Source organism: Globicephala melas, chromosome 7 (assembly GCF_963455315.2).
Source record: "Globicephala melas chromosome 7, mGloMel1.2, whole genome shotgun sequence".
Taxonomy (NCBI): Eukaryota; Metazoa; Chordata; class Mammalia; order Artiodactyla; family Delphinidae; genus Globicephala; species Globicephala melas.
Window position 1 is genome coordinate 17,385,477 of NC_083320.1, and position 72,089 is coordinate 17,457,565.

Here is a 72,089-nt window from a genome sequence, read left to right on the forward strand (position 1 = left end):
AATCATTCCAAAAAAGTTTTGAACAGTGTTTTACAATTAAAAAATGAATTTTGAATTTGGATAGAAAGATCCAATGTATCAATTGTTTTGAGAACACCAAGGCATTTAAAGACCCAAAAGTCAGTTTCCCACTGATCCCAGCACTTCAAAGGTGGACTTTTGGAACCATAGATGTTCAAGCTGTATAGTATAGACTCTCTTATCCAAACCTCTCATTTTTCCAAGGAGGAAAGCCTTGTGTCAAGAAATGACTTTTAATAAGTCACGCAATGGATTAACATCTGAGCAAATCTTTAAAACAAAAGTCTCCTGACCTCTGTCTTGGGCTTCTCTGCTATGATTACATAGTAACAAGGTGCCTGATCACCTAAGCAACAATTCTTAGGATCAGTCAGCTGCAAGATCCCTGGATTTTTTGCCCTTCCTATGAACAGGGACCAAGAAATATCTTCTCACTTCCTACTTTCGAAACTTCTCAGAGGAAAATAAACTGGTCAAAGGAAAGGAGAGGAGGAAGCTACGTGCATATTTCTCCAGCTCTGTCTCTGACATTAAAATTGTATTATCTTGAGGCCAAGACACTTTAAGTCTGACCCTACCACTAGAATCTTCAAGAACTTTAGACATAAAGCCTGAACTTCCCAATTAGTCCCTATAAGATATTGAGGGCCAAATAAAAACGGTGAATGTTAAGGGATTGGTCTGCCATATCAGTAAACAAAGGATATCACAGTGATCAGTGACTGAAGCCATGCAGCCACCGCCTAAGGTGAGCTGGTGGGCTGGAGAGCCCTGAGGGAACTCAGGAAGGAAAGAATACCTGCCATCCAGCAGTCACCAGACGGCAGCCACTCCCTAAGGTGAGCCCTGAGGAAACTCAGGATGTGAAAACACAGGACACTGGCCCCAGATAGCTGAGTTGCATATCAAAGGAATGATTTCAGTGAGCTCAGACTCTTGCATCTTCCCATACATAGAAAAGCGCTAAATTCCTTAATTTAGGATTTCTGGTTTTCTTTAATTAACAGTAATCTTTGATTCTGACTACCTGTCCTTTGTTGCAAAACTCCTATACATCCTAGCTCCCCCCTCACCTCCTCAGAGCAGTTCTCTCAGGGTTACTTGAGATGCTGCCTCCTGGGCTTGAAATCCTAAAAATTCCCACTGAATAAAACATAACTCTCAACTTTAAGTTGTGAAACATCTTTTAGTCAACAGTCTAAGCAAGAAGTGGACCAGGGTGAGGGGAGTCTCATTTAAATGTTTGCATGAAGATACATGTCTTCAACATTCACCATTTATTCCTGGGCATATATCACCCCTCCAAATAGTTTGAAAGATCTTAGAGAGAACAGAATTTATCCATTTCTTCTATGACACATCAAGTGAGGCCCAAAATAGGTGCTCAATAAATTCTTCTTGCGTGAAGGTGAAGAAAATAATATATATTTCTTTTAGTCTTTAGGAAGTAGCCCTCTTTCAATTGGCAAAATAACTCAAGAAACATGGACTGCCTAAACTCAATGAAAAGATAAACAAAACTTTTCACAGAATAACAGCTAGAGTCAATATCCAGGATTATTGGATCTAATCTTCTTGAATTATATGCAAGGGGATAGAAGTCTGGTGAGGTGCACCTATGGGCTGCATTTGTACACACCCCAAGACAGAGCCAGGATTAAGTTCTAGACCACATGAACCATCAACCTCCGAGAAGTCACAGAGAGTCCTTGTTCTGCGAGCCATTGTATCAGAGGGAAGATTTTGAGACTGTGCTAATTGGTCCAGTTGTCCAGGCACATAGCAAAGACCATCAAGACCAATGTGCTATGCCTCACACTACCATCCTCTTTTTTTTTTTTTTTTTTTTTTGCGGTACGCGGGCCTCTCACTGCTGTGGCACGGGCCCAGCCGCTCCGCGGCATGTGGGATCTTCCCGGACCGGGGCATGAACCCGTGTCCCCTGAATCGGCAGGCGGACTCTCAACCACTGTACCACCAGGGAAGCCCTACCATCCTCTTGATTGCCATTTAAAATCCACCCTCCCCACCCTGACTCCATCTTTATCCTTGTCTGTGCACTTAGCCTGACCCCCTCCCTCTCATTTCCCCTCCCTCTCAAACCTCAGTCAACTGAAATTCCTCTCTACCCTCCATCCTTTCTCAGAAGATTCTCCTCACTTCTTAAGTAAAACCCAAGTGTCCTCTAAGTACTGCTTTGAAGACTGCTCACAGGGAGAAGGCTTTTATTTCCTCACTCATGTGTCAGAGCAACACCACCCCACACTTCCTGCCAAAGTCACAGCTCTCTTGAAACTCACACCGAGCAAATATGTCACTCTTGTATTCTTAAGTGGTGTAGTCATCTGCCAACCTCTTGGTCACTCTCCTCATTCATAGGAAACTTTAGCCCCTAGCTCTGTCTTCCTCTGCACCTCACTTACTATCATTATTTTCATGACTCATCATGAACATGAAGGAACCTTCATACGTCCTGACCTCTCAGATTCTGAATCACCACCTACCCAGGGAAATGTTATCAGACCTCAAAGCTTCAGCACAGGAAACAATAAGCTCTCCTATCTCACTAGTTATTACATAGTAACAATGCTAGGGGGTTCATTAATTTTGTCTCTGGGAGTTGAGAAAGTGTGTATGGGAGTAGCTAACATTTGTGATAAACTTTGAAAGATGAATATCAGTGATAAGATGGACAATGGCAGAGGGGACAGCACAAGCCAAGGCATCAAATGATGTCAAGTTTGGAAACAGCAAATTACCTGATATGGCTGAGAAATCAAGTTTGTGCTGAGAAAACTGAAAAGAGATGGTAAAGGTACAGGACTAGGCCTGATTAAGAAGTGTATTAAATACCAAGCCAAGAAATACTGAAGGTTTGAAGAAGAATTATATGGGCAGATCTGTGTTTCTAAGCTAATGAATGCAGACTGTAATGAGTAGTTTATAAACTGTAGAAACAAAGTGCACTCGGATTATGGGCAAGGGAGAGGTTAATTCCAATTCAGCATCTAATCCTTGGCAGAAGCTGAAGTCCAAAGTGCAATTAAAAAAAAAAAAAAGCTGCTCTGATTGCTAGTAATAACATTCTAATTTGGTCAGCTTTCAATGCTGAAAGTAGAAGGCAGGTCACTGAGATTCAGATTGACGAAAACCAAATTTGGGCCTTTTCTAGGGTACTTCCCAGTAGCATTTGGCTGTAGGTTCCCATGGCTCTCATCCACCAGAAGTCCCTTGGATATTTGGAAGGTTCAAATCTAGAATGAACTGGGGATTCCCTAAGCACCACAGAAGGCCTTTGAATTTTTAAGACCTGAATCTGAACCAAATGACTTGGTTTATTTTTCACTGTAGTGGGAGGCCTGTCCCCTCTCTCAAGACCCAAGTAAACCCTCAGAGGTAATGTCAAGACTCCAAACAATCTGGGAACTGAGTGGTTTGGGCACGATGAGTATTTACTGCTCTGAAATCATTGATCTGTGATGAACTTATGATTTTCCGTTTCGTGACAAAGGGGGATTTGCGTGACTCACTGAAACCAAAGTCAAAGACTTGATGTAATTTTGTCCTTACCTTTTTTTACCCAAACTCCTACATATAAAACATAAGCTTAAAGATTGATTATTCTGACTGATTTGGAATTCAGTTCAAACTTTTACACTATTTTTATTCTACAGAAGTGTTCAGTTTGACTAATAAAGAGAATAAACATTTTGACTGAATAGGATCCACCCTTGTCTTTAATGTTTTGAGTGGTCACTCTGGAGTGTAATTTTTTTGCAACTCATTTTTATGATAGGATTGAAATTTCCAGTGTCAGTTTTTCCTTGAAATATAGATGTTCCTGCTCTTATGCCTTCAGATGTTAATACTTATTTCCCTGTTAGGAAGTGTATTATGATGCCCCAAAGGGATCTCTCACATTTTCCTGCAATGACCTCATGAATCATTGGGAACTAATTTGTAACTAGACAATGCAAATACATCTAGTTCAGACTTAAAAACTCATTTTGTCTTATAAATCCAAACATGAACTGGAATTTTATATAGAAATTACAAAATGGCGACTGAAATGATATTTCTACTTTTAGTTAATGACACCACTAATGAGATAATATTAATCTGAGAAATAAATTACTATATACATTTCTACAGATGTCAATAGTACATTTTGTTTGGGGTAAATCAGTCCCTACAGTATATATGCCTGTGGATTTATTTAAATCAACTTTCTTTCAATGAAACCTGTAAAGGAATATGCATATTTTCTCATTTTGAAGCGCTCAAAAAATAATCTCTTCTGGGTGAGTTGCAATTACGTATATCTTGAACTACAGTTAATTGCGACTTGGCATTAGATTATAGGGAAAGATACAGCACAGGTGAATTGAAGTTTCCACGGGGACTTCCATGTTTGCTTACAGACTTCAAGTCTGTCGGTTTGAAAATTCAGACAATTCCGACTTGAAGGGCTTTCGGACCCTTACGGTATTTGTCTTTGGACAAAACTGAGCACATCTGCATGCATACTGAACTGCGGGAAATATGAAAGTGTGTTCTCCCGTCAGGCCATGGGGCTGTGCTCCCGCTGTCACAATGTGGCACGTCTGACAATCATTGTCTGCCCGAAGTGCCAACTCATGTCTGCTTTATCTCCATCTCAGTATAAATGGATGTTTGCAAGGCCTTGAGACCATACAAGTCACCTCAGGCGGTATAATAATTGCTCTTGTAGCAGAGCAGCTAGGCTATTTCATGGACATTTTGGGTTGCCAGAAAAGTGAATCAATTTTAAAAAGAGTGTGTAGCATTAGATAAATCCCAAGTCCCCATGGTCTTATCTGATGGTTTAGTTTGTTTTTCAAAAAGTGAGATGCCCAGAGGTATTGGTGCTCTATTTCAAGCAGACTTAGAGTGTAATAGGAAGGTGCTGACAAGCAGCTGAAAGGTCATCAGTAGACACTCTTGTGCATCTAACTGGATTGAAAGTTTGCACCGGGCAACTGCATCTGGTGTAAATAGGTTTTTTGTTTCAGAGGGTTTCGGAACAGAATGCCAGCCCTGCTTCTCCGGGGTTAAGCATCTATTGTAATCAAGGCACCGACAGTTATCGATGACTTTCTTGTTATGTACTTTCTGTTTTGAGTATAAATAAAGCACTTACCCTTGGAATTGAGCACTCAACCGAGAACACATAGCACAAAGTGGAAGAAACGATGGTCAGTGATCCTCTGAAGCAATATTATGGTAGTGGGCAGTAGCTGTGGGAGTCGAGGGTTATAAATAAAACGAAAAACATATGATCTGTTTTGTTTCTAGATACATTTCTGGGAGTCAGGTGAACCAAATAGACCTAGTCAGATAGAGAAAGATTAAAAAGTCCAAGGAGAGTCTCATCAAGGATTATCAATGGAAGTTGCATGAAAAACTTATTCCCATTACGTAAAAAGAAACTGAACCAGGGGAAACAGAAAAAAGTCTGAATGGTGGATCTTAATCTCTTAATTGATCTCTCCGCTCCAATTCCTCCTCCTTAGTATTCCCAAAGTTAGCTTCCTGAAACACAGAGCTGAACGTATTACTATTTTGTTTAAAAATGTTTAATCCATTGTCTATAAAATTCCATAATTTGGGATTCAAAACCCTCTATTATGTGTCTCCAATCTATGATGCCAACCTCATCTCTCATCCTGTGCCCAGTAGAATCAGTCTTTTCAATTCTCCCTTATACGTCTGCAATTCCTGCTCACATCCCTCCTCCTTCTAAAGCCCCCTCTGCTTCTGCTTCAGATGGCGAGATTCAAGAAAGCAGAGAATGTGTCTTAAATCTGGGCCATGACTATGAACCTTACTGGGTGCACAGTGCTATGCTGAAAGATAGACTTTCATTGTCTTGTTTAATGCTGACAGCAACCTTATGAGGTGGCCCATTTTACACATGGGAAAACCATAGTAGAGAGAGTTTAGTTAACTTGCCCAAGGTCACACAGCTAGTAAATCACACAGCTAGTAAATGATGGAGCTAACCCCACATTATCTTAGTTCAAGAGCCTGTGTTCTGAATCTCTTTAATGAACTTGTATTACATCTATTCTTGTAATCAGCTCTCCTCCATCAGCACAATTTTTAGGCACAGTAAGTAGAATAATGGTCCATTAAATATGGTTAAACCAAAGCCTCACTAGGAAATATAAAGAATAGAATTAGTTAAAGAGAGAGAAAATATATATTACCAAGAAACAGCATGAAATATTGACTTCAGAGAAAAGATTTGTAATAAAAAGGGAAACATGGTCTTCTCAGCAATCTAGGTTTATGTACAGTAGATCTGTAAGCCGCACTTTTGTCCCTTTTCTGTTTGTTCATCTCTGTTTTTCTCAGACCTTAATCATAAAAATGATATCACTAGGTAGCGTTTAACCTAACTCCTGATTTTTGCTTTACTGAATGTACACCATGCCTTGCCTAACCTGTTGATTCCTTTCCTGGATTAGAAGGAATAATAATGAAGAATTAAGTAGTTAAAGGATGACCATCTACCCCTAGCTTCCCCTTGGTAAATTTGCAGGTGGACCACACGGGCAGGAGAGCATCCAAAGGAAGATCAGGAGAAGCCAGCAGGTCTGTACACAATGGAAAAATGACAAATATGACCTCCTTAATATTATCTGAGATTATTTCCCCTTTTTCCCTTTAAAAATCGTCATGGCTGAGCAGAATTTTTGGAGTTGTTCTTGGGACATGAGTCCACCTTCTCCCCAGATTGCTGGCTTTCTGACTAAAGCAACTTTCCTTACTTACAACATTTGCTTCTCAATTATTGGCTTTTGAGCAGTGAGCAGCCAAACGTGAGTTTGGTAACAAACACTGTCCTGTGGGTTAGGAAAGACATCAGAAGGAGAGATAACTTACCACAACTGGACTAAAGACTAAGAACACTAGCTCTGGAAGAAGTTGGGGCAGGTGATGAGTGAGGCTTCAGACTTAACTGCAGGGGAAATCAACTTCCAATTCAAGGTTTCAACTGCACTCAGTTAGGTCTTGAGCGAACACAGCAGATCTAAGACTGGTCAGTGAAGGGTCGCTAAGCTGAAGACTTACTACGTAAAATAAAATCAAAGCAGACAAGTTGAGTGTGACAAGAAATCCATCAAAGCAATGGCAATACCAAGACAAAAAGTCCAAGTGACAATACAATGCAAGTGACATGGGCCAACTGAATTGAGAGACAGGAGCTGAGTGCTGGCCAGGGAGGTGAAAGCTGGCTCTTGGAGACAGGGCAGGAGTTGAGCTGAACAAAATGCAGAGAATTTGAGTAGGTAGAGAGAAGTGAGAGGAATTGCTCCATCAAATGTTAAAGACTACGAGTCAGGATCCCATGGAGGTATGTCTGTCACAATATTTCCTAAACGGTATTCCAGAAAACATGAATCCAGCCAGATGTTCTATGGAAAAAGGGTTGGTAGTTTAAGTAAGTCTTGGACAGGCTGAGCTCTACAGGCTTCTTCTGCAAATTCAGGGCCTTCATTAGCATATTGGGGGTTCTGAGAAGCCCCACAGTAGCAGCAGTACTAGTACTATACTAGTACTAATAGCAGCAACTTACATTTACTAAGTTCTTACTAAGTGCCAGCCACTGTGCTAAGATTTTACACGGGGTCCCTACGTGTATCATTCCTTATGTGATATGTGTATTACCACCCTCATTAGATAACTAAGGCTTGGATAATAGACAAATCACCCAGTGTCATGCAGCTAGAAAAGTGGTAGGACTGCGTCTCTAAATCAAGCACTCTGGCCCCGAAATACATGCCCTTAAAAGCCACATTATGACTGCATCCCACTAAGCATTCTTATTTAACTTTCTTTATGCAAACCTTTTGAACTATAACATAGGCACTTTGTTTCTCATTCCCTGTAACTTCTCTTTGATCTAATAAACCTCCCATTCAAGCCAGCATTTTGCATGAAAACTGCAGTGAGAGGTGTCTTCTCTGGGTGCTGTGTTTGGTTATAACTTTGGTCTAGTTCTCTTCTTAGATAAAAAAAAAAACCTGTCATCCTGATTTACTTACTAAGCAACACCCCGCAAATTTGAGACACATCATGCTTGAGAAGGACCTGATTTTCACTGACAGAGCAGATCAGCAGAGTCAAAATGATATCTTCCCCTGGTCCCTTTCCACCAATTTCTGCCTCCACTAACTAAAACAAAATGCAAAATAGCCCTTGGTTGGTACATTGATTATGATTTTATTTCATCTTCCTGCCAGAAAGCTTCCTGAATTACTTAAGAAAATATCTATGGCAATGCCTCACCCACTGTTTAGTGGGTATGTTATATTTCACAACTAAACTGTTTAAAAATATATCAGTAGAACAAAAATAACCCTGGGGGCTGACCAAGGGGGTATTCTTTCAAAATTCCTTCCAGGAAAATGCTGACTCTTAGGCAATGGGACACCAAGCTGATAATACTGGGGGTTTACAGAACAAATTCCTTGTGAATACCAATGTGGGTGGAAAATGTTTAGAAACAACATCAGAACCATCTTATGGGGTATGCATTTGGCATTTGCACTGCACGTCTGAAATTAATAGTAATTCATGAAAGGTTTTTCCAGGAGAGGCTGGAAGTTCCAGGGGAGCACAAGGGCATTGAGTAGATTTCTGTAGTAGCTTTGCTTGTGACCCTACCGTGTAACCCCAGGGAGAAAACTCAATGACAGCCACCAGAAGATGAATGTCTCCAGGGAGGCAGGTGAGGAGGGGACGCTGTTCAGTCTGCAGCCTAGAAGGAGAGAAGCCATGTTTCCCAGGCCTTCTTGCCTGCTCTGAACTCCTTTCCCCTTATCCGTACACGGTGTGCTCCCTTAGCTAAGACCTTAAGGTATCTGCCGTTCCCTGAATCTCCATCGACTTGGGTAATTTAAAAAACAAACACCTCAATCAGCTTCATAATTGATTCCCAATTGATGGAAGGTGCTGCCTTTCTGCATTTGCCCAACATGTCACTGAAAAATCAAGCAGCGAATTTCCCAGGGCCTACCAAAGGAATGATTAACTTGGTGAACCCTCTGAGCCTGTTGAAAACCCTTTCCTGTTGACAGCTGGTTTTCTTAAACAAGTTAGTACCTGCTGAAGTGGGTTGGATTTGATCTGATCCACCAGAGCTGGTGTCTTTAAAAGCTCACAAAACAGCCCCACGCTTTATTTGTAAACTACCACCATGTAGTTAAATAGGCGCTCAATGAATAAATACAGGAAGATATTGCAGCTCTGTTCAGGGAGCATGAAATACAACTTGCTAAGCTGCAGTCTATTTTTCCCGGGCAAGACACACGGTGTAATTTTTTTCCTTTTGATTACGTGATGTCAGCACATACTCCATCGCCTCCTGTATAAGCTGACACTTGACAGGCCTATTTCAATGTATTCCAGGCCTTCACCAGCACAGTTAGCGTTTCTAAGCTTCTAGGAGCAGTCACCAGAATGGCAGTGAGTCTGGTTTGATTACCAGGCTGGAAGCCTTTGAGAGAGCCCAGAGTTCCCTGTTCCCTTTACATAAGCCTTCAAATCAAAAGCCTCCACTTCATCGTCTTTAGAAATGCCCCACCTCTGGGGGAAGTAACCACATGGTTCTTAATGGTTTCAAAAAAGAAATACGTATTCAGTCACTGTGAATCCAGAGCATAACAGATCACATTTCTAAATGCGAAATTGGTTGAGATGAATCTGGGGAGAAAGAGAACTGCCTTCTTGCCCAGGGATTTGAGGAGGCTTTTGAGAGACTTAAGCATCCAAATGCTACTGGATCCTAGTGAATTTTTTTATTACTACCTATGAGGAGTGTGTGTGTGTGTGTGTGTGCGCGCGTGTGTGTGTGTGTGTGTGTGTGTGTGCGCGCGTGTGTGTGTGTGTGTGTGTGTGTGTGTTTGATAGTAGAAGGGGTTGAGGCACAGCAGAGAAGGAAAAGTCACAGTGTCTGTAGAGGAGAATTTCTCTGCAAAAGAGGCCTGATCTGAGATAGAATCTTTTGTCTCTCTTTTTAGAAATCCTCCTCCTCCCCACGCAATTCCCATGCCTGGTGAGACCCAGGACTAACAATAATTCCTCAGAGAATTTGGCCTGTTTGAAAATCCACAAAATGGATTTTCAAAATAAACAGCATCCAAATGAGGGTACACTCTAGAATATACACCAGCAAGAAAGTGATGGTAACCACTTCATGGTTATTTACTACTCCCAGGAATGCAAAGTTATTTCTTCTGAAGTTGTCGTCTTTCCAGGTCAGGACTCAGCTAAGCCCAAACCTGGAAATGTTTTTATTCCAGTGACCAGCTGTCACCCCAAAAGGGAGGGCACAACCCTCCTGGTGGAAGTGTGTCTGGGTCATCTTCCCAAGAGGTGGGATGTCGCATCAGGTCAACGCCTACAAAATGAGGTTGGGAATACTCCTTGGGCAGCTGTAAGAATTGAATGATCTAGCCTATGAAGGCCCGAAACATAGGAGTTCAAACACGTAATCGTCCCCACCTAGGAAAATTGTACCTGTGTGTAATCATGTTTATAAAACAGAGGTCGCCTTATCAGTAGAGCCTCATGATGGGACACCACCTTCAAATTCCTGGGAACAACCTTCAGTTGTCAGCAAACATCAGTCTCCTGCTCTGCCCTTTCCAGTTCTAGAGAAGATCTTACTGCCTCCCTCGGAAAGGCAGCCCCACCAGCACAAGTGGCAGGTCTTTGACGGACGATGGGGCAACTTCTGAGAGTCCTCATTCCCTCCCTCAGTTTCATCAACACAACCAGATGTGGATTTACCATGAAGTTAATAGAGCTTAAGCTTCAGGGCCCTTTAATTGTAACGGCCCATTCCAATGCCTTATACCCAACTTAGAACTTATAATATTTATATTCTTTTTCTTAAAGAGGATCTCTCAGAATGTGTAAGTTCTGGACCTTCAAAAATATAGATCTGTCCCTGGACTCACCATAAGGATAGTGTCTTCCTTATTTTACAGCTAAAGAAATGAAATACCTGAGATGATCAGGAATAAGACCTGAGCGTCTTAGTTCCAGCCTCAAGCTTAACCTTCTACATAAGCTGCCTGCCTCACGCAGGCACCGTCTCCACCTCGGGTCACCTCTCCCCGCTCTGGCCATACCCCAGACCGTGCAAGCTAATTAGCAAAGAAAATTGGAGATTCTGTAACCCCACATCTTACCAATAACTACAACTAAGACTCATATTTTATCATATAAGTAGTAGATAATTTTCATTTTATATAAATATAAAATTTTGTCCCAGACTAAAGCAAACTGTAATAATGACACCGTTGTAAATTATTATATTAACAAAAAAGGTCTAAATTATTTCCTCCCAACATTTAAAGAATACAGTTGCTTAATGAATTTCCCAAATGCACTGCCTTCCCCCATTCCACATTCCCATTGCAGCAGTGGAATTATGCAGCTGTTGGGAAGACCAGTGATCCCCATGTCATCCTTCCAGAATACAATTTATTTGCCAAAAAGAAAGACTGAAAAAAGAGAGAGAGAGAGAGACTAAATTGTCTTTGATCAGTGGGAATTAGTTGCAAATGCTCAGTAAAAATAAAAGCTGGATTTGACTTGTAGTATGTTTAGGACTTCAGTGATGCAATCACCCAAATTTAGAATTTATAAGGTTGCTTTGTTCAGTTCCTTCAGCTCAGTTCCCATATAAATGTTTGCTCTCAGGGCAAAAACATAAAGCATCTGGATGGAATCTATTCTGGCTTCAGGAAGACAAAATGCCAACCCCGTAGAAAAACTGTCCATCTTTAAATTCAAATCCAAGCAGCTTGCACCCCAACCAAAGTCTGTTTCTCTACATCTTTATAAATGACATGATTTAAATCATCTGCGTGGTGATTCTCTTTTCCCTATTCTTTGCAATCTTTTGGAGTAAATGTGGTGCTTGTTAACGTAAGGAACTGATAGTTTGTTGTCATTTTCCATGGTCTTGACATTTGGGAACATTTGTAATCAATAAAGGCAGACACGAGGAAACAAATTTGATAACTGTTTTTAAGGAATAAAGATAGAATATTAAAACAGGATTCAAAAGAAGCGCCCTTACCCCAAACCTAATAAATCCACAGCTTGAAATTTTTGATTAACTAGCTGTCATGTCGTCCAACCTACTTCTGCATATTTAAGAGAGCTTCCTCTCATCCACACTTGCCCTCATCCCACACACAATACCATACTGCTCAGGGACCAGTAACAAACTAGTTCACTAATGTCCATTAATTCCACTGGGCACTTGGAAATGCCAACCAGCCAGTCCTGGGCAAAATTGTAACACAAAGCCTGGGCTACGTGCCACCGTCTTCCTTTTCTTTATGGCATTTGTCTTTCACTTATTCACTAGTAAAAACACCCAATTCTTTCTTTGCCATATGGTTACACAGGGTGGCCCATCGTAGCTGCAGAATCAGCTGCATTGAGCAGTGTGTCCTGTCTAAGCCATTTCCTCATGCCGCTCTCCACATCAGCATCTCTCTGTCCACTGGCTGACTTCACAAGGTCATAACCTAAAACGGGCCTCTAACTTACACTCAGTTTTGCTGGTGGGACTGGATTATCTGAGCTCTGTATCATCATGGAAAAAATCTCCATCCTGCCTTTAATGATGGATTCCAGTGGAATATGGTGATACTTTTAAATAAAGTTTTGTTTTGTTTTGTTTTCTAATAGGGACCCATAATAGTAATACTGTCTTAACCCAAAGAAGTGATTCCAATACAGAAATGCCAAATAGTGATGGAAGAAGGATGACTAGCAGGGTCCCAAAAGGCAGAAAATCACTGACATTTCTCAAGTCACACCTCCCAGGAGGCTCCCGCTGTCTAAATTTTTCACATGGTGGAACTATTAGGACTACAACCATATGATATTATTGTTTAATTAGAGCAGAGTTTTCCAGGTTATCCATGGTTCTGCAGTGCTCAAGAATCTTGAGTAGTAGTGTCAGAAACAACCTGGGAAGGGGAAGAAGACGGGGAGTTGCAATGGGGGGCTCTGAGCACCCCAACCTAGCATCACTCTAAGAGGTCCACTTCCACTTTATTTATAAGTTGAGATTTAGTCATATTTTATCTATAAAGCAGTATCCTAATAAAATGCCTAGATTACCGTACTTAACTAGGCTAATAAAACTCATGAAGAGTAAGAGGAAAACCTAATTCCTCTCTCTCTCTGATCAGGACAGTCCCTCTATCTGTTTGGCACTGGTTCTAGTAGTGATATTATGCTCGAGAGCCAGTTTTCCTTCTCAAAGGTAAAAGGATGGCGCTTTAGAAACCCTTTGTATGTAAGGCATTCCTGTTCCCCTGTGGAAAGCTACAGGGACTGTGGTTCCAGCTAGAGGTGTATATAACTATACTTTCTGGCTTAGGGATAAGAAAAATCAGACGCATAGACCAATTAGAGCACCTAATGCCAAAATCTAATCATGAGAGACACAGAGTGATTCTGCTCATCACAGGACATAAGTGAACCTCAAGAAGGCAGAAGTATCATTTTTAAATCAATTTTTAAAAATAGTCTTTGGTCCTGTGAGATCACTGTTGCCCCTGTGATACTCAGAAAGGTGAAGCAGCTTCCACACAGTACCTCTGACACTTACGTGAAGTGGGATCTATGTGGAATTACCTAGATGGTTATTTACTATATTTATCCCTGGCTTACTTATGATGGATGCTAAATATAAAAACCAAAGAAGGAGGGAAGTCATTTAACAATATTGCTGTCTAAGGTCTCTGGGCCAGATGTCTTCATCGAATTTAAAAATAACCTGGCTCTACACGATCCATGTTAAAAAAAGACTACACAGCCCATTTTCTCAGTTGTGGAACTTTGAAGCACAGAGGTGGAGTGGATCAAGTTAAAACCATGCTAGCTGCTTCTGGGGTAGAGAGCGTTTAGTCCCCTCCCATTTGTGTGGGTGAAACAAACTCTGGAACATGTTTTTTAGCACATTCCGCCTACTCCCCATTCTCGCTTCCTTCTTTAGGAAATAGACTCTTCTACTGGTCCCTAAGGTGATGAAAATGCAGGCTCGGGTATGTGCATTATTTCCTAGTATGAGACAACAAATGAAGAAAAATGTAGAAAATGTTTTAGAGAAGTTGTAGCATCTCCAAACAGAAAATAAAATACAGTAAATTACCGTCTAGCTGGCTTGCAAACAATTACAAAACCAGAAACCAAAAGCATTTTGCACGTTTTGCATTCTTTTTTGAGAAAGAGACGAATGACAAGTAAACAAGCTGTCATCAGGGATGTATTCAATGCCCAGAGATTGCCTAAGGCTCTAGGGCAATTGGGCCTCATTGTCTAAGTCTTCTGGGTTCTTTATTATTCCAGGATGAGTCTGTGTTTAGAGTCCTGGACCTCAGGTTCATATAGACCTCAGATTCAATATATGCAGAACAATTCGAGGGTTTATTTTTCTAAGTCTTTGAAATCTGGAGGTCCACGTAGGTAAGCATGGGAAACTATAACCTTCTGATACGTATATGTTCCTCTCTATCATGGATTACAGCCTCAACAAAATATCTAAGGGCTGTCCTCTCCTCTCCTGCAGAAGGATCTACCACCTGCTGCTGGGAGCCCTTGGAGGTAGGTGCTGGGAATCTCTCCTTCCTATAGAACAAACATCCAGTGGAAGGGGGATAATTTCTCATAGAAAAATCTAGGTGTTAGGGGAAAGGGACAGAGCTGACCAAGCTCTGGGTACGTTGGGGACACACATCTACCAGCAGAGCCCCTTGAGTCCCCCTCCTCTAGAGTTCACTCCTAGAGGGTAGGGTTCTTTAATAGTTATTCAACTCTTACTTTTGAAGAAGAGTGCTGGTTTTCCATTCCTAAAAATTATATTCTTTTTTTTATGATCAAATGAAGGTATTCTCCTGAAAGTAACAGATCATTGTAAATGTATTTGGAATTACATTTCATGTCACAGTTTTTCCTTCACTTTATCCAGTTTTTCCTTTAACTGGGTGGGATTCGTCACTCACATTCACTTAGGTTAGCGGTAACTAACATGGGTATACTTCCAAAGACTTCTTCCAAATACATTTGAGTTCCTTTTGCTAGCCTTCATAGGCTGTGTTCCCTGGGAAAGAGACTCTGAGATTTGCGTGCAGAAGCTTTATTGGGGAGCACACTCACGAATAGCACTGGTGAGAGGTGAGGGAAGCAGGACCCAGAAGAGGGAAGAGCTGAAATGTGCTCCAGGTGCAGGAGCCACTGCAGCCAGTCGCATGAGGAGCCCCAGAGGTGGACTGGCCCTTCGGAATTGTTCCTTCTATGCAAAGGTCCTCGTTTTGTATCCCCCAAATCAATCAGTCTATGGGTGTGGGCTGCCTCCACAGAGGAAATGTAACCTTGGACAAAGCAACTTCCCTCAAATGGAGGACAATTCTCCAAAGAGGGACTCGGCTATGGGCCATCAGTGGCCAACCTTCCTGCCAGCTGGACAATGAGTCCTCAGTCCCAGTGGGGAATCCAGGTGGCATAACACAGCATCCACTACTTTCCATCCTTTGTGTGCCATTTGCCTCTGATGAAGAGCTCATCCTATATGAAAATAGCTCTTCCCAGGTTGGACTGATCTCTTTTCCTTGAGAAACTTACAAGATGAAGGTTAATGGGATAAACTACAGCCCCCAGCACTGCAGCTAGTTTTTAAACTGCAGCTGGCACGCCTCTTTTCCCTCCTTTACCACCCATTTTAGATTCTTCTTATCCTTGATCAGCACCTCTTTTGCTCTTGGTAATTTACTTAGTTGGGTAACCAAGACTCTCATCTTTGAGGGGTCTGGGCTCCTATTAACATGCCCGTCTCATGCCTGAGCATTTGTCCAAGTAACATCCAGAGCGGGAAGGGTATGCCAGGTCATGCCCCAGTGGATCGTCCGGTGCCAAACAAATTCTTCCCTGCCCTCACTGTGTAACAGCAGCTTTACATTTCTGAGTGATCAGGGTCAGTTATCCCCACCAGGCTGGTGATTCTGTGCCTTGCCTGCTTGTCTACTGGCACAGGGATAAAAGTGATAGATTGGCAGCCATAGTGTAAAGTTGAATGGGACACTCACTGTCCCATGGTGGAAATGCTCCCCCTCTATGACTCAGGAATTTTAAAACCTACAGAGCCTAGAGTTATGAGAGCAACAAATTCCCCCAAGGGATCATTGGTTGTGATGATAGCAGAGCCACTCCTACTTCTACCCTTTAGTTCCTGGACCAAATATTCCTCCTGTTTGGGACACAGCACTGTATAATAGTCGACGATAATAGAGCATATACTGCAGCCTAGGGAAGGGCTCCCCATGCCTTCAGAGAATAGTCTCTAATCCAGTACCTTATCTTAACCTTCAAAGAATCATTCCATCACTCTATCAGGCCATCAGTTTTGGGGTGGTATGGTTTATAAAACAGTAGATTCCATGGTGATATGTTTACTGCCACATCTTCTTTATTATAGAGCAGGTCCTTTGGTTTGATACAAGGTTATGTAAGATCTCATGCCCCTAGATCAAACTGTTTGGTCCTCAGTGGTGCTGGCTGAAGTCCTGTGGGCAGGAAGTAAACTTATACCCAAAATATTCCTATTCCTATCAGGCCATTTTCAGGGTAGAAGAGGTTCAATATAATCAAATTCCTACCAAGTGGCTAGTTGGTTTCCTCAAGGAATGGTCTTCCTACCCAGATCACTTACCCCTAATATTTCCCCTTCCCTCTCTTGATCAACCAGAAAAGCACCACAAGTGCCTTTCCCCACTTCATATACCTCTAATTCTATTAGGTCTGCTGAAATGTATACTTTGATCACAGGCTGAAGCTGCTGCAGAGCCCTGTCCTGACTGCTCTGTGTCACACTCAAAGCTGGTAGCTTTTTATGTCACTTGGTCAGTCAGGACACATGATAAGGAACCAGTGCGGGAGTTCTGCAAACTACCAAGTATATCCATGCCAAGCATCTATTCAGGGACTGAAGATACATGGTTCCCTGGTCATGGACTCAGAAGACCTGTGAGCCATAAGACCTGAGCCAAAATTCTCTTTATTACTTGGTCCTCATATGTCCCCACCTTATCAACCAGATCCTATGTCCAAAAGCCCTTAAAATGTCTTGATATTCTTCTATTCTCATTATACGAGGATTTGAGTAAGAGAGTATAGTTGCCTTTGAGGAAGGCTTGGCATAATCATTACTGAATATACTTGCCATGGTTTCACAATGTTCTTCCTTGTAAGGACTCATCATCTCCCTGTTTTCAGTGAGTCTTGCCTCTGAACACTGGCCCAGTTTTGGAAACTGGTCAAGAGATGATGACTTTTGATTGGAACAACTGCCTGCTATCTGCTGGGCATCCTCCTTGTTTTCTTCTGTTGTACACAACCGAGCAATACCCTTGTTGACTGACAATTTATCTTACCCCAGGGAACATCACGCTCTCTTCACCACATACCCATAGCTCTTTTTAGGTCAGGTCCCCTAGTTCCACTTGGACCTTACTCCTCCTTATAATAAATGCACCCACTTCGTTTCTGCCAGTGAAGCACCATCAGCTGGCGTCTATTTTTACAGAATATATCATCTACATTGCTCTCAGGGAGCCCAAATGCAGGACAGCATCTCTCTAAATCAGTGCCGACCTACGAAGGACAGCTCCCTTTGTACTTCTTAAGAATGCTGGCACCTTCTCATTAGCACTTGGTAAAGGAAGTATTGTCAGACCCTCCCACCCTGAACATAGACAATTAGTAGGTTTTCTGGCCATATGAAGTAAATCCATTATAGCAGGCTCAATTCCTTGAGACTTTTGATCTTTTCCTCTACACAAAAGTTCTGGCATTTCTACTTCATTTAATGTGATCCAACACTTTTCCATATTTTCAAGGGTCAACCCAGTGTTAGATTAATAACATCCCTTGGGATCTTGCCAATATTAAATCCCCTATCACAGGAGAGTGTTCCCATAGTAATAAACTCTCTTTTATGTAACTTTAATTTCTTTCTTTCTTGTTCTATTACCCTCAAGATCCAGTCCTGTATATGCTCTTCCAAGCAGTGTGTTCACACCCTCCCTGGGCATCTTAGCTTGGGTGGCCACAACAAAATTCCATAGACCGGGTGGCTTAAACAATAGAAATTTATTTTCTCACAGTTCTGAAGGCTTGGAAGTTCAAGATCAAGTACCAGCAAATTCAGTTCCAGGTGAGAGCTCTCTTTCCTGCTTACAGGTGGCCACCTTCTCACTGTATCCTCATGTGGTCAAGATAGAGAGCTCTGGTGTCCTTCCCTTTTATAAGGTCACCACCCCATCAGAGTAGGGCCCCATCCTTATGACCTCACTTAATTTTTATCACCTCTTCATAGGCCCTGTCTCTAAGTACAGTCACATTGGGTGTTAGGGCTTCAAAATATGGATTTCACGGAGGCCACAAACATTTAGTCCATAGCACTGGGTTCTTGCCCAACGATTAAATACTGCGTTTGAGAAAGTGCTACCATATCAGTAACTATCTCCCAAATTTATGTTCTGTTCTGCTGTGGTATAAGAAGAAATTTATTTGGTCTCTGTCCTTGCTTCCTGGCACAGGGCTCCAGAAATCCTGGTAATTTCTTGAGTGAGAGAAGTATCTTTTGTTCTTCATAAGAACTTTTTGAACACACCTGAATTTATGTCAATGTGGTAACTTAGGGTGGGGCCCCTAGATAGCCTCAGGGTGGGGCTATTCACCAGAAAGACCGAGTGATTAGATTGGTCTTCCAGCCTCACCCACCGGCTTCTGAGAAGAGGAAGGATTGTGGGGTTTAGAGATTAAGCTCTCTAAAAAACTCCTGAACAATGAGCTTCCGAGTTAGTAAACACATCAAGGTGCTGGGAGATTGTGCCCAGAAAGGGCATGAGATATGCAAACACCCCCTTCGACCAATACCTTGCCCTATACACCTGTTCCACCTGGCTGTTCCTGAATTCTAACTTTTTATAATAAATTGGTAAATGTAAGAAAATGTTTCTCTGAGTTCTGTGAGCCATTATAGAAAATTACTGAATGCAAGGAGGAGGCTGTTGTAACCTCTGATACATAGCTGCTAGGTCAGACGTGCAGGAGACGGCTGGACTTGTGATTGGCATCTGAAACAGGGACAGTCTTGTGGGATTGAGCCCGTGACCTGTGGGGTCTGCATTAACTCCAGGTAGTTAGTGTCAGAATTGAGTTTAGTTTGCAGGACACCCAGTCAGTGTCCATTGAGAATTGGAGAACTTCTTGGCATGGGAAAAAAGCCCATACATCTAAGTCAGAAGTTTTGAGTGTAGAGGAGAAAAATAGAGTTTCCTTTACACCTGCCTTCTCCTCCAATCCAGCGCTGTGCCTTCTCTCCTGGTCCTGCCAGTATATGTTGATTAGTTCTTGCAGCTTTTTGGGGTACAGACCCTTTCCGCCTTTGGCAGGCTCAGCACATTCCCAGCTAGCTTATGTGCTTGTCAGAATGATAGACAGAAGAGTAGATGAAAGTAGAATGAGGGTTGCTTGCTGTCTTGCAGGCAAAATTCTCTGTAACATATTCAAGCAGGTGGGAAGAACCAGACTTTGCCAAGGACGAGTGACCCGCTCCTACGGGCCCACAGTGCTCTATGAAGCCAGGGATTTTTTTTTAATTTAATTTAATTTATTTATTTTTATACAACAGGTTCCTATTAGTTATCTATACATATTAGTGTATATATGTCAATCCCAATCTCCCAATTCATCCCACCACCACCACCCTCCTGCCCTGCATTCCCCACTTAGTGTCCATACGTTCATTCTCTACATCTGTCTCTATTTCTGCCTTGCAAAATGGTTCATATGTACCATTTTTCTAGATTTCACATATATATGCGTTATTATACGATATTTTTCTCTTTCTGACTTACTTCACTCTGTATGACAGTCTCTAGGTCTATCCACGTCTCTACAAATGACCCAATTTCGTTCCTTTTCATGGCTGAGTAATATTCCATTGTATATATGTACCACATCTTTATCCATTTGTCTGTCGATGGGCATTCAGGTTGCTTCCATGTCCTGGCTATTGTAAATAGTGCTGCAATGAACATTGGAGGGCATGTGTCTTTTTGAATTATGGTTTTTTCTGGGTATATGCCCAGGAGTGAGATTGCTGAGTCCTATGGTAGTTCTATTTTTAGTTTTTTAAGGAACCTCCGTACTGTTCTCCATAGTGAAGCCAGGGATTTTTCAGTGCATCAACTCAGATGTATTCATCCCAAGTCACAGATCCCCACTCTTTCAAATTGGAGCCCTGATACTGACACAAAAGTTCAGGCATGATTGAGAACCCAACATTCTTTGGAGCTATTCCCTTGGCTATAGATGAGATAAAAATCTTTTTGTGTTGCCAAGGAGATGATTATGGGCTGAATTATGTCCTCTCAAAATTCATGTGATGAAATCCTAGCCCCTAGTACCTCAGAATGTGGCTGTATTTGGAGATAGATTCTTTAAAGAGATAATGAAGTTAAAATGATAATAATTAGAGTGGGCCCTAATCCAATATGACAGCTGCTCTTATAAGAAGAGGAAATGTGGACACAAACATGTATAGAGGGAGAATGTCACGTGAGCATGAAGAAGGCCATCTACATGTCAAGAAGAGAGGCCTGGAACAGATCTTTCCCTTGCAGAAGGAATCAACACTGTTGAAGCCTTGAGTTTGAACTTCTACCCTCTAGAACTGTGAGAAAATGTATTTCTGTTGTTTAAGCCACCCAGTCTTTAATGCTTTGTTATAGTAGCTGTAGTAGACTAATACAGAGGCCCCCTGGCTTTCACACAACACCTTCCATTTGCTATTAATCATTCTTAACCTTTTAGCGCCCTTCTCTAGTGCATCAGTGGACCCCAGCAACAGTCACCCAATAATGTAGTCCTAATAATTACTATTTCCCTTAAACCTCACAAATGCAATTGCTCCTGCTGGTAGGTGACCAAGCTCCCAAATCCCATTTTACAGCCTTCTTAGGAACACTTCTGTTGTCAACTGCCATAGGTCAGTTCAACAGGAAAAAAAGATTATGAAACCCTAAGATTTGCATGTGGGATGTTTACTGAGAAGTGCACTTGGCAACCACACCTGTTGAGGAATGAGGAGAAAAATGGAGCGGAGGTGGAAGATGAACCGTGATGTAGTTACAATAGGAGTTTCTGGAACTGAAGAGTTACCCTAATTGAGACACAGGAGTCAGACCTTCATACACCCACGTTGACCACGTATCAGATGCAGGCTGCCCCCCAAAAGAAGTGTAACCTTGAAAGAAGCAGCTTTGCTTAGTCAGGGTAATTCCTGGAGAGTGAATCTATTGTTTTCAGTCAGCAGCCCTGGTCCTGGGGTGGGAATGAGGGCTTCATCACTGTATCTATCAGTCTACCTCATGGGCCAATCCACTTTTCTTACCCCTTTTCCAAAAAACGTGCGCATTCCACTGTTCTTTACCATATTAGAGCCTTATGCTTTACAGGAAACATTTGATGGTCCTAGGTAGGCATTAGGATGACAAAGGCCTATGCATTCTTCTAGGAAAGGGAATGTAAATGACTTCTACTCTTCCTTAAGGAGTCAACTGCCAAATCCAGACCCCAAAGATGGTCACGGGAATTTTGCTACAGAAGAAAGAAATAGAGAGAGGAGGTAATTTAAATTTGCTATAGGTCACACCGCTATCTCTGTATAGATTATCATGAGGAACAATGGCACCATATTGCTGAGTTTCTTCCAATAATATTGTACTGTGACTTGGAGACCAGTGCCTTTAGCAGCTGCCTTGCTTACCCACCCCTAACCTGGATCTGGACCCTCTCCACACAGTGGTGTTTTTCTGTTTTGAGTTTAGCTTCTGATGCCTTACGTTACTCATACCTAGTGCTGCTTACTCTTTTCTTTTCCACAGACCTCTAGAGAGCAACCAGTAAAAGTGAGCAGTATCATAACTTGTTTCTGAATTTAGGAATTAGGAAGTATCAGAGTTTCTTTGAAGCATTCAACGTTTTTCCTTCCTTCCCAAGACAGGACACAGCTCCCTTAATACTTCCTAGAATTAGCAGACTCCCTCCAAAACCATTCTCCAAAGTTGTTTCAGGGTGAAGTCACTCATTCCTTCCAAGGTTTGACAATATCTTAAACTGTCTGCATTCTACAACTTCATTGGACATAAGGGAATGTGTAAAGATCAAAATCTAGCCATGGTCCTGGAATCCCAAAGTCTTCTATCTCTTGACTCAGTTCCATTATCTTTTACTCATTCAGTTACACCATAGGAAGCAGAATGTTAAGTCTGTCTCGATATCTCAATTATTCTGAAGAATTATAATTTATTTTGTTGTAGATATTTCATCAGGGAAAAAAGCGCTACAAATACTTGCAGTAAATTGTTAGTCCCTAGAAGCAGGGTCAGTTTTTGTAATTTAGGTAGGAACAGTAAGAAGTACATGATTTTGTGTTAATGTGCTTAAAAGATCATCAATTCTAATATCTAATATAATAAAATCATATCACTATCTTTTTGTGCTCCTAATAGCATACACTTAATAGAAAAATGCTTCATTCCAGCTATTTTGGAGTCTGTGGCAAAGAACAACATGTTTCTTACAAGTATTTGTGAAACCATTTGATCTACAAATTGTCAGGCAAAATATCTCATGATGCCTATTGGTGTTGGAAGTAGAGATTTTTTTTTAGAGTTACTGACGATGTGTTTCTTCATGAGAAACAGTACAAATATAAATATGAAATAAAACTGCATTGAGTGCACAGAATACACCAAATTACTTGTTTCTTCATCAAACATTTCATAACCAACAACACTGTGCCAGCCACTGAGTGGACCAAAGACATAAAAAGACTCATTTGCTGACTTCTAGAAGCTCACCATCTGGTGCAGGGAGAAGGTACATTGTATTATGAAAGGGGGATACTGTTTTATTTATGAACCTTTTGACAAGGACCAGAAAAGGTGAAGAGTATTACTATATCTTAGAAATATTCTCATTTAAGTTTCCTCACTACAACACCAAGAAATAGGCACTATTATTTCTATTAAGTTTACCTGACACCATGTAGCCAACGAGTGGCTTAAATCCAACTCTATCTCCAAAATCTTCGCTCTTTGTGCAATTCCATGAGCTGGCAAACTGTCACCCATAGGGCAAATATGGCCTGCTGCCTGGTTTTATAAATAAAGTTTTATTGGAACACAGCCACGCCCATTCGTTTTCATATTATCTGTGGCTGCTTTCACTCTCTAATAGCAGAGTAGAGCAGCCGTGACAGAAACAATATCACCCACAAAGCTAAAAATATTTACTAGCTGACACTTTACGGAAGATGTTTGCCTACTTCTGTACCGTATCATACCATAGTGGTTCTCAATCAGAGGCAATTTTGCCCCCACGGAGGCACTTGGCAATGTCTGGAGACATCGCTAAAATTGTTTTGACGTTGGGGTGCTACTGGCATCTTAATACGTCAAGGCCACAGATGCTGCTAAACATCCTACAATGCAGAACAATCCTCCACGACAAAGAATTAATTATTCAGCCCAAAATGTCAGTAGTGCTGGGACTGAGAAACAGTCCCATCGCAAATCCCCTATGTAATGAAATTTGCATGGTCCCGTTCCATAACTTCATGAAATGTACAATTTTAATGCCGATTTAATATATGTTATTATACCAATGAGTTGAACATTGACTAAAATTTTCAAAATATTTGTTTCTTCCAAAAAGTAAATTTGCAGGCTATATGCTTGGTATTACTGTGTTATGCAAATATAATCCATAAAATAGACCATCTAAAGACTTCTGTGTAAAGATGGCTGATTGAATACAATCATCTATTTTAAAACACTCTCAAAGGCCAACTAAAATGACAGTAAAAAGATCTTTACGTAGTTATAACCCTACAAGAATGAGAATGACGTCAGAGATATTGGCAACACTTTGGAAGCTGCAGAGAAAACAGGACAGTGGTAAATGCTAGCAGACCTAGCAAACTGAATCCTAGCAGTAAGAACACTGAGAACCAACCAGATTTTCACCAAAGAAGTCTCCAAAGCATTGGGAATTGGCAAAACAATCTCCTCTGGAAGGAGTGCAGCAGCTAATGCCAAAAGTACAGAGGACTGGTCAAAGTTGGTTAAAGGAACAATCAGAGGCTCAGATCACCTCTCTCGAATGGTACAAATGGTCACTGTTTCACTCCCACCTTGCAAAAGAAAGCAAATGTTCTCTGGAGTGGGACAAACTAGATCATGATCAGGCAGGAAATTCTGAACTGAGAACTGAGAAGTTAAGGGGACAGATGCATATAGGATGCTGAGACCTTACCCACACCTCTATATCTCAATCCCACTCAACTCCCAGAATGCTGGCAGAGATACGAAAAAATATTGCTAACTTTAAACAAGAACAGGAATTTTTTTTTTAATTCAAAAAAAAAAATGAGGTTTTGGAGAAATTTAAAATTTGAGAGCAGAAATGAAAAAGTCAATAGAAGATTTGAAAGGTAAATTTGAAGAAATTTCCCAGAATGCAGAACAGAGTAAAAAGACACACAGTAATAAAAGAAATTCGAAGGCAAGTTTAGAATATTCAATAACTGAATGGTAAGATTTCCAGAAAAAGAACACAAAGAAAACAGGGATGAAAAAAAAATTAGCAATAAAATAACCTAAGAGTATTGAATTTCTACCAAAGCATAGAGTCATACATTTCAGACTGAGATAAAGAGATGATCCAAAAAGCCTCCAGAAAATGTAAACATAAAAATCAAGTTACATAAGAGGTTCCAAAGTGGATTTTAGATTTCTCAATAGCTGGAAGCTAGAAGGTAGAGAACCACGCATTCAGGATTCCAAGGCAAAATTGTTTCCAACTTTGAGCTCCATACAAAGGCAAAATTCTCATCAATTGCTGTTAAAATATTTTCAGACATCAAGGTCACAAAAAATTTACCCACCATGTACCCTGTCTTAGGAAGCACCTTTCCTCCAAAAAAACAGGATAGAAAACCAAGAAAGTAAAAGACACGCTATCTTAGCCCAGAACACCAAGCCTGGGGCAAGGAGTGTTTTATTAGGAAGTTTGATCCTCGGAGCAGGAGTGAGGGGTGTGGGGAGCAAGCTAGGGAAAGCACAATCTATTTTTCGGGAGATTCCTCCTGGGAAGAAATGGGGAAGAATTTGTCATTTAGTCCCTGTCCAATGTTGGTCCAAGTTTCTCCTGAGGGTGCCAAGTCTTCAGCTTGTTACTGAACCAAAACTTGGGTCCACTCACCCATGTGCAATAAAGCCAATCTACTGACACCAGCTTGCCATGAAGGAAGTACAGCATCTATTGTAAAGTGCCATACAAGGAGTCCAAGACAGCTAACACTCAAAGAGCTCAAACTCCCTGATGGGTTTCAGCAAAGTATTTTTAAGGGCAAGGTAAGGGAGGGGAGTCCCACAGTGCGTGATCAGCTCACACACAATTTTCTAATTGGTTTACGGTGAGGTAACAGGGCAATGTCACAGGGGTTAACATTATCAATCCTCAGGCTCCAGTAGGTCTGGTGGCTATGTGCTCATGGTCATCAGGTAGATAATGTCTTCCATTTGGTGGGGGGGTTAGCATCTGTAACACAACTCGGGAAATGTGCATCAGATACTATTAACTAGGTACTTCAGAGAGGAGCTAAAGAAGAGGATATGGGGGAGGAGTCCCAAAAGACCCCATAGGGTCCTGCTTGGTTATAAGCTCTTTTAGGGGCACATGCATGAGCACCAAGTGGTTCCAGTTGTCAGAGAAGCTCAGAACCAGAAGCAAGAAGCATCAGTGCAGGTCCAAGCTGAGCTGCTCTGTGTTGCTCCTTCCTGAAGCAGCTTGGTGTACTCATAGAACTGACTGTCACAGTGTGGCTGGATTAAGAAAGAGGTGATGATCAGAGTCAAGAGAATCTGAAGTGTGCAAAACAGATGTGGGAACATTAAGCTACGCACTTGTATTTTCAGTTATCCTCTCCTTCTAAACACACATTTCTCCACACCCTCGCAGTTAGCATGGCCAGGTGACTTGGTGTGGTCAATGAAATATGACCATAATGCACAATGAAACTTCCAGATGGGAGCACTTCAGAGCTGGTGCACAGTACTCCATGCTCTCCTTCCCGTCCTCTGACGTCATGGACGTGCACATCAATGTGGAGTCACCACAATATCAAAGTCACCTGGGTCGCTGGTCCAACAAAGAGTAGAGCTGTTAGGGAACCGTTGACCAGAACTGCCTGCCTTGACCAGGCACGATGATCACCACTTGCATGAGTTGTCTCACAAGAGGTCCTGATAAGGAACATGGTGCTTCCACCCAAAGCTAACCAGGAGAATTCAGGAGGGGCCAAAAGGGGAGACACCAGTCCATATGTCCTACCAACCTTCCAGACTACTTGTTGCTGGAATCCATCTTGGCTGTGAGATGCCCCCACCACCAGGAAGCACCCTGAGTCAGACCAAATAGGGGCCAAGCAAGAAGACTGGCCAGAGACAACCAGAAACTAACAAACACCATTACCATAAAACCTGAGAGTGCGAGCCACATGGCAGAGCATTTCTCCTGGGTTCCCTCACCCTCCTGCTCTCCACCCGGGTGCCCCTTCCCAATAAAGTCTCTTGCTTTGTCAGTACATGTGTCTCCTCAGACAATTCATTTCCGAGTGTTAGACAAGGGGTCTCCCTTCCTGCAACAGAGCCATCCTGGAAAGTCATCCAGAGTTATCCAGACCTGCAGAGAACTTTATACAAGGGGTAAACAACTTTTGTCATGGGAAGCTACTCATAATTTGGTACTAGACTGAAATGACACAAAGGGGGAAATAATTCACCATAGGAAAGAGATGACTTCAATTCCCAGGATAGTAGTCAAGGACATCTTGGGATGATAGTTAGGTGACATGCACATAGGGCACCCTGTCCACACGGGAGCAAGTCGGAAGCCTCCAGGAAATACATCTTTAGGAAGAAGAAACTGAGTTTCTGGGTATCTAATGAGTCTGAGTTCTTGAGAAGAGAGTTAGACGATTGGCAAAGATTTTGAGGTTAAATTCCAGATCAACACAGAGAAAACTAGCATATATTAAAGCAAGATGATTCTTAACTATAAGAAAGGAGTTTCACAGTAAAAGAGTTATGATAATTTGCTATGAGGCTCTGCTATAAATAACATTTACTTAGTCATAAATATGTCAACCCTGCATGTTGCTCTAAGGAAGCGCACTATTCTAGGGAAATGGTAGAACGAGAAGTCATGCATGGGTAAGAGAGACAGTGAAAGAATTTCTTTAATTAATTAATTTGCAGAGTGGGGAGTAAATATAAAATGACTGAAATTGAAGTTTAAAAGTACCAATTCAATAAAGTTATTTGGAAACATGAAGAAGGTAAATACCAAAATAATCATCGAAAAGAGTTGAACGTAGTTACCTCCAAGGCAGGGAAAATGTGAAGCAATAGATAGGATTGTGCTGTTTTCCAAAATAAATTTTGTAGAGCTATTTGACTGTAAACTATTTGCATATATAACTTAAAATAATACAATGAATAAAAAATCAACACACTTTCTTTTAGCTGTGATTCTATTAGTTTAGCTTCCCCTGCCCTATGCACAGCTGTGCTTAGGGGATGACTATTACGTTTAATGTAATTATATCTATGTTTGTATTACATAGTCTCAAATGAGTCTCTTAATAGTAAGTGACAGGGCATTATTATTTCAAGGTCTCAGAAGTTAGCAAATTGTCAGGCAGAATTGTGTGTCCCACTTTCTTCCCTCCCCACAACACACTGCCTCTAACATGTCGTGGTTTTATGGAAAGTCGAAGTAGTCAAGGAGCCAGAAATGAAGATTTGAGTTAAAGTCCTGATATCAGGCAAACCTAAATGACTCCGACTAGACTTAAATGTTATGATCTCATAATTAATTAAAGGCTCTTAAAAAAGTTAGGGAGATATTAATTTACAATCAGGGTAGTGAACGATCACTCAAAGAACATGGGTGGGTAGGTACAGGGCAAAGCAAATGGAATTTTCTCTCACTACCTCAAAAGTGTATTCTGATTCATTCCTAAAATATTTTAGGTACCTACTAGGCACCAGGCAACATGCAAGGCACTGGAGTCAATGATCATATGCCAGAGTCTTTAGACTCATTGCTGCTTCTCCCTCTGCAGCTCTTACCATAACTGTAATTTTGCATTTATTATATTGCTCTTTGTTTATTGCCAGGAATGGCCTCTGTTTTTACTCACTGTTATATCCTCTACATCTAGCATGATACTTGAAATATAGTAGTGGTCAATTCATATTTGTTTAATAAATGAACATGAGTAAATAAATAAACAAGAGGATAAATGACCAGTAATGAACTTGGGTCAGATGGACAATGTGTAGGATTGGGAGAGTGCCAATCAAACTACTTTCCATACTTTCTACCTCCAGCTCTTTCCTGCAATGGTTTTCTACTTGTTCCAAAGTGATTTTATGTTCGCTGTGACTAAACGATTATCTCTGGGGAGTAATGACCACGTGTCAACCTTCTGGACCCCTCAGAGTACACATCATAAGACTGGACACAGAACTGAACACATACTCCATGATGAGCACAGCTAATGCAGCAGTCCTTGCAGACACACCCCCATAGCTCTACGTGAAAGTTAATCAATCCAAAAAGCATGGCTGTATATGCAAGAGAGATAAGCCTGTTCATGATTCTCTTCTTATCTAAACACTTCTGACCTCACATGAAAACCTTGAAAAGTGGGAGGATCTAAAAATAGTTCTGCAGCACTTACTTAGAATGGATGTAGGATGTGAAGAACTCTCTTAAATTCATTAATTTGTCTCTATTGACTCAATAAATACCGATTGAGTAGCTATGATTATCTCTAATGTACCAAGCACTATACCATGAGGCAGCCAGAACTAGAGTCATGTGTATTTTCACTACCTTGTAATAAAGCATATGGTCAACATTGTACTTTGAAGGACATCTGTTGACAATTAAGAGAATTCATCAAGAATGAATCTTCCACCTACTTTTTCCCAAAGAAGATTTTATTGATTGATTGATTGATTGATTGAATCATATAGCTTCATGTCGTCAATATAAAGATCTCTAGAGAAAGTCATCATTTGAAGCTTCTTATTTTGCCTTTTAAAGTTATCTTACAATAAACAACGGGTATATCTTGCATGTAACTTGGCATCAATGTGCAACCTGATTAAATCTGTTGAACAACTGGAGGAAAGAGAAAACTAATCCATCCTCTTTTCTTCAATCATATAAAAGTAGTAAATGATCACTGGAAAGAATTTTGTTTCTGCTGTGACTGGCCCTCATGAAATCTTCATGAGCCAACAGACAACCAGATGTTTCTCTAGCAATAGGTAAGGACTGCAAGAGATATATCTACTATCCGTAATATTCCAACACACATTTGTTGAGCAATTACTATCCGTAATATTCCAACACACATTTGTTGAGCAATGAGTGAAACATCATACTAGATACTGGAGAGACAGAAAATGCAAAAAAATAAAATAATGCCCCCCTCCTTTTAGGAGCTGCCTCTCCAGGAGAAAATATTGACAGGTAAGCAATTACCATCAAAAGTTATCAGAGCTAATAGATATAAGGTTAAATGTCTACTCTGGCCAGAAGTGCTCATTGAAATGGGCCTTGAAGGATAAGTAGGATTTACCAAGGAAAGAAAAATTTCGGGTGGAAAGGGCTTTTCAGGCAGCAAAAACAGTACATGCAAAAGTCCAGAGTTCAACTGAAAACTTTGGGTATTACCAAATATGTGTGAGAAGAGTGAAATTGGACTGAATAATGCTGGGAAAGCAAGTTAGAGCCAAATAATGAAAATCTTTTTTTTGCCATAAAAAGAATTTGGGACTTATGTAAAGGGGTTGCATGGTGAAACTTACAGCAATTTTCTTTAGTTAAAAACAAAAAACAAAACCTAAAGTCCAAACAATTACTAGAGCCTAATGTTACTTATTTCTTTATAACTGTCCTAAAAGAAAAGATTCTAGAGTGAATTACTTAGTTCCCCTCTAATAACTACTTTAAAAGCCAAAGTGATTTAAATCTTGAGAACACAAATGAAATTATCTGTGGTTTTACTTCAGATGATCATATTACAGTTGAATTATTGGGAAAAAAAATTCCCATGAAAGGCCATAAAATTAACTGCTACTTATCTATCTTCCATTTGGGGACTTACATATTTGTCATGCTGAGTTTCAAATGCAAGTTTTTAACAAAACCTTCTGTTCTTCCATGTACTTAAAAATATAATACAGGTTTCTACAGCAGACCAACAGGAGCACGTATGGGTAGCAAATGGGTAGCCAATTTTTTCCCAGAGCCCTCAAGGCCAGGAACTTTATCTAAGGGTTATCCCAATGCAATCATGACACTGGAAAACAGATGACATCTAATCAAAATTTTAAAATTTTGGCTCTGCAAAAGACACCATTAAGATAATTAAAATACAAGCCACAGACTGTGAGAATGTATTTGCAAAAGACACATCTGATAAAGGACTATTAGCCAAAATATACAAAGAACAGTTAAAACTCAACAGTAAGAAAATGAACTCAATTTTAAAATGGTGCAAAAGATCTGAAAAGGCACCGCACTTACAGATGACAAGTAAGCATATGAAAAGGTGTTCAGCATTATATGCCATTATTTCTGCAAATTAAAACAACAATGAGATACCACCACATACATGTAGAATGGCCAAAATTCAAAAAACTGACAATATCAAATCCTGACAAGGATGTGGAGTAACAGGAACTCTCTTTCATTGTCACTTGGAATGCAAAATGATACAATCGCTTTGGAACAAAGTTAGCAGTTTCTTACAAAGCTAAAATAGCTTTATATGATAAAACAATCAAATTCCCAGATATTTACCCAACTGAGTTGAAAATCTATGTCCACAGAGAAACTTGCATGTGAATGATTTTAGCAGATTTATTCATAATTACCCAAATGGAGGAAAACAAGATGTCCTTCAGTAGATAAATAGATATAGAAACTGTGGTACATCCTTACAATGGAATATTACTCAGAAATAAAAATAAATGAACTATTAAGCCATTAAGATACATGGAGGAAAGGGCAGAGAGCAGAAGCAAGAAGAACTACAATCCTGCAGCCTGTGGAACAAAAACCACATTCACAGGAAGATAGACAAGATGAAAAGGAAGAGGGCTATGTACCAGATGAAGGAACAAGATAAAACCACAGAAAAACAACTAAATGAAGTGGAGATAGGCAACCTTCCAGAAAAAGAATTCAGAATAATGATAGTGAAGATGAGCCAGGACCTCAGAAAAAGAATGGAGGCAAAGATTGAGAAGATGCAAGAAATGTTTAACAAAGACCTAGAAGATTTAAAGAAAGAACAAACAAACAAAGATGAACAATACAATAAGTGAAATGAAAACTACACTAGAAGGAATCAATAGCAGAATAACAGAGGCAGAAGAACGGATAAGTGACGTGGAAGACAGAATGGTGTAATTCATTGCTGTGGAACAGAATAAAGAAAAAAGAATGAAAAGAAATGAAGGCAGCCTAAGAGACCTCTGGGACAACATTAAACTCAACAAAATTCACATTATAGAGGTCCCAGAAGGAGAAGAGAGAGGGAAAGGACCCGAGAAAATATTTGAAGAGATTATAGTCAAAAACTTCCCTAACATGGGAAAGGAAATAGCCACCCAAGTCCAGGAAGTGCAGAGTCCCATACAGGATAAACCCAAGGACAAACACACCAAGAAACATAATAATCAAACTGGCAAAAATTAAAGACAAAGAAAAATTATTGAAAGCAGCAAGGGAAAACCGACAAATAACATACAATGGAACTCCCATAAGGTTAACAGCTGATTTCTCAGCAGAAACTCTACAAGCCAGAAGGGAGTGGCATGATATACTTAAAGTGATGAAAGGGAAGGACCTACAACCCAGATTACTCTACCTGGCAAGGATCTCATTCAGATTCGATGGAGGAATCAAAAGCTTTACAGAGAAGCAAAAGCTAAGAGAATTCAGCACCACCAAACGAGCTCTAGAACAAATGCTAAAGGAAGTTCTCTAAGTGTGAAACACGAGAGAAGAAAAGGACCTACAAAAACAAACCCAAAACAATTAAGAAAATGGTCATAGGAACATACACATCCATAATTACCTTAAACATGAATAGATTAAATACTCCAACCAAAAGGCACAGGTTTGCTGAATGGATACAAAAACAAGACCCATATATATGCTGTCTACAAGGCACCCACTTCAGACCTAGGGACACACACAGACTGAAAGTGAGGGGATGGAAAAAGATATTCCATGCAAATGGAAATCAAAAGAAAGCTGGAGTAGCAATACTCATGCCAGATAAAATAGACTTTAAAATAAAGAATTTTACAAGAGACAAGGAAGGACAGTACATAATGATCAAGGGATCAATCTAAGAAGAAGATATAACAATTATAAATATATATGTACCCAATGTAGGAGCACCTCAATACATATGGCAACTGCTAACAGCTATAAAAGAGGAAATCGACAGTAACACAATAATATTGGGGGACTTTAACACCTCACTTACACCAATGGACAGATCAACCAAAATGAAAATAAATAAGGAAGCAGAAGCTTTAAATGACACAATAGACCAGATAGATTTAATTGATATTTATAGGACATTCCATCCAAAAATAGCAGATTACACTTTCTTCTCAAGTGTGCATGGAACATTCTCCAGGATAGATCACATCTTGGGTCACAAATTAAGCCACAGAAAATTTAAGAAAATTGAAATCATATCAAGCATCTTTTCTGACCACAACGCTATGAGATTAGAAATGCATTGCAGGGGAAAAAACGTAAAAAACACAAACACATGGAGGATAAACAATAAGTTACTAAATAACCAAGAGATCACTAAAGAAATCAAAGAGGAAATCAAAAAATACCTAGAGACAAATGACAATGAAAACACGACGATCCAAAACCTACGGGATGCAGCAAAAGCAGTTCTAAGAGGGAAGTTTATAGCTACACAAGCCTACCTCAAGAAACAAGAAAAATCTCAAGTAAACAATCTAACCTTACACCTAAAGGAACTAGAGAAAGAAGAACAAACAAAACCCAAAGTTAACAGAAGGAAAGAAATCATAACTATCAGAGCAGAAATAAATGAAATAGAAACAAAGAAAACAATAGCAAAGATCAATAAGACTAAAAGCTGGTTCTTTGAGAAGATAAACAAAATTGATAAACCATTAGCCAGATTCATCAAGAAAAAGAGGGAGAGGACTCAAATCAATAAAATCAGAAATGAAAAAGGAGAAGTTACAACAGACACCGCAGAAATACAAAGCATCCTAAGAGACTGCTACAAGCAACTCTATGCCAATAAAATGGACAACCTGGAAGAAATGGACAAATTCTTAGAAAGGTATAACCTTCCAAGACTGAACCAGGAAGAAATAGAAAATATGAACAGACCAATCACAAGTAATGAGATTGAAAATGTGATTAAAAATCTTCCAACAAACAAAAGTCCAGGTCCAGATGGCTTCACAGTTGAATTCTATCAAACATTTAGAGAAGAGCTAACACCTATCCTTCTCAAACTCTTCCAAAAAATTGTGGAGGAAGGAATACTCCCAAACTCATTCTATGAGGCCACCATCACCATGATACCAAAACCAGACAAAGATACTACAAAAAAAAAATTACAGACCAAAATCACTAAAGAATATAGATGCAAAAATCCTCAACAAAATACTAGCCAACAGAATCTAACAACACATTAAAAGGATCATACACCAAGATCAAGTGGGATTTATTCCAGGGATGCAAGGATTCTTCAATACACGTAAATCAATCAATGTGATACACCATATTAACAAATTGAAGAAGAAAAACCATATGATCATCTCAATAGATGCAGAAAAAGCTTTTGACAAAATTCAACACCCATTTATGATAAAAACTCTCCAGAAAGTGGGCAAAGAGGGAACCTACCTCAACATAATAAAGGCCATATACAACAAACCCACAGCAAACATCATTCTCAATGGTGAAAAACTGAAAGCATTTCCTCCAAGATCAGGAACAAGACAAGGACATGCACTCTCACCACTATTATTCAACATAGTTTTGGAAGTCCTAGCCATAGCAATCAGAGAAGAATAAGAAATAAAAGGAATACAAATTGAAAAAGAAGAAGTAAAAGTGCCACTGTTCGCAGATGACATGATACTATACATAGAGAATCCTAAAAAAGCCACCAGAAAACTAGAGCTAATCAATGAATTTGGTAAAGTTGCAGGAAACAAAATTAATGCACAGAAATCTCTGGCATTCCTATACACTAAGGATGAAAAATCTGAAAGAGAAATTAAGGAAACACTCCCATTTACCATTGCAACAAAAAGAATACAGGGCTTCCCAGGTGGCACAGTGGTTGAGAGTCCACCTGCCGATGCAGGGGACACGGGTTCGTGCCCCAGTCCGGGAAGATCCCACATGCCGCGGAACGGCTAGGCCCGTGAGCCATGGCTGCTGAGCCTGCACATCTGGAGCCTGTGCTCCACAACGGGAGAGGCCACAACAGTGAGAGGCCCACATACCGCAAAAAAAAAAAAAAAAAAAAAAAAAGAATATAGGAATAAACCTACCTAGGGAGACAAAAGACCTGTATGCAGAAAACTATAAGACACTGATGAAAGAAATTAAAGGTGATACCAACAGATGGAGAGACATACCATGTTCTTGGATTGGAAGAATCAATATTGTGAAAATGACTATACTACCAAAGCAATCTACAGATTCAATGCAATCCCTATCAAATTACCAATGGCATTTTTTACAGAACTAGAAAAAAAAATTTTAACTTTGTATGGAGACACAAAAGACCCCAAATAGACAAAGCAGTCTTGAAGGAAAAAAACGGAGCTGGAGGAATCAGACTCCCTGATTTCAGACTATACTACAAAGCTACAGTCATCAAGAAAATATGGTACTGGCACAACAACAGAAACATAGATCAATGGAACAAGATAGAAAGCCCAGAGATAAACTCACACACCTATGGTCAACTAATCTATGACAAAGGAGGCAAGGATATACAATGGAGAAAAGACAGTCTCTTCAATAAGTGGTGCTGGGAAAACTGGGCAGCTACATGTAAAAGAATGAAATTAGAACACTCCCTAACATCATACACAAAAATAAACACAAAATGGATTCAAGACCTAAATGTAAGACTGGACACTATAAAACTCTTAGAGGAAAACACGAGAAGAACACTCTTTGACATAAATCACAGCAAGATCTTTTTTGATCCACCTCCTAGAGAAATGGAAATAAAAACATAAGTAAACAAATGGGAGCTAATGAAACTTAAAAGCTTTTGCGCAGCAAAGGAAACCTTAAACAAGACAAAAAGACAATCCTCAGAATGGGAGAAAATATTTGCAAATGAATCAGCGGACAAAGGATTAATCTCCAAAATATATAAACAGCTCATGCAGCTCAATATTAAAAAAACAAACAACCCAATCCAAAAATGGGCAGAAGACCTAAATAGACATTTGTCCAAAGAAGACATACAGATGGCCAAGAAGCACATGAAAAGCTGCTCAAGATCACTAATTATTAGAGAAATGCAAATCAAAAGTATAATGAGGTATCACCTCACACCAGTTAGAATGGACATCATCAGAAAATCTACAAACAACAAATGCTGGAGAGGGTGTGGAGAAAAGGGAAACCTCTTGCACTGTTGGTGGGAATGTAAACTGATACAGCCACTATGGAGAACAGTATGGAGGTTCCTTAAAAAAATAAAAATAGAATTACCATATGATCCAGCAATCCCACTACTGGGCATATACCCAGAGAAAACCGTAATTCAAAGAGACCACGCACCCCAATGTTCCTTGTAGCACTATTTACAATAGCCAGGACATGGAATCAACCTAAATGTCCATCGACAGATGAATTGATAAAGAAGATGTGGTACATATATACAATGGAATATTACTCAGCCATAAAAAGGAATGAAATTGGGTCATTTGTAGAGACGTGGATGGATCTAGAGACTATCATACAGAGTGAAGTAAGTCAGAAAGAGAAAAAGAAATATCGTATATTAACGCATATATGTGGAACCTAGAAAAATGGTACAGATGAACCGGTTTGCGGGGCAGAAATTGAGACACAGAAGTAGAGAACAAACGTATGGACATCAAAGGGGGAAAGCTGCAGGGGGTGGGGGGGTGGTGTGATGAATTGGGAGATTGGGATTGACATGTGTACACTGATGTATATAAAATGGATGACTAATAAGAACCTGCTGTATAAAAAAATAAAATTAACTTTTTTTTAAAAACCTATTAAATCATAAAAAAAGAAACATGGAGGAATCTTAAATGCATATTGTAAGTGAATGAAACCAGTCTGAAAAGGCTACATATAGTGTTATTCTAATCATATGACATTATGGGAAAAGGTAAAACTATACAGATAATAAAAAGATCAGTGGTAGTCATACATTTTGATGGTGGGGGGAAGAGGAGGGATGAATAGGTGGAGCACAGGATTTCTATGGTGGTGAAACTACTCTTTAAGATACTGTGATGGTAGGGCTTCCCTGGTGGCGCAGTGGTTGAGAGTCCGCCTGCCGATGCAGGGGACACGGGTTCGTGCCCCGGTCCGGGAAGATCCCACATGCCGCGGAGCGGCTGGGCCCGTGAGCCATGGCCGCTGAGCCTGCGCGTCCGGAGTCTGTGCTCCGCAACGGGAGAGGCCACAACAGTGAGAGGCCGGTGTAGCACAAAAAAAAAAAAAAAAAGATACTGTAATGGTGATTATAAATGTTATGCTTTAGTTAATAAATACTTACTAATATATCAATGTAGACATTAGTTATAACATATGTACCACATTAATGCAAGATGTTAGCAATATAGGAAACTAGGGGAAGGGGTGGTTATGGGATTACTGCATACTATCTTCTTAATTCTTGTGTAGATTTGAAACTATTCTAAAATAAAAAAAAGAAAGTTTATTAATTTTTTTAAAAAGGAAATAGGAACTGAAAGAATAATCTGATTAAGGAACAATTATTTTTAGCCCCAACACAACTCCAACCTGACTGCTTACTGAAAAGTGGAATTTGGCCTAAAAATAGTTTGAATCAGCTCATGCAAGCCCACCTTAAAGGCTCCCAGCCACCACAAAACAACTGCTAGGACACAGCAATGGTCTTAGACTGCTGGACCCATTGCCAAATGTGAGCCCCACTTATGAGCTAGTAGCTGTACTATAGTAGTTTTCTATGACTGTGTAACAAATTACTACAAACTTAGTGACTGAAAACTACCCACATTTATTGGGTTACAGTTTTCATGTGTCAGGAATCCAGGCATGGCTTAGGTGGGTCCTCTGCTCAGGGTCTCACAGGTTACAATCAAGATGTCACTGGGCTATTTTTCATCTGGAGGCTTGACATTGCAGAAGGCTGCCTCGAGTTTTACAGGGAAGCCCACCCCTCCTTGCCATGTGGCTTCCTCAACACGACTGCTTACTCCATCAGCCCCGCCAGGAGAACTCTGCTGTCTGCTAAGAAGGAGTCACATAGCACGATGGAATCACAGGTGTGACATTCCATCACCTTTGCATACTCAATTGGTTAGGAAAAAGTCCCATGTCCCACACACGCTCAGGAAAGGGGAATGACACTAAAGTGTGGACATTAGGAGGTGGGGGCTTACTGGATGTCCCTTAGGGTCTGTCCACCATCTATGCCAACTGGAGGACTTCAAGAACAGGAACTAAAAACAAAACACACTAGAACGCATAGCCTTGTGGAGAAGCTTCAGATCTGTGAAAAATAGTGTTCAGCTCACTGGATAAAGTTTTGACTGAATGGATGGTATCACCTGTCAGTGTGTACCCTCAGGCTTTACCAAAGCATAATGGATATTCAAAATATGCAGGTATTTGCACTTCTAAGCTGAACCACAGGCTTGTTATGTTCATTCTTTTTATTGAAGGATAATAATAACATCAAACACATTGTGTATCACCTCTTTTGTGTCCAATACTGTTCTATGGTTCAATTAATCATTGTTTTTTTAAAAAAATTTACAAAAAATGCATGGAAGCACAGAGCGGCTTCAGGGCTAGTAAGCGACAGAGCCAAGATTCAAACCGGGGAGGCCACTTTGTCTCTTCATTATTTATAGACGATGTGAAATAGTGAAGCGAAGGATGGGAGAAATTCTCTGCAAGGTCATAAAATTTGGAAAGAAAAAAAGTTATCAGAAAATTATTGTTTTATCAAATCTAAAGTCCACTCTCCCCAGTACAACTCTTTACCATCTGGTTCATTTACAGATTTTAATGAATGCTACTAGATCAAATTTTAGAGTGCTATAGTCCATCTGCTATAACTGGGGCTGTGGAAATAATAACTTTTACGTTCTGCTAGTCAATAACCAAGACTTATCGCTCAATTCCTATCTTTAATCTACAAGTCATAATCACTGATGTCTCCACGACAACAAATCTAAATTTAAAAAGTGAGATATTGGCAATACATACACAGATATGTATATAGTAAATTTCTGACACGTGAATTTACTAAGCATGTGGTACTATAAGGTTTCATACTAAATGTAGATGTGATGGAGGGAATAAAAATGAATACAGATTCTTTCTGCCCCCAAGGAGTTTATAGCCCAGTTGGAGAGGCAGGCGTATAATGAATATTATAAAAGACAGAAGGAAATAAACGCTACTAATAGAGGAATAAGCAATATGGTGTGGGAGCACAGAGCAAGCAGGGATGGGTGTTTCAGAACCAGTCAGATGTCAAATTTACTCCCAGTCTTTACCTCACTGCAACACTCTCTATGATCTGAAAACGTCAGCTTTTAAAAGTTCCATTGTCAATTTAGAGAACAAAGGAGAAAACACTAGAGAGGCCAAGAAAACCACTGGCAATTGCTGGAGCCACAGGGAGAAGGATCAGATACAGTACATGCCTTCCATTGGATTCGCTTGTTATTCATCTGTAAGGAAAATTCTTTGAAAGACTGACACCAAGAGACCTCCTTCTTCAAGCTGAAAACTGGGGAGAAAGTAGACCAGAATTTCAAGGGGAAAGAAAATTAGCCAGAGTTTGCAAAGTTTTGAATTTAGTGTACTAAACCGTAACAGGCTCAGACCACTGGTATAAATTTTATGCTGTGTTCCAACAGTAAGATCACCGTATTTATCTAAATTCAAAGGAATAATCAATTTCCGAATACTCTTGGTCACCCAAAACTGCAGCAGGCATTTAGAGCAACGCTTAAGGTGTATAAGAAACACATGGATATTGTTATAATGCAGATTCTGATTCGATAGATCTGGGGTTAGAAGATTATGAATTTCAAACAAGCTCCCAGGAGATGCTGCTGATTCATGGACCATACTTTGAGTAGCAAAGATTTAAAGAAAAAACTTCAGTATATTCCAAGTGCACAACCTGTTCACTGTAAACGTGCAGTTGGAGTCCAGCTGACTTGCAGACTGAATGGCTTCGGAATGGATTAGGAGGAAGAGAAGAATTCTGAAAGTAGGTCTTAACTGGCAACTTATCCTGAAGAAGACTACATTCTGTCTGCTCCACTGCATGACATAAAATATTCTTACATGGTGTGAAACCTCCTTCAAGAAGTATCTATACATCTCTGCTAAGGTTTTCAGCGTATTTCAAAGAATTATTTAGTGTTAACTGTATCTTTGTTCATAGGAACATTTACGATGTCTTTAATGTAAAAAACATCCTAGTTTTTAATTTTAATTAGAGCAGATCCAGATTTTGAGGAATGTGAATCTTACAGAAAATTTGGGAAACTCTTTAAGAAAAAGGATATCAAACTGTAAATACAAAATTCAGTATGAAAGTGAATATATATTTAGAGAAAAAGGCTCAGGGCCACCCCAGACTCACTGGTCACAAGTAGATGCCAGAGTGGACAGAGACAGTGGCCTTAACCAGTTACAGTTAAATATCCTGCATGCACTTAACACTCCCAGGGACTTGGATGAGGCCTCAAAGCTAAAGCTTTAATTGCTTCACAGTAAATGTGTCTCTGGCTTTAATTCAACTCTTGATTAGCTGGAGTATGTCCATTAATGTTTTTTTCAAAATAGGCAAATTTGTAGCATAGTCATAAATATTTCATAAATCATAAAAATATCATAAATCATAAAAATCATTTTAAAATACATATTAAATAAAATATTTAAGTAATTTAAAAAGAAAAATACTATTTAAAAGAAAAAACTGAAATACAAAGAAAATGTATCCAAAAAAATAATCATTCGTATTATCTTTTTTAAAGGTATTATTTTGCTTGTCACAGGCAGCCTCTGATTTAGAAATGGTTCTTCTCTGGGAAGCCAGCTGTTTAGATCTCAGGACAGTGCAACTGCTATATATTGTTTCTCAGGGAAGCCCTCGAGAAGTTTGTTTATTCCACAATATGTATTCCATAAACATATAGAATGCAAACTCTACACTGACAACTTGCTATTATCACAATATATGAGAATTCCTCTGCTCTGGGATGTCCAGAATGTTTCTAACAGAATCCATGGCTTCCAGGTCCCCAGAGACCTCCCAAGGCCTCAAGTCCACTGGAAAGAGGGCACTGCAACCCCTCCAGCCCCAGGTCAGTGTCAGCAGCAACTCCAGATTAAGGCAGGGAAGAAAACAGGGTAAAGAGTAAGGGGGTGAGTGAGGACTTCCCACACTTGCCTCAGTCCAAGCTCAACTCTCTAGGAGTCCTTCTCTTCCTTAAGAAAGTCCCAGAATGCAGTCTGTCTCTTTCTCCTGGTCATGTGCACAGAGGTCCTGGGTAGGGTATATTACAAAGAATGAGGTTTTTCTCATTATATGAAAAAAAAAAAAAAAAAAAAGGCAGTCTCAGTCTTAGCTACTCCAGGTACATAATCATAGAAGTCAAAGCCAGATGCTAGGAGGGGCAGGGATAGGGGTCTACAATATGAGCAGAAGGGATGAACTGATGGGTTGAGACTGGGAAAGCTACCAAGGGTACCAAGCATGGGGGCAAGGTAGTGATAACAAAGGAGAGACGGCAGGGCCCCCCTCCTCTCATTCCTCACCTCCAACCAGTTCTACCAACCAGACACTTCCTTAGATCCTTGTGGACCAGCATGGGGAAGAAGCATAGGGAAGACTGGAGGACAAGAGCAGGGCTGAAGGCAGCCCTGCAGGGTGTCAGCAACAGAGATTAGAAACCCAGAACAGCCAAAGAAGTAGCAATAGAGAAGAAAGAGTTTCGTACAGCTACCTGATTAAGGAGGATCTCACCAAGGGCTGGTCCAACATCAAGAACGGAATTGGCAGTTCTGTAGAAAGTCACCTCAGACAGGGTTGGAGCCAGAAAGTTGGGGGAATTGACTCCTGCTCCTTGAGGTTCAGAATGCCTGCTTAAAGATTTCTTTTTCCCAGTGAAGTGCAGTACCTTTGAAATCTTTATCTTCTTTCCTGACTCTATCCCCCTGTGCTTGGAACAAAAACATTCCTGACTTCCACAAACACAGTTACCCAGCTAAATAAAGTTCTTGACTACGGATCAGCCTCAGATCTGAGGAAAACTTTGCCAGGAAGGAGACTGTCCAGACAGCCTTTGTCTACCAAGCAATTTTAAAGAGCCCAAGTAGGAAGCCTAGAGAAAGGGCAATCCTGACAGGCTCTAGAATCCACACCACCACCCCCACGATCCAACACGTTTGTTTAATTTCCTAGGTACTCCCTCCTCACTCAGGGGAAAGCAATTTCTCAATTCTTATTAAAAGATAAACTTGATGTATGTGTCGATTAAATTCTCCTTTATTGCAGGCTACTTGTTTGTGTAGCCCATGAGTCACACACTCTAGGACCCATGATAGAGACTCCTAGGAGCCTCAAGGGACCAGAACCAACAGACATTCACAAATTAGCCACAATCTCTTTATGAAGTGCAGCAATGATGTACAGTGTTTTCCTTGTCCACTGTCATCTTCTTTGGCCTCCACCATGTTTCCAGCACACCACACACAGGCATGTAACACAAGAACAAGTTTCCGAGACCCAAGGCTCTTTGGGTTTCATGATGGGGACAAATATTTTTTTTTTTATTTTGTGGCCTTTCCACCTCTGCACACTGACCCTACACAACCATGTAAATTGATGGCTGGCTTGTTATCCCCATCTGTCTATGAACATAATCAAGTATAGTCTCTATATCCTCAGGTGACACCAGCCTGGGTAAAAATGAGGTTAGTATTGGTCTAACTCTGCTTTGACCTATTAAAATAGGCCCTCCAGTCTCTTGATCCCTCAAAACTTTTCTGAGAGTACTTGGAAGATATATTATATGTGATATCGAAGAGAGCCCACTCTACTAGAACTTGGAATCTACACTTTGCCTCCTCCAGTTCCATCCTCCTGCACCAATATCCCCCAACAAACTCTCCAGACCCATAATGTACAATGAAAGTGACACCTCACGCCAGGAATACTGGAAAGGACCACAGTGCCAAAGCCATGCCTCAGTGTCACGTCACCTACGCCAGTGATGTCTTGACACCATTTTGCAACAACACTGGAATTTAATCTGATAGGCTGGGGACTTTCCTAAGAAGGTGACATTGTTTCCCTTGCTCCTGGTACCAGCACTGTGGTCCTGAGTTCCTCCAGTGCCAAAGTCACCAGTACCACAGGTACCATAGTAAACGTGGTAATTCAAGAGGCTGGCTGTGCCCTCTAACCCCTTTCCCCACTTTGGTATCACTCATGATTACAGCAAAGGACTCCAAGCAGTACTCGCCCAGGCTCCCCAGGTCTCAAGTTCCTTCTGCTTTTCCCACATTTATCTCTCTTTGCAGGCCTCAGGCACAGATTCATGGCAAGAAGCATCCTGAGGACAATTTGAACTAGAGACACAATGATAAGTTAGGAGTATGGGATTAACAGATACAAACTACTGTACATAAAATAGACAAGCAACAAGGAATTACTGTGTAGCATAGGGAACAGTATTCGATACCTTATGATAACCTATAATGGAAAATAATCTGGAAAAAAGTAAGTATATATATTTATATAACTGAATCACTTTGCTGTACACCTGAAACTAACACAATATCGTAAGTCAACTATACTTCAATAAAAAATTTTCTTTAAGTCACAATCATTCATTTGTTCATCTGACACTTATTAAGAACCTGTTGGCTGCCTGGCCCAGTTCCAGGGCTGGACTCACAACTGTGCACAGTATAAACTCCTGAATCCAGAGCTTGTAAAACGGTGGGAACTCAGGTAAACAATGAAAGCAGTGTGAAAAGTGTTAGGATGAGGGAGGACCAGATTCATGGGAGAGCCCAGCACAGTGGCTACGTGCAGGTTTTGCAGGCAGACCCACTAAGAGTTCATTCTGGTCCCATCAGTCACTCACTATGTGGCCCTGGTAATTTATTTAATCTTACTGTATCTCATTGTCCTCATCTGAAAAATTCTATCAAGCAGGGGCTGTTAGAAGTACTTAATCAGGTAAAATTTCATAGGAATTAATACTTAGTTTTTAACTTTGTTAAGTGACTTCAGCTAATCTGTGTTCATTAGAAATGTGTACCGTTTGAATTGCCATTTTAAATATATTAACAAGTAATTATTATTAGTGTGTCATTTGCAAAATTTGTATGATTATTTTTAGTTTCTGTAAATCATGAAAACAAAGTATTATAAAATAAGCATAAAAATCATGACCTTATTTGAAAAGTGATTATAAATTCAGAAAAGTTATTGTCTTAAAAAATTGATGCCTGCCATTCAGGAGAGCTTAATGCAAAGAGTACCCAACATCATCCCTCTGTTATTTCTATGACAAAAGTGGACCTGGACCTGATGGGTTTGAGATGGTGGGTGGAGAATAATTCAACCTGATCTTTCTGTTTTGTGTATATCAACAAAACTGTTTGATTGTCTGGTTTTTTTGGCTGTCCAGACAGCTGTGTACTATTCGGGAGACCTAAGAGTTCTATGATGAAAAAGTAATTACAACTCCTATGACTATAGCAATCCATGTTTTACAGCAACTCATTTACTCCACACCCATGATTTATTGCATTTGTATGTGTGCACATATAAGTTTGCCATGACAAGATGATGCTTAGCAATTAATTTGCCAACATAGTTTTATGTAATGTAGTCCAGCTGTACTAAGTGCACCACATTCAGTAAAAGAAGGTACTTAAATAGAACTGCATTCTGAAAGGCCCTTTGGTGTTATGGTGAAACATCAGGAAACCAAAGCAGAAATGTGAAGCAGGAAGCCGAAATCTCAAACAGTGCTACAAATCCCAAAGAGGCAGCCTGTTTGAGCTGTGAAAACTTCCCACCCCAAACTGAAGTGTTCTTGCATTACATAAAACTGAATGGTCTCCTGGGAACCTGAAGAGAAAGAAATGAACGAAATTTCTGATTCTTTCAGATGGCCTGCAAATTCGTACATGAAATATAAGAGGAGATGGCTTGGGCTGGAGACACTTGAAGTTCTGGGAGTCTTTCTGGTTTGAGCCTCAGTTCTCAGCAATGACATCATTGCTGGTATAACCTACCTTTCTCAGCTCATGAGTGAAATTGTTTTTGTTTAGTTTGTATGGAAAGAAAAACTGATGCACGTTTTGTCTTTCAAAATAATATCAGTGACATGCTCTCTTGAGTGGAACATCGCAGAACAGACCATTTTTCTCCCTTTAATTAATTGCTGCTGAATTTTTTATTACTTAGATAAGTTCTTTTTTAAATGACATTTAAGATAGAAAATAATCACAGCACTGTCTGTACATGGAACAAACAGTTGCAGTTCTGGCAATCTAAAAAAGTTCTGCCTGAAAATCTTGTGGTGAAAAGACCTCCAGATAAAGATAGACGAATTCTCCCTGCTTTTTCCCATGCCTGAACACCACAGTCCCTGCATACCTCATCCCGCCCTCCGCACACCTGTCCTCTTTCTACAAGAAAGAGCAGCATGAGCGGAAGGTGATCTGCTGTCTCTTCGAGGATTTAGTTCCTATTCTACAAGGGTCGCCCAGAGGTTAATAACCTATGCAAATTAGTTTAGGGGAAAGCAACAGATTGCACGTCCCTGTTAATGTCACTGCATATCTCCTAGAGAAGTCTTCCATGATTTATGTCTCTCTTCTGACTTTATTGACTTCTCTTGTCTTCTGCTGATTTTCATTCCTTTATATGTTGATCTGAAAATATCTGTTTTCTCTATTCATTGCCTCCAAATCACTCTGCACACTCTTCAGAAGGCCACCTGCCCAGTACCCTCTCTATAACACCAACCAAGATACATCAACACTTTCATTACATCATGCTACTGTTGCAGAAATTTAACATCTGGAAAGTAGGTAGATAATTACATTCAATCCCTTCAAAAATGCTTTGGTAATCAGAAAACAACAAATACTAGGCAAACATGTTTACTTTGAGACTTACAAATATTAAAAGAGCATCATTTTCAAGATGTTGGTGACTTTCCTTCCAGTCTTTTCTTTCTAAAAGAGGTGGATAGACAAATCACTTTGTCAAGTTCCAACACTAATCAATATAGTCCCACACAATGAACAAGAATTGCAACAATCCTACAATTACATCTGGAAGAATTTTGTATACTTAAAATATTCAGTCTTTCCACTTAGAAATATGTGTCTAGGTTTAAAAAAATTTCTAAGCATTTAAAAAATTTTTTTCTTGTGATTGGAATCTGATCTTTCCATTTTCTAGACTAGTTATGTTTGGTGCATTGGAAAGCTTTTATTTTTTATATACTATGAATTTCTTACTAAACTCTCCAGCCCTAACAGCTTTCAGTCAAGCCCACATTTTTGCAAGATGAGAACAAGAATCTTTCATGGGGACCAAAAAAAAAAAAAAAAAAATGCAAGAGAAGACAGAGGCAAAGGAAATGTAACGTCAGAGATGGTTGGAGAGCTTTCTTGGTCTGTGTGTGCATAGACAGAGAAAAAGAAAAGTTGAATAATATTTTTGACTCTCTGTTTCTGCAGGTCTTCCATTGCATATTTACATTTTAAGTGTGTGTCAGATAATAAGTTCTCAATTAATGCTTGTTAAAGGAATAAATACAAAGTAGAATTGGAATAAATGAGAAAAATTATCCATATCATACGCATTGAAAGCACTAGTTTTAAATCTACAGAAAAGAGTGATGAAGGAGAAGGTATTTCCATAAAAGGCAAAGGAATGCTCAACTGATCAAACTAGGGCATTAATTCATGAATTCTGTCTGGTGCAGTTGACAGAATTGGGATTTTAGGTGGTGACATACTTCAATTCAGGACTCAAAGGCAAGATAAATTCACATTTTGAATCAAGTTCAACTCAAACAAATCTGCCAAAAATATGTGCTCTGGACTGGTGGTTACCAGGAAACAGGGTAAAGCTCTTCAACATGGCCACAGCAGCAATGGGACATGTACTGAGTGTCACTTAGGTCATAGCTCACCCTCTTCCTCTTATGCATAGGACTAATCGAACTGGCCTCTCTTAGATAGTTAAAACTGGTAATTTGCTAACATAAAATGATATTCCTCTATGTGAAGGTTACTACTTAAATGGCAATATGATCATTTTCAAGTGTTTTAAAATAATAAACAAACGTGGAGTGAAAAGATGTAATTATTATAATCAATCAGGAATTAATTAAGCCACTCTGTTCTGCTCCTTCTACAGAAGTCTGCAGCCCAATGCAGTAAAGAGAGTCCCTACTAAACCCTCGGCCAGTAATCCTTCTAAATATCTAGGATAATAGAGCCATGAAAAAGTGAAAACCTCTCAAAATTCAACCAAAGCATTTTGTTTCCTTGGGAAAAATTCCTAATTCTTAGGTTCATTAAAACTGTTCAGTTGTGGGCAGTGTGTGTGTGTGTGTGTGTGTGTGTGTGTGTGTGTGTGTGTGTGTGTGTGTGTGTGTGTATGTTTTACAAGCTTAAAGAAAAATCCCCATGAACAAATTAATTTGTGCATTAATCTGTGTAGGAAGATTTCTTTATCTGATAAAAGAATGGAGGAAAAAAAGACATCATATTGACTTAAAAGTTTTGACTAATTTCTAACTATGCCTGAGGAGTTTCCACTATGCCTTCCAATCCGCAAAGGATTTGTGATTCTTTTCAGTGTGCCTGAGATTATACAGACAAATTACTTAAGAGCCCAAGGAGATTATCTCTAATTGGCATAAAAAGGATAAGGCATTAAAAACAAAACTCTCTGGAACTCTGACAGTGTTTGGTGCCCAAAGGGTAAGGCAGCTCCCGATGCAGGAACACTGTGGAAATAAACACACCAGCTGTGATAGAAGGTGGCCTTTTGAGGTCTTACTTAGATTTGAAGAGATTTACTTATCTTGCACTGTTTCACAGAGCAGTGTCATACTTGCTGAATGAGGGCAAATGACAGACTCACCTTGGCAGCTACACATCTTGAGGCTTGCCTTTGTTATAGCTAATTAATGCTCATTGTTTATGAAATACAAATACCAACGCTCACTAAAAGTCAATATGAAATATTTGCTATTTGACTAATGCAGAAACCAGAGACTGAGGACATTTTGGGGAGCAGTGGAAGGAGCAGGGAGATTAAGTTTGCACTTAGCAGATAGGTAGGAATAAGTAGCAGTAAATTTCACCAGGTATTTAGTTAATGATAACAATCACAAGACAGTGATCAGGTGGGATTAGGTGATGGGCAGGTATCAAATTCCCTACTTTTCATGGAGTTGTAATCCTATGGCCAAAATAATACAGATTTATCATAAAACTGAATTAAAATGACATGGAAGGGCTTCCCTGGTGGCGCAGTGGTTGAGAGTCCGCCTGCCGATGCAGGGGACACGGGTTCGTGCCCCGGTCCAGGAAGATCCCACATGCCGCGGAGCGGCTGGGCCCGTGAGCCATGGCCGCTGAGCCTGCGCGTCCAGAGCCTGTGCTCCGCAACGGGAGAGGCCACAACAGTGAGAGGCCCACGTACCGCAAAAAAAAAAAAAAAAAAAAAAAAAAATGACATGGAAAAGGCAATAGAAAAGTCCTAGGACAAAAATCAACAAAGTTGGGTAAGCAATTAAAGATCATTCAAACCAATCCTTTCATTTTGTAGTTGAGGAAACTACGGCCAAAAGAGATTAAGCGTCTTGCCGGTGGCTACAAAGATGGCCAGATAGTCTTGCCCAGAACTGAGATCTTATGTTCTTACCAGTATACCAGACTGCTTTACAGGATATATTGTCAAATAATGAATAAACAGATGAGTTTATGAGTTCAGGAGAGAGAGAAATGATTATGTAACACAGTAGGGTCAAAAGGTTTTGCTGAATTAAGTAAGTTTAAAAAAACAAAAAAGGAAGCAATAAACAAAAATGACAAAATCCAGGCCTTGAAGGAGAGAGACAGTTTCAAAGAGCAGAAATGCAGGGAGTGGGCTGGGGAAGAGCAGAAGCACAGGCTTAGGTGGGGCAACAGAGCCATGCTCTGAACAGAGTGGAGACTAAGGGAGCTGAGCTCAAGAGACCTCATGTGAGGGCAGTGAATTAGATAGATACAGTATTTTCCCTCTTGAATCCCCCAGTACAAACTTTGGTTTTGGAATTCTGTCCAGGCCTTAAGACAACAATTTCCAATCAATCCAGTCCCCTTGTTAGCCTCTGAACACCCACGTTCTTTCCTAAGCCCTTGCCTTTACTCATGCTGATCCTTGCAGGACAACTCCTACCTGACTTTCAAGGTCAGATGGAAAGTCTGCCTCCTTTAGAATGTCTTCAATGCTTGGGCTCATGTAAAGCTCTGGTTTCTGAACTCTGTTGAGTACTGGCTGAAATACTCATGTGATTATGTAGATTGTAAGCTTTGAAGAGAGAGGTATCATAACTCACAGAAACAGTAGGCATGTCATGGGCCCTGAATAGTTGTTTATTGACCAAATAATGAATGGAAATCATTGTTCCAATGGATTGTGCACCTGTCACCAAGTCCTGGCCACTTATCCACAGGTCTTCACCTGAGCTGCAAAATGATGATAGTGATGATAATAATGATGATGATGAGGGTCATGGTGGTGATGGTGATGGTGATGTGGTGACGACAATGATGGTGGTGGTAGTGGTGATGATGATGAGGGTCATGGTGATGAGGGTCACGGTGGTGATGATGATGGTGATGTGGTAACACCGATGATGGTAATGGTGATGATGATGGTGATGGTGATGATGATGGTGGTGGTGATGGTAGTGATGATGATGGCTCTGATGGTGCTGGTGGTGGTGATGATGGTGAGGGTCATGGTGATGATAATGATGATGTGGAGATGACGATGATGATAATGGTGTTGATGAGGATGATGGTGGCCGTGGTTCTGGATGGTGATGATGATGTGGGTTATTATGCTGATGATGGTGATGATGATGATAACACTAATAACAATAACAGCTAACATTTCTTGAGTTCCGTATGCCATACACCCTTCAAAGCACCAATACATGTTACTTATTTAACACTTATACTCAAATGAGATATGCACTCTTATTATCATCATTTTACAGTAGAAGAAAATTAGGCACCAAACACTGATGATATAAAAAGCCAAAAAAAATTTTATGCAAAAAGTTTCCTTTCATGGATGTAGCACATAGACTGCTTTGTAGTTTAAATAGATTTGGATTTTCATAAGATAATTGTGATTAAATATTCCTTTCCTTATTTAAACAATTATTCCATACTTACATTGTTCCTTCCACATGAAAGTAGGCAGGATACTTAAAAATTTTAACAGCCTGTAAGATAAGGATATCAGCCTTCTGTCAGCCTACAGATGCTTGACTATCATCTCTGTGTGGCAGGCATTCTATCAGATTATCACTCAGTCTCATCCCTCACCACCCACCCCTGCTCCCACATAAGAAGAGTGATGTGTCTAATTTGATCTGAGCATGTGTGACTTGGCGCCTTCCTCTTCCTTTTCCCAACCTAGTGCTTGCAAGCTGGACACATTTTGCTCAGCTCCTCCAGCTTTTAACAGAGTGGTCCCAGTTGATGAGCTAGGGGAGAGCCCACAGTGAGAGCGCTGCTTGTGACTGGGTGGGGAAACCTGTCTAATTTTGAAGTTCAGCATGAAGTAGCACACTGTTGCCACATCTACTCCAACCAAGATTTCAACAGCACTACTGGAGGGGAAACTGACATTTTGGTCGCTATGTGCCTGCCTCCTTGTCTAGCTCTCGATGGTTCTGAAATCATGGAAGACTGGGGCTACTTATTGGGCTCTCAAAATCTGCACTGTAAACCAAAAGATGTTTCTACATAAAAGAGAATCTGCAATAAGAATGCGAATTTACACTTACGTTCAAAGCTTTAATTCTTTGTTTAACATACACTTTTGTTTGGCAATATTTTATTTAATCTTTGCACCTCTCAAGAATGAGACTATCATTGAATCTATGACATTAAATGCTTTCATAAAAATTATACCATTGAGGAAATTGTTTGGACTCTCTGGCAACACATCCGCTCCTGTTTGTACTCCTTTCTTTTCTAGGAAGATGCATGTACTGTTAAGAAGATGAAACAAAGTAAACACTTTGCAGCAGCATGAAATGACAAACCTGGCACTAAAAAAAGAAAGACTCTTTTTCCCCTAAGGAGGAAATAATGCCATTCTTAAATGTTTCTGTATTAAGAATCTATTATATTCTTTGCTTCCTATTAGAATCTATTACAATATTACATCGTATAATATTATCCTATGTCAACCATACCTATATCTCCACATTTGGGGGGGGGGAATTTATTTTATTTTATTTTTATGAAGAATGATAACCCTATTTCTTTCATTTGAGAGAGACATTAGCAAAATGTAACAATGTTATGTTTGGGGATTCTTTTAACATTTTTAAGCCCCGGACTGGCAAGAACAAAGAATCACTTTGCTAACTAACGTATTAAATATGTTGTCTATTTATATAGTAATTGTTTGATGGAAAATTCACTTCTTTTGTTCCTTCTTATCTTTTCTTTCCTCTTGTCCATGCAGCGTATTTATGAATTATGCATGTGAACATAATTAAAAGTAACAATTGGTGAATTGTACTCCATGGACATTGTTCCAATGTTTCAAGTCTTATTTAGACTGAACCAAATTTATGCAAAGAGAAGAGCTTATAATTAAATTCATAGCCATCCTTCCTGAGAAGGTTTCCTTTATGTAAAACGCATTGGTTGCTAGAGGCTGTTTTTCTGACCAAAAGCATTGCATAACATCTTTTTAAAAAAATCAGTAGACAATTTAGCAGCAGTCCCCATCCCTTCCTACAAAGGAAGATTTCCTATAACTGGTTGTCCATCTTCCTTTATCTTTGACAGCTTGGTGAGTCTGCAGACCACGGAGAACTGTTAAGCATCAGCTCCTACAGTGGTTCTGTTATTTGCAAACTAGGAATAGATACAATACGGCAAATGGTGGAATGAAATCAATTCCTAAAATGTTGTCCTTTGATTATTCTCAGGGGCTCTCATAGTAATTTTTCATCTTTTGTTTGCTTGTTTGTTTTTATGTTTTAAGTACAAGAATCCTGGAAAAGGAAAAAGCTGAGACACTTAGAAAGATATTGCTCTATCCACAGGGATATTTATTCTTTAAGGAGAAACAAAAAGGTTAAATATTAGTCCAGCTCCAAACTTCTTTCTTCCCAATTCACGCTTCTCAAAGCATTCGTTCTTTAGGAAAATACTTTTTATTAAGTGATTCTATTTTTTCAGCTATGATCCCAACCCCCATCTCAGTGTACACTTACAGAGAATCATCTGCACTCCATCATCTATTATAGTTTGGAATATTCTGTTCAGGACCTGTTCCCCGTATTTTACTAGCATATACCTGTATAGTCTTTCTTTTTCTTGACCTGGGTCATTCCTAGCAATCTCTTTCTTTACACTTATTATTTTCCTGAAACAAAAAGCTCTTCTGTAAAGATACCACTTGATGATTTAGTAGTAAGGAATTGACTATTTCCCTTCACTGACAACAATCATTTCTGATTCTAAGTCAATTTCTCTGCAATCTGACAATATCAAGGAATGGATAGACCTGAAGAAACTTCGGATTTGCTCTTAGACTCAGGGAAGAACGTGATGCACAATTATTGCAGCCTGGCCTGTATTTTTTAAAATGTAGTTTGATATTCTCTCCTCTTCCTCCCTCGGCTCTGCTTTTCTCCTGTGATTTGAAAAATGTCATGTTTAAAAGCTTTGGCTGGTCCACAGTGTCACCCACTTGATCCATCCTCATCTTCTCAGCTCATCTTTCTCTCTATTAAAAATAAGATATTTATATTTCTAGATGAAATGGGAGAAACCTAGGCCTGATAAATGACTTCCTGTTGTCATTATTGCCGGGCAGTCTATTATTGGATGGAGTTCAGCCGTGATCTAGTGTTATTGCCTTCTGTTATGCTGACTGGAAACAATCACTCATAACCACATACTGTAAAGTTTATTTATTTTTTTTTTGGCTGTATGTGGGCCTCTCACTGTTGTGGCCTCTCCCATTGTGGAGCACAGGCTCCGGATGTGCAGGCTCAGCGGCCATGGCTCACGGGCCCAGCTGCTCCGCGGCATGTGGGATCTTCCCAGACCGGGGCACGAACCCGTGTCCCCTGCATCGGCAGGCGGACTCTCAACCACTGCGCCACCAGGGAAGCCCTGTAAAGTTTATTTTTAAGAATTAAACTTTTAATTAAAGAGAAGAATAATGAAGACAGGAAGCATGCATGGAAAGGTGGTGACAGATGTCACCAGCTGCAGGTGTTGAAGTCTATCGAGAAGATACATGGATTCCCTTAAATTATCCCATATCTCTGAATAGTTGAGTGAAGTCAATTATTATAGATCTTGGGAAAAGAAACAGTTATTTGAAATCAGCACTGCCCTTATTTACTACAGAACCCCCTTGGCGATAGGGAAGGCAACCCATTCCCAAACCTGCCAAAGAATTTCTCACCAGAGCATGGAGTGTGGCCATATTGTGACCCTTTGAGATGCCCCCAACAGTTCAGGAAATGACCTTAGGAGATACCCAGACATGGCATTATACACTTTGAATCACATACAGAGGAAAGCATTATTTTTATTTTCAGTCTTTCTTCCTATATCTAAGGGTAAGTCTCAGCTGGTCTGAGTATTTCTTTAACACTACCCATCATGCACTCATCTTCCTTTTTAACAAAGAGAGAGAACACTCTGAACCTCTACTAGTGTCTGGATAGAATTTAGGAATATCAGTTTACATTTTATTTGTTATTGCAATTTCCTGCTATTTCTTGGAAGCAAAACTGGCATTTCATTTATGGTGGTCATATGAAGTTTCTTTTTTAAAGTGAACTAGCTTAAGCTAAAAAAAAAGTAAGTGAATTTAAGTAGAATATTATGTAAGTACATGATACCCAGATAGGATAAAATAATTAAAGAAGAACAGTCATAGTATGTGTATGTGGAAAAAATTGTTACGGTTTTGCAGAAATGACTGAAGTTTGGAAAATGCTGGTTTAGCAGGGATTTGTGTCAAAAACCACACAAAGGACTGAGGTAAGTCTTCAGCACAGTAATAAAGATATCAGAAGAAAAAAGAGATACATAAATAAAATCAGTATTAAGCCCTCAAGAAAAAATTGTCTGATGTTTGAAGGACTCTTTTTAGGGTGTCTTTTAATGCTTGTTATTAACTAAGCACATCAGTTTCCTTTATCCTAAAAAAAGGAAAAAAAAAGTGTCCAGCAAAACTAAGTAGAAAAGGACTTAACAATATTTGACTCCCTCCCTTGTATACATTCCATTTAAAATGACTCACTCTGAAACTTACAAAAATAAGTGCATTTTGGCTGGAAATGGAAGGTCAAAAGCCAGAGGTTTTTTTTAAGCTCACTGGACACTTGATGGAGAGATGTATGAAACTGTCTGATAGAGAACTACAGCCTGATAGATGTCTGTTCTTTTGCTTTGAGAGACCCTGATTTGATAACAGGATTTCCTATTTCCTTACAAAGACATCTCCCTCACTAGGCTCTCCAGCCTCTAAGACCTTGGAGGTCATGTTCACCACCTTATCTCCAGGGACTAATCCAGTGTCTAGCCCATAGCTGGCATGCATAAGTAGTGAATGAGCAAATGAATGAATGAATGAACAAATGAACTTAAGGTCTTCATATAGGAACCCAGCCTGTGAGATCTGATAAGAGGAAAGAAATGAGTACCTCCTCTTCCAGAAAACAGTAACGGAACTACTGAAGTCAACAGTTTGTTTTTTTCCCCCCACTGTTAACCTTAAAAGTGAAGGTCACAATCAATGCAGTTCAGCCGTCAGCTTTATAATCCATGCACGAGTTTTGTTCATCTCTCTGTGAAGCTGAAAAGATTATGATGAAAATGCCTAAAGAAAGGGAGGGACCACTGTAAATAGTTTTCTCTGACAACTAGTATCAGCATTTTCTCGTAGCCTTGAATTTTTTCCCACTAAAATGACAAATGTATTACAATGAATAGATGAGATCTTTCTGTCTGGACATGGCATAAAAATAAAACAATACTGTACTGATTTTTCTGTCTGAGTATTGTCCTCCTCGCATAATTGCTGAACACTGGCAGAGCTGTTAACACCATTGATGGGAAACAAAAGCAAAACTTGCGAGAGATCCTACAGCCAGGGGCTTGTGAATGTCTGGGATTTACAGCACAGCTTGATGCCACCATCGGACTCTCCTGGCTTCAGCATCCTGCCAGCTACCACGGGGGCTTTTTTTCTCTTCATGAAAGTGCACCTTTTCCTCAAGGTCACACATTTATAGTTTCTTAAAGAGATTCCTACTGGTCATGGGACTCCCTTCAGTTTGAGGAGCCTCCTGGGTGCTTGGAAGCATGGCTTCTTGAAAGCCGACCTGGAGCCCCATGGAGTGGAGCTTGAGTAGACAGACATGGACTGTTCAGAACTGAAAGGACCCCCCGCCCAGCATCCCACCATGGAGTTTCTTCTACCTTCCTTACAGAACCTATCAATCTACTACTGAAAAGTTGTCACCAGCTTTCAGGAAAACATCAACCCTCATCAAAGTTCTATGCATGTTTAAACACATCCTAAGCAGGCATGAGGTCCCTGAAATCAAATCTCTATCATACAGCAAGCACTCTGGTTAGAGAGAAGCTTAAAATATGCCCTGATCCGTGCCCTAGATTTGGGTTTTTAATATGAGCACAGTAACTTCTCTCATTCTGGAAGTCATCGGCAAGGTTCCAGTCATCCCTTGCTGCTCCACAAACCACTGGCAGGAGGGAGCTTCATTTCCTGATGAATCATTCAAGCCGACCCGGAGGGCCTACCAGGTCAAATGACCCAAGGCCAAGTTCTCTCAGTACTCCCGCATCCATAATCAGTCACATCACTGGAAGAGGAAAGTACACCCTTGCTCCGCAGATGATTTGAGGACACGCTTCGGTCACCTTTCTCCTGTGTTTCTTTAGTCTCCTGTTTTAAACTCTTTGGCCCATGGCGCAAGGAGATCACAACTGAAGATCTGTGATGCCTTTTTGAAGGAGCCAGAGTAGGAAAGAGGACTCTCACAGGCACCGTGAATTGAGCTGAAGGTGAACTTGAATAGGGAGGGAGGAGGGCACAATCTTTAAAAAGAATGACATAGCCATTGAGGACACAACATAAACTGGTTAGAAACAACTAGGTTCAAGACGGCCGTTGATTGACTTGCACTAGACCTTGAGCCTCAGTATACACTCCTTATAATACATTAGCATCTAAATGACACACCCATGGGCACCATGACAGATCCAAGGCCAACCAAAAAAGGCCAAAGAGTGGGTGGTGGCCCGATTCCTGGAAATCTCCGCCCCTTCCTGAAATAGCTGGAATACTCCTCCCCCTCATTAGCCTATGAAATTACACACCCCTATAAAAATTGACAACCCCATACCCTGGTGCCTCTCTTGCCTTCTGAGATGGCCCACACTCTGTCTGTGGAAGGTGTTTCTCCCTGAAAAAGTTTCACTTTACTATGGCTCGCTCTTGAATTCTGCACAAAGCCCAGAACCCACACTCAGTGGGAGTCCCAAGGACTTGCCTGAGACCTGGTATATGACCATCTTCTTGCACCCCACTTTCTTTCCTGCAACAAACTGGCTGAAACACCCATGGAACATGACCCAACAAAGCAAGGATCCCAATTCCAGAGGCAGCAAGCATAGTGTCCTGAGAACACAGACGTTGGTGTCAAATAGATTTAGATTTGAGTCTAAGGTTTCCCACCTTAGCTAAACAACATAATTTGACTAAAACTCTCTTTTCTCACTTTCAAGTGGGAGGAAGGGATACGTTTCAGGAGGAAGGGACATGATGAGCACAAAGTATCGTGTATATAAACACCGACTATGTTCAGGGTACTGAATTAGTCTTTAATCTGTGAGAAAGAATATTTTCTTGAAGAGGTACATTTTGTCTGACTCTGTTTTCAAAACTTATTCTGCTTGATTCTGCTTTTAGAATTTAAGTTTCTAGCTGTTCAATTAATTCCACTTGAATTAAATTTCATTTTAATTGCTGGGTTGCCAGATACCAGAACATTACTTAACATGTGGGGGTATCTCAATAAGTAGCTGTTGGTAGATCCAGCTCATCCTCAACATTCTGAGCCACAGTAAGAACACAAACATTATTCTTCCTTCTAGAATCAGCTCTTAAATTACACTCTCCAGAAAGCCTCAGACTCACACTTAAGGTCACTTATCCTTTTCAGGTTCTGACCAGTATCCCCAACCGGACTGCAGTCACTTGACAGCAGGAATGTCTCATGTTTCCTTAGATATCTCCTAGCTCAGCACATCACACATAGCCAGTATATGTTAACACTGATGCCAGCAAGTGCTTCTTGTGAGAAACTACTGTGGCCTTGGTGGAAACCTCCTCCAAGTCTTATTTCTGCCAAAGTACCTGGTTTTTCTTACCTGCCATTAATCACAGCCCATATGTTTTCATTCTAATCTCTCTATATAGTGGCTACTATAATTTATGAAATTTCCAGCTCAGTCAATAAACACACACCCCCCCCATAAAACTAAAATGGACTTTCTCATTAGGATTCCTTTACAAAGGCAAATAAGAAGCTACTTTTTACCCTCTCTTTAGTTTTTTAGAGTAACTAGCAGTTTTTATTTTTTGCAAGGGATGTCAATCATCCTCAACACTCCTGAAGAAACAACAGGTCTTCTGAAAACTTAGCTTTGATCCTTCTGACTGCATTGGGAGGCCAATGGAATGGCTGTTTAAAGTGTACATTCTCCCATGATCTATCTTTCTCCTAATGCTGCAGAGTAAAGCTGTGATGGTCCATCAATTAGCGATGAATCCACCTATTTCCCTCTGCCTGAATATGAGGAAATAGCAGTGAGTGTGCATCAAATATTGACTGTAGAGATAAGAACTGTGTTCTGTGGAGAAAAATACTTTTTCAATATTAAGCTCATGACATATTTAGGACATCTATTTTATCTTTATTTGGCTGTACAAATCCCGTTCCAAAACATGCTCAGAATATCAAGAAATCATTTTGTGTATTTATCACATAAGTATATCTGAATAATCCATTCATGCCCATTTTCCCACAGCTTTTGAGACAGTCCCTCATGTGGAGAAGCCAGCATTTCTAACATCTTTCTTCCCACAGAGATGAATATAAAGTCAGATGAATCTTGTCAGAAACTCCTTAGTTTTCTTCCCCACATTTTCCTTCCTACCCTAGTCCCTTTCAACTCTAATTCAGGGGAAAACACTGACATTCCTCAAGGACATGTGGAGGACACACAGTAAGAACATCTCCTTGGATGGAAAACTCTGCTGGATAGAGCAAAGGGGCAATTATTCTCATCTTCCTTAAGAAGTCTTCTGTCTCCTCTCCTGTGGCTAGAATAGAAAAACTTCTGCTGTATTTCACTTCAGTATAGGATATGTTCAACACAAAAGCCAAGTGGGACTGGGACAAAATAAGAAGTGAGAAGGTCCCACTAAATTAGGTCTTTGAAGTCAATATCAGGCAGCTGGCAAACTCCAAGAGACAAAAGCTCAGAGTTAATAGTGATTATATAAAACAAAAGTCTGTAGAGAGCTTCTACTTCCAGACAAAATGGAATAACAGGGACTAAATTTACCTTCCCACCCAAAACAACCAAGAAAACTGAAAATATATGAAACAGTGGTTTTCAAGACATTGAGTATTAGTCAAGGAAGGATAGTGATCCCCTAGAAACAAGATGTAAATGAGATGAGCCCTCTGATTGCCCCTGCTTACTATCTTCAAGTGTTTCCAGGCTGTAGTGTAGAGAAGAATGTGGGTGGAGCCCAGCAGACTGCATTGAGGAAACAGAGCTGAGAGTTTGGGGAGACCAAGGCTGCCAGAATTCACATGTGAAGTACTGGAGAGGAGAGAATCACAGAGACAAAACTCGAGATCTGCAGAGGACTCCCCTTAAGTATTCAGAAAAGTAATTATCAGTGTATGTAGGTGAAAAGCTACCCAAGGCTAGGGGAAGAACCACTTGAAATAATTAGAAGTAACAGTGCCTTGTGTGCTCATAAAGTGTGGGAACAGAGTCTGGTCCCACCAGCCAGACTGTAAACCTCATGATTCACAGAACTTTGGGTAGAGTACCCAGAAGTTTTTTGCCTCATTAGTGGGGAATAATTAGCCCTAGGCTAAATAATACACTGGTAGCACCTAACAAGTCTAAAAAGCAAGACTTGAAAGAATCAAACTGTTACCAACTAACTTAATGGTGCCCCATAACAAAGTTCAAAAATAATTATAGTATAAGAAAACATCTAGCACCCAATAGAGTAAAAGTTACAATATCATCATCCAATAAAAAAAATACCAGGCATGCAAAGAAGCAGAATATAAGACCCATGATAGGAGAAAAATCATTCAATCAAAAAAACCCTCAAAATTTATGTGGGCATTAGAATTAGCAGACAAGGACATTGAAACAGCTGTCATGGACTTCCCTGGTGGTCCAGTGGTTAAGAACCTGCCTGCCAATGCAAGGGACATGGGTTTGATCCCTGGTCCAGGAAAATCCCGCATGCCACGGGGTAACTAAGCCCATGCACCACAACTCCTGAGCCCACGCTCTAGAGCCTGTGAGCTGCAACTACTGAGCCATGTGCCACAACTACTGAAGCCCACGCACTCTAGAGCCCATGCGCCGCAACTATTGAAGCCCACATGCGCTGGGACCCACATGCTGTGACTACCAAAGCCTGCACACCTAGAGCCCATGCTCCACAACAAGAGAAGCCACCGCAATGAGAAACTCATGCACCACAGCAAAGAGTAGCCCCCACTCACCACAATTAGAGAAAGCCCACATGCAGCAAAAAAGACCCAGCGAAGCCAAAAATAAATTAATTAATTAATTTAAAAAATAAATAAATAAAAGAAAAACAGCTATTATAACAATATGCCTTATGTTCCAGGACATAAGTAGAAAAAGAAATATATTTTTTAAAGACTGAAATTTAACTTCTAGAGGTGAAAATTACAATATCTGACATGAAAAACATACTGAATGAGATTAATGGCAGATTAGACATTGCAGAAGTGTTTAGTGAATTTGAAGACTTAGCAATAGAAAAAATGTTTAAATAAAACAAAACAATTTTATAAATGAACAGAGATTCAGAGAGTGTGGGACAATTTCAAGCCATCTAACACTATAAAACTGGATTCACTGAAGGAGAAAAGAGAGACACAGGAACAGAAAAAATGTTTGAATAAGTAATGGGCCAAACTTTTCCCAAATATGAAAACAGCAAACCCACAGATCCAAGAAGCTGAATGAACTCTAAGTAAGAAAAATATGAAGAAAACTATACCAAGGCACATAATATTTAAATTAGTCAAAATGAGTGATAAAGAAATCTTAAAAGCAGCTAGGGAAAAAAGACATTCCATACAAAGGAACAAAGATAAGGATGATGGTTTCTTATCAAGCATAATGTGAGAAGACAATAGAGCAACATCTTTAAAGTTCTGAAGGAAAAAAGACCTGTCAATCCAGAATTCTATATCCAACAATAACATTTTTCAAAAATGAAGGTGAAATAAAAACATTCCAGACATACAGAAGCTGAAAGAATTCATCTATAGCGGACCCCAATACAAAAAATAATAAAGGAAGTCTTCCAGGCAGAATGAAAATATACCTCGTAGAAATATGAATCTACACAAAGAAAGAGCAATGGAAATGGTAAACATATGGATAAATACATAAGAAATGTTTTCTTATATTTTAAATCTCTTTAGAAGCTAACTGACTCTTTAAACAAAAATTATAAGGATGTAGTGTAACATATTTAAATAAAATATGTGACAACAAAAGCATAAATACCAATAAGAATTAACATATATTAATGTAATGTCATTATACTATATGTGAAATGGTATAATATTACTTGAAGGTAGACTGTGATAAGATGTATATCATAAACGTTATATAAACCACTAAAATAACTAAACAAGGATTACATGTAATAATTATATCTAAGATGAAATAGAATCATAAAAATCTCAATAATTCAAAAGAAGGCAGAAAAAGAGGGAAAGAGAAACAAAGAACAGACAATACAAATGAAAAACAAAACAGAGATAATAGACTTAACACTTACCATATCAAAAATCACATTAAGTGTAAATTATCTAAAGGCACCAATTAAAAGGAAGAGACTGTAAGATTGGATAGAAAAGCAAGACCCTATTAAACACTGCCTGCTAAACAGACCCCACTAAACATAAGAAACACACATAAGACATAAAGTGATAAACAACTTAAAAGTAAAAGGATGGAAACAGTTATACCATGTTTACATGAATCAAAGGAAAGCTAGCATATCTATGTTAGTACAGACAAAGGAGATTTCAGAATAAAGTACATGATCATGGATAAAGATGATCATTTGATAATGATAAGGAATCAATTCATCAGGAGGATGTAACAACTTCAAAAGTTTACACTGCTAGTAATGAAGCTTCAAAATATTATGAAGCAAAAACTGAAATCTGAAATAATATACAGACAAATCCACAGGTATAATAGAAGATTTCTATACCATTCTTTTAATAACAAGTACACAGAAATCAGAAAAGATATAGAAGACGTGAACAAAACTATTAACTTGACCTAACTGATATTTATAGATTACTTCACCCAACAGCAGCATAATGCATTCTTTTTGAGTGTGCATGGGACATTTACCAAGGTAGACCATATTCTGGGTCATAAAACAAGGCTCAATAAGTTTAAGAAGATTCAAGTCATACAAAATATGTTTTCTGACCATGATAAAATTAAACTCAGAAATTAATAACAGAAAGATATCTGGAAAATTTCCCAAATATTTCAAAACAGAATAACACACTTCTAACAACCTATGGGTCAAAGAAGAAATGAAAAGCAAAGTTAGTATTTTGAAGTGAATAAAATGAAAACATAACATTCAACATTTGTGGGATTATGCTGAAGTAGTACATGGAGGAAATTTTACAGCACAAAACACCTATATTAGAAAAAAAGAAAGGTCTCTAATAAATCAAAACTTCAGTTTAACATAAAACACTAGGAAAAAAGAGCAAATTAAAGCCAAAGTAAGCAGAAAAGAAAAAATAATATGGATCAGAAAGGTTATCAATGAAATAGAAAACAAGAAAACACAAGAGAGAAAATCAACAAAACCTAAAGCTGGTACTTTGAGAAGGTCAACAAAATTGATAAATTCTAGATAAACTAATCATGAAAAAAATCAGGAATAAGAGAAATGACCATTATTATAGACTCTATTGATATTGAGAGGATTATAAGGGAATATTATGAACAACTCTATGACAATAAATTTGACACAATAAAATGGACACATTCCTTAAAAGATACAAATTATCAAAGCTCAAACAAGGAGAAATAGCATGAGTAGCCCTATATCTCTTTTTTAAATGAAACATATAGTTAAAAACCTTTCCACATAGAAAACCTCAGGTTCATATGGCTTCACTGGTGAGTTCTACTAAACCTTTAATGAAGAAATAATATCAATTCTATACATTCTTCCATACAACTATAGCAAAGGCAATTCTTCCCAACTCATTCTACGAACAACCTTACCCTGATATTAAAACTAGACAAAGGCATTATAGAAAAGATAACTACAGACTGATATCACTAATAAACATAGACACAAAAATTCTAAGCAAGATTTTAGCAAATTTACACCAATAATATATAATGGATAATATATTATGACCAAGTGAAATTTTCCCAGGAATGAAAGGTTGTTTTAACATTTAAAAATCAGTTAATGTAATCCACCAGATTAATAAACTAAAACCAATGCAACAAAAGTATATTATCTCTATAGATAGAGAAAGAGCAGTTAAAGATTCAATATTCATACTTAATGGTGAAATACTGAATGTTTTCTCCTTAAGATCAGGAATAAGGCAAGGATGTCTGCTTCCATCACTTCTTTTCAACACTGTACGGGAAACTTTAACCAGTCCAACCAGGCAAGGAAAAGAAATGAACAGTATCCAGATAGAAAAGACATAAGTAAAATGATCTTTATTCACAGGTGACATAATCATCTATATAGAAAATCTGATGTAATTCACAAAAAAGCTACTAGAACTAATAAGTGAGTATAACAAGATTACAAGTTATTCAATAAATATAGAAAGTTAATAGTATTCCTTTATGCTAACAACAAAAAATCAGAAATTGAAATAAACAAAACATGCCATTTACAATACCTTCAAAAATATTAAATAGTTAGGGACAAATCTGACAAAAGTTGTGCAAGATCTATATACTGAGAACTATAAGACATTGCTAAGTAAAAGTAAAGAAAAATCTAAATAAATAGAAAAAGATTCCATCTTCAGGAGTCAATATAAGATATTGAGTCCCCTCAATTTGATCCATAGATTCAAGGCAATCTCAATTAACATTTTAGCTGGTTTTCTGCAGCTCTTGACATTTTGATTTTAAAATCCAAATGGAAAGGCTAAGGACCTATAATAACAAAAACAAATCTGAAAGAGATGAGAAAAGTTAAAGAGCTCACACTTCCTGATTTCAAGATTTATTTCAATGCTACAGTAATCAAGATAATGTGGCACTGGCATAAAGATAGAGAAGTAACAGAATATAGAGAAGAGAAACAATAGATGTTCCAAAATTTACAACAGCCAAGACATGGAAGCAACCTAAATGTCCATTGACAGATGAATGGGTTAAGAAGATGTGGTACATATATACAATGGAAGATTACTCAGCCATAAAAAGAATGAAATAATGCCATTTGCAGCAACATGGATGGACCTCGAGATCATGATACTAAGTGAAGTAAGTCAGACAAAGACAAATATCATGATATTGCTTATATGCAGAATCTTTAAAAAAAAAATGATACAAATGAACTTACTTACAAAACAGACTCACAGACTTAGAGAATGAACTTATGGTTACCGGGGGGGAAGGGTGCAGGGGGGAATTGGGAGTTTGGGATTGACATGTACAAACTGCTATATTTACAATAGATAACCAACAAGGACCTACTGTAAAAATAAATAAATAAATACATAATAAAAATAATATAAAATAATAAATCTACTTTTATATACACAACTAATTTTCAACAAAGGTGCAAAGACAATTCAGTGGAGAAAGGAGAGTCTTTTCAACAAATAGAGCTGAAATAATTGGATAAACATATGCAAAAAAAAGAACCTTAGGGACTTCCCTGGCAGTCCAGTGGTTAAGATTTCACCTTCCAGTGCAGGGGGTGTGGGTTCAATCCCTGGTTGGGGAGCTAAGATCCCACATGCCTTGTGGCCAAAAAAAACAAAACATAAAACAGAAGCAATATTGTCACAAATTCAGTAAAGATTTTAAAAATGGTCCACATCAAAAAAACAAAAAAATATTAAAAGAAAAAGAAAAAAACCTCACACCATAATTAATCAGTACCTCACACCATATATAAAAATATAAAAATTCAGTCTAGAATCAAAATGGATTCTAGACTGAATGTGAAGCCTAAAACGGTAAACCTTCTAGAAGAAAACATAGTAGAAAATCTTTATAATCTTGGCAAAGATTATAAAGGCAAAGACTCCTTAGGTTCAACCCCAAAAGCATGATCCATAAAAGAAAAAAAAGATAAATTAAACTTCATCAAAATTAAAAAATTAGGTACTTCAAGAGACACTATTAGAAAATACATATGTAAGCCACAAAATAAGAAAAACATTTGAAAAGCATACACCTGATACAGGACTTGTATCCATTAAAAACAAACAAACACTTCAATATGAAGAAAACAAACAATTCCCCATACCCCCTCCAAAAAAATAAAAGCAGGCCCAAAACTTGGATAGTCACTTTACCAAAGAAAATATACAGACGACAAATAAACACGTGAAAAGATATTCTACATCATATGTTATCAGGGAAATGTAAATTGAAACAACAGTGAGATACCACTACACACTACTGAAATGGCCAAACTCTGAAACACTGACAACACCAAATGCTGATGAAGATGTGGAGCAACAGTAACTCTCATTCCTTGCTGGTGGGGAAGTGAAACAGTACAGCCACTTTGGAAGACAGTTTGATAGTTTCTTACAAAACTAAACATACTCTTGCCATAAAATCCAAAAATCACACTCTTCGGTATTTACCCCAGGGAGTTGAAAATCTATGTCCACACCAAAACACACACATGAATGTCTTAAGCTTTATTCATAATTCATAATTGCCAAAACTTGGAAGCAATCAAGATGTCCTTCGGTAAGTGAATAGATTAATAAACTGTGGTACATCCAGACAATGGAATGTTATTTAGCACTAAAAAGAAATGAGCTATCAAGCCATGAAAAGACACAGAGGGAACTTAAATGCATATTACTAAAGAAGCCAATCTGAAAGGGAATCATACTGTATGATTCCAACTATATGACATTCTGGAAAAAACATAACTATGGAGACAATAAAAAGATCAGTGGCTGCCAAGGTTTAGGGATGCGGGAGAAGGATGAAGCTGGAGCACAGAGGATTTTTAAGACAGTGAAACTATTCTGTATGATATGATAATGGTGGATACATCTCATAAAACATTTGTCAAAACCCATGGAATGTACAACACCAAGAGTAAACCCTAATATAAAGTATGGACTTTCATAATAGTGACATGCCCATGTAGATTCATTGATTATAACAAATGTACCACTCTGGTGTGGGATAGTGATAATAGGGGAAGCTGTGCATGTATGGGGGCAAGGGCTATATGAGAACTCTCTGCACTTTCCATTCAATTTTGCTATGAATCTAAAACTGCTCTAAAAATATATATTATTTTAAAAATGCTTTCAGAGGGAGTCATATTTTCCTTGAGCAAGTGGGAGATAGTAGGAAGTCAGAATGAGGAATCCTGTCTGTATCACTTAAGGATCCTCCAGAGAAATACAACCAATAGGAGGATGGATGGAGATATATATATATATATATATATATATATATATATATATATATACACACACACACACACACACAGACACATACATACATACATATATGTATGTATATTTTTATATTTATATATATTTTATTATATGGAATTGCTTTATCAATTACAGAGTCTGAAAACTTCCAATATCTGCAGTCAGCAAGCTGGAGACCCAGGAGAGCTGATATATTGTTCCTGACCAAGTCCAAAGACCTGAGAATCAGGAGAACCAGTGGTACAAATTCTAGTCCAAAAGCTTGCAGGCTCAACACCAAAAATAGACACTGGTTCAGTCTAAATCTGAACACTAGAAAAGACCAATGTCCCAGCTCATACAGTCAGGTTAGAGGAGCTCCCTTTTACTCAGCCTTTTTGTTCCACTTAGGTCTTCAATTGATTGCATGAGGCCTAGCATCATTAGGGAGGGCAAAATGCTTTACTCAGTCCACTGATTCAAATGTTCATCTCATTCAGAAACAGACACACCCAGAATAATGTTTGTCCAAATGTCTGGACATTAAGTGGCCCAGGCAAATTGATACATAAAATTGACCATCACACTGTCCTTCAGTAATCTCCCTTTCCCATGTCAAGGCCCTAAGAAATCTATATGTATAGAAGACAAGATTAGGGAAATGTACACCCTGTGACTTTGGGGTCTTAGTTGAGCTCTAAACCCAATGCTGAGAACCAAGGCAGGAGAATCCTTCTGCCTGGGCTGGAGACAGGCTTAAGACCAAGGAATAAACTGAATCACTTTCTCTGCCCTTTCTCAGTAACACCACCTTTCAACAACTTAGTTTCTCATCTCATTATACACCCAACACACAGCAGCCCTCCTGTCTTTGAATTTGTCCTATTTTTATAGGTTTTATAAACACACAGCAACTGTCAACTGTAATGTCTGTCACTGATCAGTGGGAACTCATTGATACTATTGGATTTACTAGAAGGTCAAAATGAAAAAAGTCCACTACAAATGCATAATAATATACACTAGGAGTTATAAATTTGAACAGAGTAGGGTCAGGAGAGAGCCCACTAAATGTTATTTAAGGTCCCACCCTTCTCTCTGCCTAACTCCTGCTATTTGCTAATGTTTTCTCTCTGTAATTTGCCCCTTTCTTCTTGGTCTTCAAAGTCCTAGATCTGCAGGGTTGACAAAGGTACACCAAGATTCTTTGTGACCAGTATCTCCCAGTGATTATCTTGGCTTTGTCTGCAAATTACTCACTCTACAGTCTATACTGTAGAAACCATACAAAAAGTTATTCATGTGTTTAAAGACATTAAGTAAGGGCAATTATGGGAAGAATAAAGTAGAAGGAACATTCTCAAACAATTACAACTACGGTGGTTTTATCTACTCCTTGTTACAAAGTGTTTATTAACCACATCTCTGATTCTCAGACCAAATGGATTATGGCCAACTCAAGATCCTTAATGTACAGTCCTTGGCCTAAACCACCTGTCTCCCCTGCCTGGGCTTGCTTTTGTAATGCTCACTAGCCAGTTCCAGCCAATTCTCCTTCCTAAGGGAAGGCAAGGCTCCTAGTCAGGTGTTCAACGCTAACACAGAGATCTAGATTCCTGGGTGCCCATGCAAACTAGATAATGGCCTCCCTGGTGTATAGCTTCATTCTTGGTTACTTATAGGAGGCTGCCCCTCTTTCAGGTCCTTAGTCTGGCAGACCACCTGTCTTCCCACAGAAACTATTCCTTTTTACTCTTGAGCATAATTTTCTCCTTTCTGTTGCCTGGCTTTTCCCTCTAGCTTAATAGGTCCTAATCACCCCTGGTTCAAACCCACCAACTTACCAATCAAGTGATGTTCTGATGTGCCCATGGACTTTCTGTTCCTTCTTTTATATGTTAAAGTGCAAAGCGATTCCTCTACAATCACTTTGGAAAACTATTTGGCAGTATATGCAAAGCTAAATATTTGCATGCATTAAGACCTAGCCTTTCAACTCAGAGGCATATACCCACCACAAATGCTCACACATGTTCCACTAAAGAAATAAGAAAGAATGTTCGTAGTTACACTCTTGGTAATACCCCAAAACAAACAAACAAACAAACCAAAAAAATAACAGGGCATGAACCAAATGTTTCCCTACAGTGGAATGGATAAATTGAGCTATGTTCATCCAATGGAATTATTAGATAGCAAAGAGAATGAACAAGCTAAAATTACACACAGTGTGGATAAATCTCACAAACGATATTGAGTAAAAGAAGCCTGGCATAGAAGATTACATATAGTTTGATTCCATTTTATTATGTATAAAATCAGCAGTCCTAACATGGTGTTAGAAGTCAGGGTAGTTTTTACTTGAGGAGAGGGATTTGCTAGTGACTAGAAAGGGTGTGCTTCTTCCATAGGTGTGTTTATTTTGTGAATATTCGTTGAACTGTGTTCTTATGATTTCTGCACTTCCTACTATTATTTCACACATCAGTGAATTATAAAAGTTAGTGATAAGCTTACATACATTTTTATTGATGGTACTGTATCAGATATATTGATATCAAAACACATATAATTCTCATCAAGGAAAAAAGGTTAAGGGTCACAGGGGATGAGGCACCTTTTCCAAATGCCACCTATTAATTTTGTTTTACAGAAGAAAACCTTGGAATCCAGGTCCTGGAGAGAAGAAAAACTGGCTTCCTCAATGTTAACAATCTATTTGGTAGCAGAGTAGACTAGAAACTAAATACTATGACTCAGTCTGGCATTCTTTGACCACACAACATTCCTTTGGATAAGAAAACATCTTTTTTTTTTTTTGTACGTGGGCCTCTCACTGTTGTGGCCTTTCCCGTTGTGGAGCACGGGCTCCGGACGCGCAGGCTCAGCGGTCATGGCTCACGGGCCAAGCCGCTCCACGGCATGTGGGATCTGCCCAGACCGGGGCACGAACCCATGTCCCCTGCATCGGCAGGCGGACTCTTAACCACTGTGCCACCAGGGAAGCCCAAGAAAACATCTTGATGTTCTCTGTAAAATGGTTTAAGCTTTTTAACTCAATTTATTATCCTTCCATTAGGTATATAAAAATTCAAAAACTCTTGCATAATGAAAAAAACTCCTGGTTATGACCCTTCCAGACTCGGAGTGCTCCAATGCCCTAGGCAGGCATGTGGGCCACCTACAGAGACAAGCAGTCAATGCTACTTGAAAAATCCAGGATTTCTATCTGGACACTGCTCCTCACACATACAACATCTTTCTCATTCTCTATTCACTGTACACATTACCTGTATCAATCACCTGAAAGTAATGACACTTTCAAAATGGTCATTCAATACAGTCATTCAATACCATTAACATCTACCTACTAGGTACCAAGAAACATTTCTACTGTTTTATTCTAACAGTAGTATTGGATTTATCCCCAACCATCCAGACTCTCTTATTAAGCTACCTAATAACCACAAGATGATTAATTTGCAAGACTGCTGACAAGAATCACTGAAATGATCAGCCTTGCTTCCTATCCCAAGAGTTCATCTATTCAACAGATAAATCTGCATCACTCCACATGTAGGCTCAGAGCCAGACATATTCTGAATGGAGCAGGGGTTCTGGGGTGGAACAGAAGAGTAGTCCTAAAATCTAACATTCAACATTTGATATGCCATAATGGTCCTGCTGACCTCTCTCTGAAACCTTCTTTCCTATTTTTTAGCCATAAAATCTTGAACAAGTTGCTTAATGTCTCTGTGCCATTTTTTTTTTTTTTTTTGGCCATGCCACATGGCTTGTGGGATCTTCATTCCCCGACCGGAGACTGAACCCAGGTCTTCGGCAGTGAAAACTCGGAGTCCTAACCACTGGACTGCCAGGGAATTCCCAGTCTCAATTTTTTAAGCTGTAAAGTGGGAATAATAACTCTAACCCATTTGACTCAAAAGAATCCAGTGAAAAAACTGTATATAAAACAATTAGAACCATTCCTGGAAAAGAGTAATAATCAGTCAACATTAGCTATTATTATCACAATAATTATTATGCTTGTTCTTGTAGCCCTGTTGTCTTGGCTATTGGTTTATTAGCTGTCTTAGGGCAGACTCTCCCAGAAGCAGATTGTGAGCTAAAGTTTTGAATGCAACTGCCTTATGAAGGGACTGTTCCTAGAAGAAACCAATGCAGGACTTAGGGGAGCAGGATAAGACAGGGAAAGGAGTCAAGGGACGGTGCAATCTTAGTTGAAGTCCAGTTTCGGTCTGATCTCAGAAGGAGCTGTAGAATGTAAAGTGTACCTCGGAGTTTTGTCCCATCTCAAGGCAAAGTTGCTGGGCTTTTTGTACCCCTACACCTGTTGACACTGGTTAAGGTACAGGAGGGGATTTGTAACCGCCCCTAGGTGGTGTAACTTCTGAGAACTTTAGTATCTCCATCAGGATGAAGCAACTCCAGGAGCCTAAAGGCAATCCTCTGAAGGTTTAGGCAGGAAAGTATGGGTCCACAAAACTGGTAGAGGAGATTTGAGGGGCTTTGACAGGCTGACAATAGTGCCGGCTACAACTTCCTATGACTGAAACGGTGCAATCTGTCCCTAACTGTCCTTGCTCAGTATCTGCCGATCTGAATCTACCAAATGACTATATTTTGCCTGTGCCTAGCTCTGCTTGTCTTGAGAGACAGGGTGTGTCCTCCAGACTCAGACCTCTACATGCCAGTCCCCATGAGAATGACTCCCAGGCTGCTTTCCATTTTGAAAACCCCTGGGTCTCCCCAACCTTGATCATCTACATGGCTTACCCCAGCCAAGTTCTAGCCTTGCTTTTCTCCCAACTGGCAGAAGGGAAAATGACATCACATCTCTCTTAATTTTGAAGGGCAGAATTCTAAGAATTATCCAGAATGTTTTTTTGAGTCAATCTATTTACTTTTATTAGTTATATATTTTATCTATATATGCGTATGTAGGTATTTTTTATTTACTAACTCTACAGGTGGCTTAGTTTGAGGACATGAGCAGTCCCAAAAATAAAAGAATTGAGAACTGAATACCAGTATTTGTAGAACCAGGGAAATAACTTGTAAACTAAATAAATACACCAGGAGAAAATGTGTGATATCAAACTTGTCACATACAAACAATGAAAAATGAATCAAACCTATATAAAAAATCAATTCTCCTCCCCATAATTTATGTCAGTCTTTTACATATAATAAAATCCTGCCTAAGCAAATAACTGATAAAGCAATAAAGCTGTCAGATGCAATAAACGGACTGTTTGCCTGGACTATCTAGAAACACTCCCATTCGGAGGCAGATACCCTGTTATATTAAGCTACATGACGAAAACATTTATCTATTGTGTGATAAACCTGACAAGTGCCTAAATCACCTGCCTAAGAAGTCTCTCTGGAAAGGCACCTCTACAAAGGCTGATATTTAATTATATCACCCTGAGTGTGAGATATAATTGTGCCTATTATGTGATAGGAGTAGAAAAGGGGGAGTAGAAATTAACTTCCATTGAACAACAAAGTAATTACCCATCACTGAAGATAAGGTAGGACATCTCCATTCTATTTTAAGAGTGGATTCATTCATCAGTGTTCCTGTTGCTCCCTCCATCTACATGACCTAAAAAGAAGGTCAACCAGCAGCCAGAATATTATCCACAGGAGGAACTTTCCGACATCTGGAAACACACTAGCCTGGGCTCCAAATGTGTCAACTTCAAGTTGTTATCTTTCTCCTCATCCTGGCTATTCCTCCTGTGCTCACCACCTTCACCCAAACAGCTGTCCAACTAGAATGCTTGGAATTATTATTAGCTACTCTCTCATTCCTTACACCTACGGGCATACCTCGAAGATACTGAGGATTTGGTTCCAGACCACCACAATAAAGCAAATATTGCAATAAAACAAGTCACACAATTGTTTTGGTTTCCCAGTGCATATAAAAGTTATGTTTACACTATACTGTAGTCTATTAAGTATGCAATAGCATTATGTCTAAAAAAACAACGTACATACCTTAATTAAAAAGTACTTTATTGCTGAAAAATGCTAACCGTCATTGGAGCCTTTGGCGAGCAGTAATCTTTTTGCCATGGCCACATCAAAGGTAACTGACCACAAATCTCCATAACAAATATAATAATAATAATAAAGTTTGCAATA